Here is a 57,131-nt window from a genome sequence, read left to right on the forward strand (position 1 = left end):
GAAGGAAGCTGGAATGGGGGGTGTGGGGCAGTGGTGCTGATGAGGAAGGGGGCTTGGGGCTTGGACAGTCAGGCAACAGCAGGGGGAGGACAGAAATGGCACTGCAAGAGGGGGAGAGGGGTGCAGGGTGAGGAGGGGAGGACGCAAGGTTACCTTTGTTTCCCACGCACCGCACCGGCCAGGGGGGTAGGAAGGTATGTGGGGAATTGGTCACAGGTCTTGGAAAGCCAGGGTCCCGGCTGCCTGGTCCCCTCTCCTTCTCTGACTCTCTCAGGAGGCCTGGGCAGGGGGGGGAGTATAACCAGGCCTATTCTCTCCCTGGCCATAAAGAGAATGAGAAGGAGCAGCCATGGCAGCTAAGGGAAAAATAAAATAAAGGGCCCATGTGGCCAGCGCCTCTGATAGCTATGGCTTCCACCTGTGTTCCTCCTTTCCACCAAAAAGAAACGAACCAATGGAGGAACAACAAGATAATCTCAGCCCACTTCGGGGCTTCCCAATAAAACTGCACATCTTTTAAGGCTTTGTCAACCATAACATCCAGGGGGGTCATTGCTGGAATAGGCTGTGGCCCAATCTCTCCGGATGAATGAAAACAATAACTTTCAGGACAAGTGGGTACAGTTTGTCACAATAGTTTCAGAATAGAATAAACGTTTAGTTCCTTGTTTCTAGAAACTTGGAAACAATCCTTCCAGATGTTAGTTATTTATTGTTGTTTTTTAAGTAGGCTTCGTACCCAACATGGGACTTGAACTCACAACCCTGGGATCAAGGGTCAGACGCTCTACTGACTGGGCCAGCCAGGCACCAGGTGTTTGGTATTTAATAATAACTCTCAACAAACATTTTCTCTCCTCAGATGTAGCTGCTGGTGTCTGAATTCTAGCTTGTTCCAGTGTGTCATGAGCCTCTGTCTTATAGTTAATGTTTAATATTTATACTAGACATATAGAACCAAACATTCCATCTTCACTTGGATGGTTTTCCTTTTAAAATATTGTTTTATGGTTGCGGGGCACCTGGGTGGCTCAGTCGGTTAAGCATCTGACTTCAGCTCAGGTCATGATCTCAAAGTTCATGGGTTCGAGCCCCATGTCAGGCTCTGTGCTGACAGCTCAAAGCCTGGAGCCTGCCTTGGATTCTGTGTCTCCTTCTCCCTGCCCCTCCTCCACTCATTCATTCTCTCTCTCTCTCTCAAAAATAAATAAACATTTAAAAAAATTTTAAATACTGTTTTATGGTTGGAATAATAATACTGTTTGTGTATTATTTTTAATATTTTTCATTTTTAAAATTCTTGTTCTGAACCGGGGATTTTAAAAACCATGCAATAGTATGTGAGGCAGTAGAGCACAATTTTCATAATCATATAGAGCTGGGCTTTAATCCATGCCTTAGTAGACTAGCTGTGTGATGTTGGAGAAGTTACTTAGCCTCTCTGTGTTCAGTCTCCTTATCTAAAAAATGGGATAATAATCGTTCCCACCACATGGAGTTGTTGTAAGAATTGCATGGTTAATGAATATGAAGCAGTTGGCACATAGTAGGTCATTAGTAACGGCGACTTCCTTTTTCTACCAATGTAAAGGTTTCCACAGATACCAGGTTTCTGTTGCAATAATGTGGATAGCAAACACCTCCAAAATCTCAGTGGCTTAAAACAACTACGGCTCATAGCTCTGTATGTTATTGGGGTGACTCTACCTCAGGCCGCAGGTAGAGGTTGCGCCTCTCTTTCTGGGAATAGGTTGAAGGGGCAGTGGCTAGCTGGAGTGCCTCTCACGGCACCCAGGATCACAAGAGGACAAGCCAAACCATGCAAGCTTATTTAAAACCTCTGCTCTTGTCCAAATCTGCTCTTCGTCCACTGGACAAAGTCACAGAGCCAAGCCCAAGCCAGTGGGCAGAAAGGTATACCCCACACCCCACGAGATGGAGGGGGAGAGAAATGGCTGAATAGCAGTCTAATCTGCCACACCTGAGAGTTCAATTTTCGTAAATTTCTGAATTATATATCAACAAGTAAAGAGAACTAGAGAACCCAGATCAAGATTTCATTACAATTCCTTTCCTAATATTTTAGGAGGAAAAAAACAACAACCGAGAATGTACATTAAAATATAATACAATTTGTTTACAAGCATTAATAAATACGGAAAGGGTTTTGAAACTATAAAGCACAGTACGAATGTGAAAGGATTATTTTTCCATCTGATTTATTTCGTGACACAGTGATTCACTTTTATGGATGCTCTCTATAAATTGCCAAATATTATACGTTGAATTCAGCTTTCCTTTTAACCATCATATATCCACAGTTTTTTAAAAAGGCATAGTCATATCATGTTATTTATAGTGTTCTTATTGTGCTATTTTATGTTTTACTAACATATGAATAGATTTTAAATGTTTTATTTTAAGTCATAGGCTATATACACCCTTGTCTAAGTATTCATTGAAAACATAGTACAGTACTGTACTAGGAGCTCTAGGGACTAAAAAAGTCTGCAAAATGATGTCATGGAAGAAATCAAAAGGCTTGGACTCTTGCCCTAGTCCTCCAACAGGCCACTGATATTCACACTTTCCATCTCTAGGGGCACTAAGAGGGGAAAAAGAAGTAGTCAACCAAGTGGTCGCTCTGGCTCCAAATGTTCTGTTTCTAGATAGAGGCTATGGTCCTGCTTTGTGAAGAAATGGGAATGCCCAGGGCGTAGAGGAGGGAACTTGTATGTCATTTTACCTGTACCAAAACTCACAGGCGGTTCTGCACAGAAATGCTAGATCCAGGCTGTCTGGCTTTGAGTCCTGGCTCTGCCACTTACCTTGGGCATCTTAGGTAACCCCTCTGAACATCTGTAAAATGTTGATTAAAAAAACAGTACCTACCTCATAAGCATTTGTGAGGATTAAAATGAGTTAATCATCAAAAGTAGTTAGAACACTGCCTGATACCCAGGAAATGCACAATGTTAGTTATTCATTGCCTCCGTTAAACAGTTTAAAAGTTTGTGTGTGGTTATTTTGTTCCTTACAGAATCACTAAATAATTTTAATCTACAATAGTTCCTTTTTCACTCATCAGAGAAACAGTGCCTATTATCCAGTTAGAAAGGAAATCTAAGTTATTATCTTAGAAGTAATTCAATCATTAGCATCTCCAGTAGCTTTACATTGTGGATAAGAACCAGAGTCTATTTAAGAAAGACTGGTCTGCCGGGTTGGCTCAGTCAATTAGGCGTCCAACTTCCACTCAGGTCATGATTTCTTGGTTCGCCAGTTTGAGCCCCACGTCGGGCTCTGTGCTGATAGCTCAGATCCTGGAGCCTGCTCTCTCTCTCTCTCTCTCTCTCTCTCTCTCTCTATATATATATATATATATATATATACACACACACACACACACATATATATATATGTGTGTGTGTGTGTGTATATATTTATATTTATATTTATATTTATATTTATATAAATATATATATTTATATTTATGTATATATTTAAATTTATATATATACAAAGGGAGTATATAAAGGGAGATTGAGGTAATATTACTCCCTTTATATATATATATATGTGTGTATGTATATGTGTATGTATATATGTGTATATATTTATATATATATAAATTTATATATATAAAGTAATATTACCTCCCTTTATATATGTGTGTGTGTGTGTGTGTGTGTGTGTGTGTGTGTGTGTATGTATATATAAAGGGAATATATATGTATATATATATAAAGGGAGTAATATTACCTCAATCTCTTTCAGTCCATTACAACTCCATCTAGGCTTGTATGCTTTTTTTTTTCACTCTCTACTAATGTTAGTAAGAAAAATCAATCAGAAAGGATATAGATAATGCTTATTTGATTTGTTTCTTCCCTTTCTTGACCTTTGATGATGTCTTCACTCACCTCTACTTTCACTGATTATAGCATTCAAAACATAATCGTATCATTGGTTTCATTTTGTATTATTAAAAGCTTAGAAACTGGTCACTTAATATTTAATTGATGATTATTTGCCATTATTAAAAATTCTATTAAATTCACAGACCCATTTTCATAATTACCATTTTACTTTTTAGCATGTTTATTTTTTTTTAAGTTCATTTATTTTTAGAGAGAGAGAGCATGCACACACATGCAAAGCGGTGGAGAGGCAGAGAGAGAGAATCCCAAGCAGGTTCCACACTGTCAGAGCAGAACCCCACTCCGGGCTCGACCTCATGAACCATGAGATCATGACCTGAGCCGAAATCAAGAGTAGGAGGCTCAAATGACAAAGCCACCCAGGCGCCCCTAGCACGTTCATTTTAAATGCAATAGTGTAATGAAATAGTGTTTCTCCATCACAGCATAAAAGTTTACAGTAAGTGGCTACTATCTTGCTCTTTCAACCAATTAAAACACTGTCTTCATATTTATTTTTGGGGATCCTGCTCCGTCTCATGACATAGAAACATTATGAGCACAAAGCTAAGTCTTGATGCTCATGAAACCATGATAAACTTGTTCTCCTTTGTTATTGTCAAATAACGTCTGCCCTTCCCATGCACACCCCTACCCACCACCAGCTGCAGGGAAACACCAGTGTTCCATGCTGTGTTCAGCACTGTCAGGATGCACCATGAATACTAAAACGTAAGCCTGTACAGCACTGTAACCAAGGAGCTCAGAGAAGCCATGAGGAATGGCATTGCTACCGAAGATGCCAAACCATGTGAAGAGTTAACTGTTCAACCCAACATTCACTTCACTAGTTGCAGGAAACGCTCTAAAACTCACAGCGACCTTCTTGCACAACTCAAGGGTGGGGGCACCATTCATGTAGTTATGCTGCCCAGCAGCCCTATGAATTTGCTTTTATTTGTCCATCCTGGTTGGCTTTTTTAGAGACTAAAAAAATAATTCAATCAACTAAAACTCCCCAATTACCAGCATTTTCTCAAGATTAGAAGAGCAGATAATAAAGCTCACCCAAATCTCAGAGACATGGTCTTTGCTTTCAAAGCTGTTGGTCTGATGTTTTCAGATCTTTAAAGAAGCTTGACTTTCTGTAAAAGACCTCAGTGTACGTTAATCATTAGCACTAAGGATCATAAGGTCTAGAATATCATAAAATGTCACCATCATTGTCTATCAACAAAGAGCTGTGCAGCAATGACATGGCCTGGATTTCTGGCAATTTAATAAATGTATAATTAACATGATGGATTTCAAACCTGTGCAAGACTGACCATATGAATGCATTTATACATTAGGGAAAAAAATCTTCTGTAAGATTGTGTCCATATTTTGGTATTAGAAAAAGTAGTTATAAACATGCATCTGATTTTGTGTTTGCGTTTTTTTAAAAACATAAACTGATTGAGTTTGTTAGTCTCACAAAGGCTACTGAGGCCTTTAATTTTTTCATAAGACTGGAAAAAGCAGTATTTTTGCAAAACAGAATGAGGATTAATAATTTAGTTATTTGAGAATACTATGTATACAAGAGTGAAACCACACTCAAAAATTAATCAAGAAGAGCTATGGAGGTTTTGGGCACCTGGGTAGCTCAGTTGGTTAAGCTTCTGACACTTTATTTCAGCTCAGGTCATGATCTCACAGTTTGTGAGATCGAGCCCTGAGTCGGGCTCTGTGTTGACAGGCATAGAGCCTTCTTAGGATATTCTGTCTCTCTCTCCTTCTCTAGGTCTCTCTGCCTCTCCCCCACTGACCTCTCTCTCTCTCTCTCTTAAAATAAATAAACTTAAAAAAAAATCAAAGACATATAGTCCCAGCTCTCTCCTCCTCATGGGCTATCACATTTGCTTTCCTAATATTCTTCCAAAGATACTTCCTGTGTGTGTGTGTGTGTGTACATTTTATGTAAAATGGCATTTTTGATTAGGAGTTTTCTGTCTTATATTTTCGCATGCATAGAAACCATAAACTGTTCTGTGTGAAATGTCTTAAAAATCATAACAACTGTTTAAAAATATCCTGATTTCCTTTCTCTAAACCACCACATTTAATGAAATGCACTCAGTTGCCTGACTCGTATGTCAGAGCAACTCTGTCAGTTCTAAAATGCTGCCCTAGTCTCAGAATTCACTTTACTATTATTATCTGATTCCAAGCACTTAAGGTTCTCCAGAATTCCAATGAAAATATTACCAGGATTCAAAATAGGAAAAAAAAAATGCTAGCAACAGTCCGTCTTTAATTAAAATTGTCCCTTCACTAGCAGATTCTTTGCTTTCCTTTAGTTGTGCTGGGTGTTTGAGAGCTTACCAGTGACATAACAGTTCAGATTGCCAGCGGTTAATTATCAGTACTGTGAATGTGTTCATGGAAGTTCTGATGAACGTTTAATCTTTCAGCAATGGCGTTCGGTACTGTTCTAGTAGGCAGAGAAAGCCACAGCAGATGGTTCCGGCTTGTGAACAGCAGGTAGAAAGCTGTAGAGTGGACTCAGATGAAGGAGGGGTTCGGACACCAGCCAGAAGAACTCAGATTTAATGTTGCTGTCAACAGGAAACTGCTGAAGGTTTCTGAGATTATACTCTAAAAGTATGTTCCCGCTCTGGATTGGAGGAACATTGAGTGGCAGGGGATCAGGAATTAGAATGGCCAATTCTAATTGGCTCTAGTAAAATTCAGATTTGGGGTGACGGAGCCTTAGGCTTCTGTGGCAGCATAAAAATGTGGACATTTGGATAGAAAAACAGACAGGACTTGGTGACTAAGCAGAAATGGAGAAGAGGGAGAGAGATGAGTCAATGATGACACCACGATTCTGAACATGGCTTGGAAAGTGGTAGCACACAGGCAGTAGGAAGTCACAAGGAGGGAATTTGGCTTTTTTGTAAGGAACCTGATAAATTTGGCTCCAGACAGGGTGAATTGGAGCCAAAAGTTTGGTGGAAAGTTGAAGATGTGTAACTAAGGCACAAGTCAAAGGATAGGATTGAAGATTTTATATATATGTAAAATATGTATATGTGTGTATATATATGTGTGTGTGTGTGTATGTATTTTTTAATAGAATATTTCAAATACATCAGACATAGACCAAACAGTAAAAAACCCCATCATCACCTGGCTTCAATAATGATCAGGTCTTAGCCAACCTTGTTTTATCCAGACTCTCCACCCCGTATTATTCTGAAGCATATTCCAGACATGGAGAGACAGATTTAAAAGTATGAAGTACAGGGGCACCTGGCTGGCTCAGTCGGTAGAACATGTGATTCTTGATCTCGGGATGTGGGTTCAAGCCCCAGGTCAGGTGTACAGATTATGTAATAAAAAAGAAAAGTATGAAGCACAGAAAACATAGGTTTGGAAAGACCGCAGAGAAGTTTAAAGGACACCCTCTCATCTTACAAATGAGCAACACTAAAGATTAGAGATGGTAATGAATTTCCACTAGTTTAAAAAAAAAAAATACAACTGTGGAGCTATAACTGGAACCCAGTTCTCTGCAAACAGTTTTGTCAACTTTTCATCTTTGAGATGAAATGAGAAAAATAAGGATGACATGTGAATTCTTCAGAAAGCTAAAATTCAAAACATTACTGTTGGCAAACATTTTACAAATTACTCTTTGTAAACATATTTATAAAGTTAACGTTTGTCTTGTATTCACTTCATTTGTAATTCTGTCAAATAACACCACGGGTGCCATACATCCTAAACAGAATGAGAACATAGGCCCTCACACTAACAGTGCAACAAGAAAACTGCTTACTTAATTATCGTTTGTTGGTGTTCATACCGTGGCCCTCCAGCCTCCGGGGGGGTCACTGTAAGCATGCCTTGGAGACAACAAAAGGGTCCTATCTGTCTGGAGTCGGTTTACTTTTGGCTGTCAGGAAAGTCACCTTGAATGACACATCACTTCTCAGACCATGCCTCCCTACATTTGTAGAGCAAACTTTGTGTTGATTGTGGTGAGCAGAAAATATAACAAGGCAGTAAGAGGTGTATATAAATTCCATAGAAGGATGCAAGCTGAGTAACATTCAGCCTGCACCAAAAAAAAAAAAAAAAGTTTTTATCAGAAAATACGACAGTTCATGGGTCCAACTTAGATTTAACTTTTTACTTAATCAGTGTGAGTCATAGTTTAAATATCTGGCAATGTTCTTTGCGAAGATGTGATGAAGCCAAAAAAAAACCCAAAAAAACAAAAAACAAAAACAAAACTTTGGCTTTTTTTTTTTTTTTAATCTGATTAAATCCTCATGATGAGCCTGCGAGTTAGGTACTCTTTCCCCCACCACTGTCTCACTCACCTGCTGCCTTGAAGGAAGTGAGAATTTCAAAGAGGGTGGTCTATTGCCCAATGCGATAAAACAGTTCAAAATGAGAGCAGGCAGAACATAAGAAGGCAACTGAAGGACGCATGAATAGAAGTGGGAACAGAAGCCAGTCAACTTCCAACTCATTGGAAGCCAATGAGGCTGACCAGTGGGGTTACATTATAGCCCAACACTATTTATTTTTGTTTAAATATAGTCTTCTAGGGGTGCTTGGCTGGCTCAAGTGGTACAGCATGTGACTCTTGATCTTGGGGTTGTGAGTTCAATCCCGTCGAATGTAGAGATTACTTAAAAAAAAGATGTTAGTGCCCACTGGTGATGGTTTAAAAAGTTGAAGATTTAAATACATATAATCTTCTAAAAATACTGATTTGCAAAGCTCTCATCTCTCTATACTGCTTTTATTTATACATTTATACACAAGTTTGAGACTACTGAAAAAGTGCCCTTTCTCTATTGTTATCAACACTTTTAAGGCCCCTTTTATATGTTGAGCATGGTGGTGCTGCTTGGATTTCAGCCTCCCAATGCACCGGCTACAGCACCGTGGGACCTTAATGGTTGCCTCATCCTTGAAATCAGACATACTTACCACTCAACAGTTAGCAAACATAGAATCAGGATAGAGAAAGCCAGAGTCTTGAGGGTCACATTCTTTGGGGAACCTCTGACCTCGTACTTTCCTTTGGGTGGGGATATTAAGAAACTACCTACTGAGGGACTCTAGTTAGTTCCATAAATCTCTGCCACGCCCCTTTGGGGAGGATGTTTAGGATATAAAGCTTAAGTGTCAATATTTATGTAACATACTACCTAAATCCTGCAAGTAAACTGAAACTAACAGTTTTTAAAGAAATGAAAGAACTGATGTATCAAAGCAAAACACCTATCCTTCGTTCCATTATTTAATATTATCAATTGAATTAGCAAACTGACATTAACATAAAACTGTAATTGCAATGCAGCATTAACATAACTTGATATTATTTTGATAAGCAGCCCATAATAAGTATAACATTGTGGAATGTTACATGTTAAGCCAAATGGTGGAAAGAGCCTAAATGTCCATCAACTGATGAATGGATAAAGATGTGGTTTATATATATAATGGAATACTACCTGGCAATGAGAAAGAATGAAATCCGGCCATTTGCAGCAACGTGAATGGAACTGGAGGGTATTATGCTAAGTGAAATAAGTCAGTCAGAGAAAGACAGATATCATGTTTTCACTCATATGTAGATCTTGAAGACAATGGGGGAAGGGAAGGGGAAAAAATAGTTACAAACAGAGAGGGAGGGAGGCAAACCATAAGAGACTCTTAAATACAGAGAACAAACTGAGGGTGGATGGGGTACAGGGGAAAGGGGAAAGTGGGTGATGGGCATTGAGGAGGGCACTTGTTGGGATGAGCACTGGGTGTTATATGTAAGCCAATTTGACAGTAAGTTATATTAAAAAAAAATGTTTACCAAGCTGAAGGGAAAACCACTGAGAATAAAACATATTTCACACTGATCTTTTAAAGAAGCACCAATCAGGGGCGCCTGGGTGGCTCAGTCGGTTAAGCGGCCGACTTCGGCTCAGGTCATGATCTCGCGGTCTGTGAGTTCAAGCCCCGCATTGGGCTCTGTGCTGACAGCTCAGAGCCTGGAGCCTGTTTCGGATTCTGTGTCTCCCTCTCTCTGACCCTCCCCCGTTCATGCTCTGTCTCTCTCTGTCTCAAAAATAAATAAATGTTAAAAAAAAAAAAATTAAAAAAAAAAAAAAAAAAGAAGCACCAATCATTTCTTCCAGTTTCCATCATTTACTTTCTTCCTAACGTTCATTTATTCAACAATAACCCAAGTGCCAATGTGCCCGCAGCGCACTGGGGACACTAAACGAAACTATCACCATTCTGAGTCTGACTGCTCGCTGTGCAGGTGTCCGGCTCTGACAGCAGCTCCAAGAGTATTGGGGGGAAAAAAAAGGCTTTGTCTAGACAGAAAAAATTTTATTTTATTTAGCAATTCATTTTCCGATTTTTTTTTTAATTTATGAGAGCTAAAGGGAAATAAATATAATACGGTGGTATAAATCTGATACTCAATTTAAAAAAATTTAAATTATGTTAAATTTTTTTTGCTTCATGTACATGTCCCATTGATTCAAACCATACAGTAATAAGATACAGAAATTTCATGGACAACATACACAATAAAAAATTGTTCAGTGGTATAACAAGTCATTTTTGAGAATTACTTTTATCATGTTTTCTAATAATGTCCATAAGATTAGCACCTGTAACCAGATCATTCTGTGTCTGTTTATCTTTCTGTTGTTCCTTTCTTTTCTGGTCATGAAGGTAAGGGGAGTTTAGTAACTGTGGGGGAAGAATGGATCCTGTGGGTTTTACTCTTTTTGCAATATCCCAGAAGAGTCTTTTTGAATTGTTATTGATGAAAGTAATCGCTGTTCCATTTTGACCTAATCTCCCCACTCTTCCAACCTGAAATGAAATGCAAAGGACATTTTCAAAATGTTCATATAAAACCTTAATGTCTCTTGCAAGAAAATTAAGATTAGTATTTAAAGAGGCTTTACTAAGATTAACGTTCATCATTCCCATAGCACTTTTTGTATTGTACATCTCAATGTATTTTGTGAAATCAATTTAGGTAGACTGCCACCAGCATCTTTTTAATGAAATAGCTCAAACAGAAAATACGAAAGTGATCACATATAATACCAGTAAGGATTGTTTGTGAACCCTGTGTTTCAGTTCCGGTATCTTGTGAGGGGGTGGCCAATGACATGAAGATGTTTCTTACTGTGGATAGGGGTAAGGTAAAAACTTTCTGAAAGCTACTGCTTTTAGAGCAAGAGGACTCTTTAGAGTACTTCAGTGCCTTGAAATGTGAGATTTAAGTGAACTCATTTTTGCATAAAGTTCTCATTTTGATAAAATTAAATGAACACAAAATTGTGATGGAAATACATGATAAGGAACAAAATTTACTTGTCTCCAAATATACTGAGAAACTCTTCAGAAGAAGGGGGTAAATACACAGTCATGGTCAATTTCTGCTCCTTAACTGAAATGTAGAACAAAGTCTATATTCAGAGTATTTAAATGATTAGATTGTTGCTGCCAATATATAGGACATTTTTAACGTTGTAAAAACAAAACAAAACATGGCCATCTATGGAATGAGACTGGGCACAAGAGAAGAAATGTTGCTTTATTTATGTTACTGAATTTTTCCAATAAAACTAAAAACTAATATAAAATATAGCTGCACTCACGTACTGGAAGAGAAGATTTGTGAATCATGTATCTGATAAGGATCTTCTAGAATATATAAATACCTTTTACAACTCAATAATAAAAGGACAACCCAATTAAAAAATAGGCAAAGAATTTAAAGCTATTTCTCCAAAGAAGATACACAAAGGGCCAGCAAGTACATGAAATGATATTCATTAGTCATTAGGGAAATGCAAATCAAAAGCACAAGGAGATATCACTTTATACCCATTAGCATGGTTATACTTAAAAACATAAATAACATAGGTGTTGATAAAGATGTGGAGAAACTGGAACCCTCATATATTGCTGGTGAGAATGTAAAATCATGAGGCCACATTGGAAAAGAGTCTAGCAGTTCCTCAACATGTTACACACAAATTTACTATATGACCCAGCAATTCCATTCCTAGGTGTGTCCCCAACAGAAATGAAAATGAACATATGTTGGCAAGGATGTACAGAAAGAGTAATACCAGTACACTGTTGGTTGGAATGCAAATTGGTGTAGCCTCTGTGGGAAGCAGCATGGAGTTTCCTCAAAACATTGAAAATAGAATTACCATATGATCTAGTAATTCCACTACTGGGTATTTACCCAAAGAGCAGGAAAATACTAATTCAAAAAGATAATATGCACTCCAATGCTTATTGCAGCACTATTTAAATTTTTTTTAACATCTATTTATTTTTGAAAGACAGAGACAGAGACAGAGCATGAGTGGGGGAGGGGCAGAGAGAGAGAGGGAGACACAGAATCTGACGCAGGCTCCAGGTTCTGAGCTGTCAGCACAGAGCCCAATGCGGGGCTCAAACCCACAAACCTTGAGATCATGACCTGAGCTGAAGCCAGACACTTAACTGACTGAGCCCCCCAGGCACCCCTGCAGCATTATTTACAATAGCCAAATTATGGAAGTAGTCCAAATGTTCATCCATACATGATACATGAATGGATAAAGAAGATGGGGGGGGGGGGGGGGGGGTGTGTGTGTGTGTGTGTGTGTGTGTGTGTGTGTGTGTGTGTATATATATAATGGAATATTATTCAGTCATAAAAAAGACTGAAATCTTGTCATTTGCAACAACATGGACCTAGAGAGTATAATGCTAAATGAAATAAGTCAGAGAAAGACAAATACCATGTGAGTTCACTCATATGTGTAATTTAAGAAACAAAACAAATGAACAAAGAAAAAAGGAGATAAACCAAAAAACAAACTTTTAACCATAGAGAACAAACTGATGGTTACCAGAGCGGGGAAGGGAAAGGGTAAAATAAATGAAGGGAATTAAGAGTACACTTATCATGATGAGCACTGACTAAAGTACAGAATTGTTGAATTACTATATTGTATACCTGAAACTAATATAACACTGTATGTTAACTAGACTGGTATTAAAATAAAAGAAATGAAAACCTACATCCACATAAAAACTTGTACATGGGGCGCCTGGGTGGTTTAGTTGGTTAAGTGTCCGAGTTCAGCTCAGGTCATGATCTCATGGCTTGTGAGTTCAAGCCCCACGTCAGGCTCTGTGCTGACAGCTCAGAGCCTGGAGCCTGCTTCAGATTCTGTCTCCATCTCTCCCTCTCTGCCCCTCCCCTGCTCGTGCACTGTCTCTCTCTCAAATATAAATAAACATTAAAAAATTAAAAAAAAAACTTGTACATGGATACACACAGCATTATTCATAGCAAACAGAAAGTAGAAACATGCTAAATGTCTAGCAACTAATGAACAAAGAAAGGCAGTATATCTTTGGAATATAATGTAGCAATAAAAAATGTACAGATACATGCTACAACTTGAGTGAAACTTGAAAACACTGTGATAAGTGAAAAAAGGCAGAGAAGAGTACATACCTATGATTCCATTTATAGGAAATGTCTAGAAGAGATACATCTATAAAGACAGGCATAGAGTAGTGGTTGCTTAAGGTGTGTGTGTGTGTGTGTGTGTGTGTGTGTGTGTGTGTGTTTGTGTGTGTGTGTGTGTGTGTGAGAGAGAGAGAGAGAGAGAGAGAGAGAAGGAATGGGGAATGACTGCTGAAGGGACAGGTATGGGGTTTCTTTTCAGGATAAAAATATTCTAAAATTGACTGTAGTAATGGCTGCACAACAATATGAATATGCTAAAAACCAGTAAATTGACTTTCAAGTGGTGAGTTGTATAGCATGGGAGTTCTATCAATTGAGACATAATTTATTCTGAGATATTTTATACTGTAACATAAGCTGTTCAAGAACATAACTGCAATACTCTCTAGACTCTAAAAGCTGACTCAACAAATTCCAAATTATGTGCCCAGAAGTCCCTGCCCCCTAAGTTAAAAGCAAACACTTGGGAATACCTACTATAATTTAAAATACACATATCCTTAAAAAACAATAATAAAAATAGAATAAAATAAAATAAAATACACATTCCTTTGACCTAGCAAGTCTCCTCCAAGTCTATTTTATAAATATACTGCATGAGAGAAACAACTGTATAGATGGATGTTCACTGCAGCATTATTTAACAACAGAATATTGGAAATATTTGATTATCCATCAAACTGTAAAGGATTTATTGAATTATGGTAATCCATACAATACACTACCATGTAGCAATGAAAATAGATCAAGCCCAATTGAAAGCAAGTAAAAACATTGGAAGAGTTTAGAACAGTGCCTGGCCATATAGTAAGCACTCCATACATATCAATATTTTTTTTTTTTTTTTTTTAATTTTTTTTTTCAACGTTTTTTATTTATTTTTGGGACAGAGAGAGAGACAGAGCATGAATGGGGGAGGGGCAGAGAGAGAGAGGGAGACACAGAATCGGAAACAGGCTCCAGGCTCCGAGCCATCAGCCCAGAGCCTGACACGGGGCTCGAACTCACAGACCGCGAGATCGTGACCTGGCTGAAGTCGGACGCTTAACCGACTGCGCCACCCAGGCGCCCCCATATCAATATTTTTTAAATGGTACCTATTATGTGTGCTAATAAGGAAAGATGCCTAAGATATATTTAATAAAGAAAGCAAGGCATAGAACAGTTGGAGGAATGTGGTCCCATTTACGTAATAAGCGTAACATGGTACGCATATACGTGTGTACTTGTGCATAAACATGCATTTTATAATTTCTGCACCATTAACTGTTGTAACCACTCAAAAATAGGAGGGTTACCTTACAGAGACTTATTTTTCACTTTATATCTTATTTGTATTATTTCTTATTGTGTATATGTACCGTTCAATTACTGAAGCAAACAAACAAAACATACCCAGATATAAGAACTAGAAAAGCAGAAGGATATGGGGCCATTCTGAGTAGAGGTTAGAAACTCTACATACTCAACACCCCCTGAGGCCATTGCTCAGGGTACACTGTGAATGTGAACGATAACTCATGAATAACTGAGAGCAATAGGGTTGACTTTGGGATAGCAAGAAAAAGTTGTATAATTGTAATCAGCATGCTCTATTTAAGAAGCAGAGAAGCTTCTTAAGTATTTTAGTATTTTTAGAAAATTATTAAAAATTCAAAAGAAAATAAACTTCATTTATTTGAACAATCAACTCCTGTGTAATACTCAATTCCCTGATGCACAGGTAAATGAGGTGGGACCAAAGGGAGAGAAAGAGAGAGAGAGGCACTGCTATATTACTAAGTCTGAGTAAAAATAAAAGCAACAATGCATTAAAGGCACTAAAAGCGTTTCAGTGGGTGATCCAAGTAAATGTGGCATTCAGAGGTAATTCTAAGAACATTACAGAAAGGCTTTACTTGAAAAGTCTGTAAGTGATGCCGGAGAAGGAAGACAGGTAGCAGTCAGTGAGATAACACGACGCTAAGAGAAAGCTCTATTTCTGCTAGAAAGAAGAGCCTGCTGTTATCTTTGGCAGCAAAATAAACAAAACTTTAATAGGCGAAAGACTAGAACAAATAAGGATATGAAGAAGAGATGAAGACAAGATTCCTAAAAAAACAAATACTTTAACGGATCAATTTTATTTCGGCCAGATAGACCAATTTAAAACAAAGCCTTTTCTTCCCCCTGATTATAAACGCTATTTAATATGCTCGCTAAGTAAGAAATAGAAAGGAAATTAAAAACAAAAACAAGGGGCGCCTGGGTGGCGCAGTCGGTTAAGCGTCCGACTTCAGCCAGGTCACGATCTCACGGTCCGTGAGTTCGAGCCCCGCGTCAGGCTCTGGGCTGATGGCTCAGAGCCTGGAGCCTGTTTCCGATTCTGTGTCTCCCTCTCTCTCTGCCCCTCCCCGGTTCATGCTCTGTCTCTCTCTGTCCCAAAAATAAATTAAAAAAAAAAAAAAAAAAAAAAAAAAGTTGAAAAAACAAAAACAAAAACCACTACTTAAAATTTTATTAAACTGATATTTTAGGTTATTTCCAATTGTTTAGAAAAAAAATTTTTTAATGTTTATTTTTGAGAGAGAGACAGAGTGTGAGCGGCATAGGGCCAGAGAGAGAGGGAGACACAGAAGCTGAAGCAGACTCCAGGCTCAGACCTGCCAGCACAGGGCCCAAGGCAGGGCTCAAACTCAAGAATCATGAGATCATGACCTGAGCCGAAGTCGGACGCTTAACTGACTGAGCCACCCAGGCGCCCCTCCAATTATTTTTTTAATCCATTTTAGGCACACATAGAGTTTTTAAAAACGAAATTTAGCTTATATACATGTATGTTTTAAAAACAAAACTATACGAAGTTTATAAAATCTTTTTAGGTCTATGATAAAACTCATTTTTTCTTTTTTAGAATACTGTCTCACTTTTTTTCATTTATTTTATTTTGAGAGAGAGAGCAAGCAAGCAGGGGAATGGGGCAGAAGGGGGGACAGAGAGAGAGAGAGAAAGAGAGAGAGAGAGAAAGAGAGAGAGAGAATCTTAAGTCCTGACTCAGGGCTTGATCCCACAACCCTGGGATCGTGACCTGAGCCAAAATCAAGAGTCAGATGCTCAACCAAGCCACTCAGGCACCCCAAAACTTTTTATTTTTTAGTTACCACTCTATTGATAATGCCTTGCCCAAGAGAACTCAGGGAGGAAACATAAAATCTCTTTACCTGATGCACGTACTCATCCATACTTGAAGGCATATCGAAATTGACAACCAGCCTGACACTGATCAAGTCCAGGCCTCGTCCCAGGACTCCGGTGCTCACCACAACTTCATAGTCTCCTTCAAGTAATCCCTTCCCCGAAAAGCAACAAACTTCATTATTCAGAATTTATCTTATGTGGTTTTATCTAATTCAGATACCTTTTCTTCTTTTAATACTTTCTTCAACATTGTTGTTGCAGTATCTTTTCAGTAAGTAAAGGTCTTAGAATACCTGAGAAATCTGTGTGGTTTAAATTCTTCCCAACCACCCCCTGCCCAACCCCATCAAATGTTTTCTCTTCATGTACTCAAGCAAACCCTTTCCAAGGGTGAACTACTGCTCTGCCCCCGTCTAAACTGACCTGATTTCAGAAATGGTAGATTCTGAATTAGTAATCTATTTAGCAGATAACCCTATAGGGAACAGGCTTATTGCTCCCAAGACACAGAAGCCTGAGCAAGAGGAACAATTAGCTGACAGTCACTGCTTGCCTGAAGTTCTTGAAGTCATTAAAAAAAGGTCGCTTTAAAAACCAGCTGGTAATAGGGGGTCCCTTGAAAACAGAATGCTGAGTGCCAAACCTTCAAAATGTTTTTCCTTTCTGTTTGTGACTTCTCCGAATGTATAGACACACTTTTTAGACCAGTGATTTTCTGCACTGCCTCACTCAGCAGATCTGCTCCCAGCTTGCAGTCCACAAATACTAACACTGGAGGCTTGAAGAGTTTCCTATCCTGAAAAACGAAAAACATATGTCTAAAATTACTCATACAACATAATTTACAATGGGAAGTTTTTCTGAAAGCATTAGTATAAGCTAGTTATCGACAGGCTTATAGAGGAAAAATGAGTGTTAAAATGAATGTTTTTTAAATATGCACAAACAGAAGCACAACAGTCTACTGCTGTTCATATTTCTCCAATACTTCATTAATATTGCAAAAATAATTTTAAAATTTTGAGTGCAATTTAAAATTTTAAATACTGTTCATAAGTAAATACAAACATATTTAACTTAATACCTTATTTATAAGTAACTGTGCAACACATATCACCCACTTAACAAATTTCTGCTTAAACAAGTTACCGCTAAAAGATTCTATTTCCCAAGGACAGAATGATCAAGAAAGAACTTGTCTTTAACCCGATATATAAAACTACTAAAAATTTTTCAAACAAAAAATATTACTAAAGAATAGTCTTGATATTTAAACATCTTTCTATAATAGGGGGGAAAAAAGGGCAATTCTGCATCCATACAGTAAGCTTATATAAATAAATATTTATCTGATCCCACAGAATTGAGGTAAAGCAATTTAGTTATTAAGTATCTATACTAAATTCCCCAAAGGCTGCATCTAAAAATCACAATCTTAAGGACTGTGAAAAATGCAAACACAATCTACAAAACAGGGTTGCGCAACTACTCACATTTAAGATTTCAAACAATTTTTTCTTTTTGGCTGGTTCTTCTACCCACAAAATAATCTGGCGCACACTGGAACAAGGCAGGTTCTTTTCCCCAGTGATAATTCTCACAGGATTATGCAGAAGCTGGCTTCCTAGTTGTTCTATGCTAGCTGGAATTGTAGCTGAAACCAAAATGGTCTGACAATCATTAGGAACGTTTTCCAAAATGTCAAGCACTTGCTGTTGAAAGCCCATCTTTAACATGGTATCAGCCTAAAATAAAATCATTTTAAAGTTAGTCCTACTGGACATTAAAACCCTGGGCCACCCAAGGGAAAAACTGAAATGATTATGAACATGAAAAATTAAAAACTTTTACACAGAAGAATATACCACAATGTCAAAAGGTAAAGGATAAATTGGGAAAATACATATTTATATAAAATTATACATTGGGTAATTACAGGTTTTCAATGATATACAAGGTTTTTATGGCATTAACAGTGGCAAAAAAATGTATATATCCTAAACATCCACCAATAGGGGATTTAGTAAATAAATTATGGTAGATCCACATAATACAACCCTCTGCTATCATTAATTATGACTGGAAAGCCTTTTATTAAGTGATAATGAATCACTGCTAGCAGGAAAAAAGCAAAGTACAGAACACTATGTATAACATGATACCAGTTGTGTATACACTCAAGAAACTCAATTGTTGACTCTGGGGAGAAGGCTTGCAGGCTGTAGAAGGGGGTGCAATTTAATTCTTCATTTTATAGCTTCTTGCAAAGTTGTTTTTTTTTTTAACCATGGATGCATATTTATAATAAAATATTAAATAAGTAAAAACATTTACTGTTGGGGGCTTCCACTTCAGTATATACTCCTGTGTTGCCGGTCTTTAAAAACAATTTATGTATTACTAAGCAAACAGAAGGAAAAATATTAAGTTAAAGCTGCTTCAAAATAATAAAGATTAAGGCTATCTTGACTTTTAAATACAATCTAGCTATCTATAATTTTGAAAAATAAGTTATTTAACTATTTTAGAGTATTTAGACTAAGGCATTGTATTTTTAAGCGTCCACTAACATACTATTAAAGTATGAACACACATTTTAATATTCACTCTGTGACATTTAAAAATCTAAAATAATCATGATGGTCTGGGTTTGAACCTGACTCTACCTATGACCTTAAATTAACCAAGGTAACGAATGGCTGTAAGCCTCAGTTTTTCCTTTTACAAATGGGAATGATAATGGCAGCTACCCTATAAGGCTGCTATGAGCATTAATGAGGATATATTATGAGCATAAAATATATAAAACACTTGGGACCACGTTCACAGCATGGTAAGTCTCAATGTTTCAATTTACTATGAGACACAGAGCACGCGCACACCCATGCTATGTCTTGCAAATATCCCCTGCTTTTCTTCAATAATCCCACTAAGCCCCCCTCATCTCAGGAGATGGCCTTGCTTCCCCTGGTTCAGAAAATAGAGAGGCCATCAGAAATAAATTCGCTCAGTTTCTCTTCTCATCCAAGCTGCCCTGCATCTAATCTGTTTACACTAACACACCCCCAAATCCAGCTACTTCTTTCCAGCTCACATTTGTGAGACTCCTCCTCATCCTGTCACCCCCACACCAGAAGCCATCTACCTCAAGCATCCAGAATCTTCTAGAACATCAATCAGATCTGTTACTCCTCTGCTTAAACCCTCCAGTAATTTCCCATCACATGTAGAATAAAATCCAATTGTTAAGCACAGTCTTCCAGTTTTCATCCTCATCCACTTCTCTGACTTCATCGCCTACCATTCCCCCATCTCACGTCCCACGACCCTGCCGCACCAGCCTTCTATCCCCAACTACCCCATGATCACTCCCACATCAGCTCCTGAACACTAGCTGGAGACTGATGGAAGCAGTCTTTCCTCCAGATGGATTTTTGTGTGGCTGGCTCCTTTTTGTTCACATTTCAGCATCAAAGTCACTCAGAGAGCCCTCCTCCCATACCAAATTGAGAAAACCCCTGTTGTCTCTGTCACACTACCTGTGCACATACATCTGTCAGAGCTTATCTCACTTTCCATTGTATCCTCAAAACCAAGGACAGTGTCTAGCATGTAAAAAGCCCCAAAAATGCATCTGATAAACAAACAAGCATTCATCAAGTCTAAGCACTGAAAAAGCACTGTCAGGCAGTTCACTAGTCAGTGTGTCCCAAATCTCCCTAAAGAATCACCCAGAATGAGTTTTTAAATATTCCTGGACTCCAACTCAGACCTACTGAGTCAGCATATCCAAATAAGAGGTCTGGTCATTTATTACATTTGCTGAGTACACTGGGTAATTCTTACCATTAGGGAAACTTGGGCAAACACTGTGCTTGATTACTGGGATAAACCAAGGAACATAAAAGAAATTATAAAGTCTACATATATAAAGTCTGCTCAACAGAGCAGAGAGGAAAGAAGGCCTGAAGTCTATCTAGGGGACTGACAGAAGGTTCCAGAGCCACGGACACATAAAGGAAGAGCAGGTGGATGGGGTGGGAGAGAATTCTAGGCCAAAGAATAGGTAGGAAGACAGAGCAGATTTTCTAATTCCAAAAGAATTATCTTAGTTTTCATGCCTTTTCCTTTATCTTCATCATCCTCTTAGAACAGAGACCTCTCTTTTCAGGGATATTACTTGTTCTCACTTCCTTCCTGGTCTCTCAAACTACACCATGTTTACAGACTCATCTTCAAACTCCATAAGCAGACACTTGGCCCCAGTCCTTGTCCCTCTCCAACCTTCCTCCCTTAGAGAAACCAGTGTGTCTCATGGACGCTAATGCACATTTCTCATATCCACACAGCATTTCATCCATCATTCACAAGAAATTCAACATTTCTAAAACCAAACTCAAATATTATTGCCAAGCTCCAACTCTTACCCACTTGCCCTTTACTTAAAATTAGAGGCACAACCAGCATTTATAGAGTCACGTCAACCACCTTCTTCTCCATCCTCTCTCATATTCAGTCATCAGAAGATTCATGAATGATTTACAGTGGTTCTCAGATGTCCTCATGACTCCCACTGCCTCCGCCCTGTCCCTGACCCTACTCACCTCTTGTCTGGGTTGCTAGCCACTCTGTCCCACAGATTCTTTCTTCTTTAATTTCTCTTGCACGGAGCAGCAGAATAACCTTGCTCAACCACCACTTTCCACTTGTGACACCCCAACTCAATAATTTTGAAAGCCTCATTGTTTCCCACATCAAATCCAAGATCTTCCTCCTCCCTTTCAAGGCCCTCTATAATTTGACCCCACCCTAACTACCCAACTTTACTTCCTATTATTTCTCAGGAAGAATGCTTCAAGCTGGTTGGTCTCTCAGTGCATGCACTTGGCCTTTCTGCCTCTGCCTATGTTAGCTTCTTCACCTGGAATACTGGATACATTCTCAAGTTTTCTAAATCCTTTTCCATCTGTGGACGACCAGGTCAAATCCCATTACCTCGGAGAGGCCATTTTTTACAGTGCCAATTCACACAATCTCTTATTTCTTTCTCTTGACCTTAATTGCACTGAAAAATTAGCATATCATACATAGTCCTGTTTTTTTTTTACTAACAGCTTATATCAGGTGTCAGCAAACTAAGGCTCTTGGGACAAACTCAGACCTCTGTGTGTTTCTGTAAACAGTTTTATGCGAACACAGTCATACCCATTTATTTACCTGTCTATGGTTGTACTGAACAGTTTCAACAGAGACCAAGTGGCCCCTGAAGCCTTAAATATTTACTATCTGGTCCTTTACGGCACGAGTTTGCCATTCCCTGGCCTACATTACACACTTTAGTACTTTGTATTTCAGTATATATGATAATGCTCTTGCTTAATTTCAAGTGTATATGTCTTTTTCTCCAATAAGGTTTCAGTACTTTGTAGGCCTGAATAGTATTTAAAACTTCTTTGTGATTCCATCCAAACTCATCTAGAGCTGGTCAATCTACATATAGGTCAGAGAGGAAAGAAGACCTAAAGTCTATCTGGGGGACTGATGGAAGGTTTCAGAGCCAAGGACTCTGAATAGCACTTCTATGCTGACTTCAGTTTCAGTACATGACCAATTATGTTGTTTACCAGCTCATTTCCTTAAATGCTGAGGAGCTGGGACAGAGGCTGCACATAACAAGCACTCAGTATAGGTTTGCTGAATGAATACTCCTTTTGTATTCTGAGCATAGCACTGAGGTGTCCTGTGAAACCCTATTAATTGGCAAAGATGGAAATGTCGTGAAGGGAAGCAAACAGGAATGGAAATTAACTTTAAAATCAATGTGATGATCCGTTTCTCAGGCTCATAAGATGGCAAGAACTTAACAACATGGGCTTATCAACAATGGGAAGCCCATTCATACTTGCAGGGTGGCAGTAAGTCTGATGATAATCCAATGCAATAAATCAGTTGAACCAAAAGGCACACCAGGAAAATGCTGACCTAGCAGCACCTTTTAAAGGACTGAGTAACAGTTCACAATAGCCAAGGTATGGAAACAACTTAAGTGTCCATCGGCAGATGAATGGATAAAGAAAATCTGGTGTATGTATACACAATGGACTATTATTCAGACTTAAACTTCTTACATTTTTAGTAACATGGATGGACCCGGAGGGCATTAAAGTAAGCTAGACAGAAAAAGACAAATACTGTATGATAGTACTTATATGTGCAATTTAAAAAAGTTCAACATGGGGCGCCTGGGTGGCTCAGTCGGTTAAGCGGCCGACTTCGGCCCAGGTCATGATCTTGCGGTCCGTGAGTTTGAGCCCCCCATCGGGCTCTGTGCTGACAGCTCAGAGCCTGGAGCCTGTTTCAGATTGTCTCCCTCTCTCTGACCCTCCCCCGGTCATGCTTTGTCTCTCTCTGTCTCAAAAATAAATAAACATTAAAAAAAAAATAATAAATAAATAAAAAAGTTCAACATAAGAAAATAAAAGTCAAATTCATAGAAAGTAGTAGAAAAATGATTGCCAGGGGCTAGAGAGTGGGTGAAACAGGAAGAGGTTTAGGATAAAAGGGTAAAAACTTTTGGTTATAAAACAGGTAAGGTCTGACATGCACAATGTGGTTACCACAGTTGATTAACACTATACTGTATAACTGAAATTTGCTAAGGGAGTAGAACTTAAGTATTCTCACTGGAAAAAAAAAGGTAAATATATAAGGGAAAAAAACAGAAAAAAAAAATAATAAAGGACTGAATAACATTATTTTACATTTTTACAGGACTTTTCAGTCTATGAGACATTTTCACAATGTCTGGAAGATTAAATGACTTGCCCAGCATCCCATAGTAGGTAGAGTAAAGGCTCAAATCCCAGTCTTGCGGTCTCATCCAGGTGTTCTTTCCACACCCCCTGGCACCCTACTGCTACTTACTGGGCCCCACAGAAGGCAGGCCAGGTTGCCATCACTGGTCAGCACTTGGACCCCACATCTGTGACCCCTGCTGGGCCTCTGCTCTGTTACTGCTGTTGGGACGTGTGTGAAGGCAGAAGTGCAATGCCCTGCAGGCAGAACCGGCACATGTCCAGCCTGGGCTGACACATGGTTTTGTGTCCTCATGCTTGTTCACATGGTGGAATATCAGCAGATACTAACATATTTATTTTATCTTGTAAGCAAACCAAAAATATAAAAATGCTTATCTGCTCTATGTACCACTGAAAATCACAACCACAAATGCCTATGACCACGTAGAAAAAAATACAAAAGGTCATCCAATTAAGCATTCTCAGCTACTTCCAAAATCCCTGTTAATAGTTATTTGCCACTGATCCATTTGTTTTTGTAGACAAATGATAGCCAGTGTCAAGTGTTTAAAAAACTTATCACTGAGAATACAGTAGCTGTTGGATTTGTGTTTTCTGTCAATTAGGAAAAGACAGCTAATTTTATTTATTAATGTGGTTTAATTTCAGTGCACTATACCTTAGGGTAGTTGCAATGCTACACAGGAACTAGCTTAAGAATGACCACTGCAATTAGGGGCTCCTGGGTGGCTCAGTCGGTTAAGCGTCTGACTTCGGCTCAGGTCACGATCTCGCGGTTTGTTGAGCTAGAGCCCCATGTGGAGCTCTGTGCTGACAGCTGAGAGCCTGGAGCCTGCTTTGGATTCTGTGTCTCCCTCTCTCTCTGCCCTTCCCTCACTTGAGTGTGCATACGCTCTCTCTCTCTCTCTCAAGAAAAATTTTTTAATTAAAAAAAAAAAGAATGACCACTGCAATTTTTAAAAATCCCTAATTTTTTTTTCCTTTGGGGAGAAAATGCCTGAACACACAGTGAGATTATATAACTATAATGTATTTTTCATAAACTATATAAAATTATGTAACTAATGTTCTAAGTAACACTACTTACTTCATCTACTACTACAATTTTTATACCACGGAGTTCTACAGAGCTCTGTTTTATTATATCCAGAAGTCGCCCAGGAGTTGCAATGATAACCTGAATAAATGAGAAAAAGATAATAAATTAGATAATATTCCTTCCTTCCTTTATTCATTCTTTCTATGTATACTTACTGGGTGGCTAATATGTGCCAGTCACTGAGGTTAGGTACTCAGAATCAATGATGATTAAGTCAGACGTAGTCTCTGCTCTCATGAAACTTGTAACAAACACAAAGGAAGGATCAGATAAATACTCATGAGGTCAGTATGGTATGCAATAAACGGAGGCATCTGTCCAGTCCTCGCTAACATATAAGCTAAACCCTAACACAGAAGTAGTGAGAGCTAGCAAGGAGGACCAGGTGGAAGGAAAACATCCAAGAAACTTCCAAGGCCACAGAGGCTTCCGCGAGGTAAAAAAGGGGAAGAAAGACTTGGATGAAGCTTGAAAGTAGGCAGAGACCAGACCAGGAAGGGCTCTGCAGGCAGGCTGACCGCTATTTGCCTCCGTAAACAAGTGCAAATCCCTAAACCCCTTTGGGCCTGCTATTTCGTTTTAAATTAAAAGGTTGGGCACAATGATTTCTAAAGTTGCTCAAGGCTCTTAACAGTTTTATAATAGTTGAAGGAGTAGTTAAAAGTAGGCGCTGTTTAGTCAAACTTCAGTAGGAGTCTTAGCTATAGCACTTAATAAATGGCGTGAGCCTCTGTTCTCACATTCATAAAATGGAAATGATAATTATTATAAAGATTAAATGAGACGGTGCCTGGCGAAAAGTCGAGTTACAAATGATCTAATAAATTCAATTGTATTCCACTTTTCAAGGACACAGCAACACAACGGCAAGCTCACAGAGAATGATAAAATTTCAAGGTTGTAAGGATCTGTATCCAGAGAGCTATAGAGCTCTGCTTGGTTTCTTCAGAAATACTGTAAGCATTTAAATCCATTTCAATTATTTTGAACTGAGTTCATCCCTTCTATTCCTCTCCCACTTTCCCGCATTCTGCCAGTTTGGAAGTTAGAAACTTTTTTTTTTCCCATTCTTCTAGCGCTTCCCTTGAATTTTAACAAATATTTGTAATTTAATAAAATCTAAAATTAATTGACATATGTACCTTTTTCTTGAACAATCAAGGGCAATTGATTTACACCAATCACAACCTTTCTGCACTTATATGCTACATTTGGCCAGTATTTTCCTTCTTTTTCTTTTTTTTAAACTCACAAATTGTTCACGACTACTTTTTATTTGGTCAATATTTGTTTACACTTATCCATATGCTTAGTATTGTCTTTGCTCGCCATTCTTTCTTTGATCCTAAACCTTCCTTTCCAGAATCAGATTCTTTGTATGTGGAATATCTTAGTTTAATGATCCTTTAGATACTCTATTGGTAATAAACTCTCTCAGCTTTGTTCATCTGAAAAGGTGGCTATTTTGCCCTGGCTTTTGAAAGATCACTTTGTTGGACAGATTTTTTTCTTGAAATGTTTATTTATTTTTAGGAGAAACAGAGAGAAGGAGAGAGAACAAGCAGGGGAGGGGCAGAGAGAGAGGGAGACCAAGGATCGGAAGCAGGCTCTGCGCTGACAGCAGAGAGCCTGATGCAGGGCTGAAACCCCTGAACAGTGAGATCATGACCTGAACCAAAGTCAGATGCTTAACCAACTGAGCCACCCAGGTGCCCCTTGACAGACACATTTTCTCAGAGAGCATCTGTGAAAGACACAGCCCAGCATAGGGAGTGGGAGAGATAGGAGGGTGAGAAGGGGCCTCCATAGAAAGGTGGCCCTGCACAGGGTGTTGGTGGTCTCAGGGGGTGAAGAGGGCGCAGGGTGGAGCCTAGTAAGAAGGCATCACTCTGTGGCAGTGGACAGAGATGAGGACAGGCAAGGGGTTACATAGAGGAGGATTGGTCAAGTAAACAAATATATAGAAGATAATGGGTAGCAAGTTTCTCACTGCCAGGGTTACAAACACGGAGACAGAAAACCCCAAAACAAATCTTGTTGTGTTTAATTAGAGTTGGAAGTATCGACATGAACTCATGGTCTCCGATAAATACAGATGCAGAATACCCAATTATGGAGTGATTCCCTCTCTCTATTCACTAAGAGGTCCTAGAAGCAATGATAACTCAATAGCAAAAGCCAACAGCAATGAGCCCAACCTAGAGCCCAGGTCTTGGTTTCTAAATACTATCCTGTAGCAAAAGGAATCATGGCAACTTGGAGAAAAGCATGATTCCAGGGCTGAGGCAAGGAAAGAACAATGGAAGCATGAACATCTTCTTCAGACAGAAAGAAACAAAGTGCTCAAAGAATGATGGGGATATAATAAAAGGACACAGAAGCCAACTTGACGGTGATTCCACTGCTCAAATTGGGGACTACTGGAGAATCAAAATAAATAATGGTAATAACAGATTATAATCCTTTCTTTTTTAATTCATTTTTTTTATTTTAGAGAGAGAGAGAAAGAGAGCAGAGGAGAGGGGTAGAGGGAGAGAAAGAAGCTTTTTTTTTTTAATGTTCATCTATTTTTGAGAAAGAGAGAGAGAGAGCAAGCACACATGCCAGTGGGGGAGGGGCAGAGAGAGAGGAGGACAGAGGATCCGAAGTGAGGTGGGCTCTGTGCTGACAGCAGTGAGCCTGATGTGGGGCTCAAACTCAAAAACTGTGAGATCATGACCTGAGCCGAAATCAAGAGTTGGATGTTCAACCGACTAAGCCACCCAGGTGCCCCCAGATTATAATCCTTTAAATGAAATAGGAAATCATGAGTCTATACTGATATAAGTATATACATATAATATATACATATTATATATATATTACATTATATACATTATATGTATGTATGTATATATATACATATATACATTATATATATATATTACATATATATATATGTATATATTATATGTATATACTTATATATTATGTAAGTATATATATGTATATATTATATGTATATATATATATAAAGAATAAGCTTGAAATGTGGTAAAGCACAAGAAATTTACAGTATGAAAATACTCCTCAAAATACAAAGGGAAAAATAAAACTTCACAGTTACTTTACAGGTAATATCACCAGTAAAAGGACAAACTGACATTATGTATCATCTACAAGGATGTAATGAAAAAAACAAAGCATCTCTTCTATGATATTCCTTTCAAACATGCGTAACTTGAATCTAAGCAATTGAGGGGCCTTCTTCAAACTAAGCAGTTCATAATCCTTTAAGTGTCAAGATCATGAAAAAAAAAAAAAAAAGCAAAGACTGAAGAACTCTTCCAAACTGAAGGAGATGAAAGAGACATGACAACTAGATGCAAAATATGATTCTGAACTGGATTCTTGTGCTATTAGGAAAAAAAAAAAAAAGGTGATGGGACAATTAGTAAAACACGAATGGGGTCTGAAGAGTAGATGGCAGCAACATTAATTCCTGATGCATTCCAGTGTATCCATGTTAATTTCCTGATTCTATAACTGTATTGTGGTTACATGGGATAACCTCCTTCTCTGTAGGAATCACACTCTAGGGGCACCTGGCTGGCTCAATCAGTAAAGCATCCTACTCTTGATCTCAGGGTTGTGAAAGCCCCATGTTGGGCACAGAGCCTACTTAAAAAACAAAAAAGGAAATCACACTTTATAGTAGCTATGGATCCTTAGATAAATCCCATCTTTCTGAGATTCAACTTCTCAAACATAGAAGATGGGATATGCCAACCCACCTTCAAGAGCAAATGTGAAAACTGAATAGGATAATGCAGGTGAAAACATCCAACAGGATTTGGCATATGACAGACACTCAATAAATTGTGTCCCTTTCTGATAGAAACAAACTTAAGGGGCACCTGGGCAGCTCAGTCGGTTTAATGTCTTGATTTTAGCTCAGGTCAAGATCTCCTGGTTCACGGGTTCAAGCCCCGCATCCGACTCTAAACTCATAGTGTGGAGCCTGCTTGGGATTCTCTCCCCCACCCCCCGCCGCCCCTCCCCTGCTCCCTCTCTCTCTTTCAAAAATAAATAAATAAACATTAAAAACAGTAAAAGATTTATTAAAAAAAAAAAACTTAAAAAAATTAAGGCTTGCTTGGAATTTAAAGGCTAACCTAAGGGCACCTGGGTGGCTCAGACAGTTAAGTGTCCGACTCTTGGTTTCAGCTCAAGTCATGATCTCACAGTTCATGAGGTCCAGCCCTGCACTGGGCTCTTCACTGGCAGCACAGAGCCTGCTTGGGATCCTCTCTCTCCCTCTCTCTCTTGCCAGCCACCCCCTCAAAATAAATAAAGTTAAAAAAAAGGTTTAACCTAAAATCACATTCCTTAAGGGCAAAAAAATAAATAAATAAATAAACAGAACAACAACTAGCTCCCATATTGCTTACAATGCTTTTCAAAGGCATTTTACCAAATCGGTGCTCACCTTAACATGTTGTCGCAAACGATAAAGCTGTGGAGGTAAGGGTAAGCCCCCTACCAGAAGCACAGTTTTCATGCATGGCAGACCACTCATCAATTCTTTAGCTTGGCTCTCTATCTGAATGGCTAATTCTCTTGTTGGCGTAAGAATGAGTGCAGATGGAGTTTTGCTCTGCAGAGATGGGAAAAACAAGTCTAAAAGCACTGGCAATTAATTCCTGCAGATGTGGACTAAATCTTCAACGTGATTCTAGGAACGGTCCAACCCAACTGGATATGAACCCTCCTGCCTTCTGTTCACTGCAGATGTTCTCTCCAAAAACCGTTGCAAATTGAACCCATTTCTATCGCTTCTCGGCCTTTTGGCTAAGATCAAGTGTAAATTGAACCCATTTCTTATAAAACACAGACATACAATGAAAAATCAAAACTGGGGCCAGGGAGGAGCACCCACAATAACCAAGGTGGGAAAACCGAAAGTTTGCTCCCAGTCAAATGGACTCTGCAATCTCCAGCCATGCTCCTCTGAAGAGAAAACCATGAAGATCTGGTTAAAGTTTGGCATCCCACCCTTGGCTCTCCTATGGATTCACTTACTGTTACAAATGTCCTATTTCCTGCACTATAGCTCTGTTTTGGACATCCAGTGAGTTTTACCTATATTTTAAACATGAGGTGCTTTCTTTTATTTTTTCCTTACATTATCTTCTACAATTCTTAGTTTTCCAAATTTTCCTCCTTTACCTCTCCTCTCTTTGCCTACATTTTGCACTGGTTTCCCTTCCTGCCCTACTCCAGACCCCACAAATTCAATAGTACTTGGTAAACATTGTGGTTAAAGTAATTATGTGTGTGGGGGAGGGTGCTTTATACACTATAAACTCACAAGTAAAGTAAGGCAGCATTATTTTAAGATGAACCACGAATCACATTTAAGGGTAGCTTTTGAACTCTACGATAGCGTTCTAACTTTGGTATAAATCAGTTTTTTCAAAACACAAAATCCAAGGAGGCTAAATGGACACAAAAATTGCAGGTCACCCAGTCAGCAGCATTTCTTTCCCCAGAGCAAAAGTTTACTTCTTGAATAGAAAATCTGTTGAAGATATTTTGTAAGGAAGGCAATTTTTAAGACCTTCAAGGAAAAGATCTTTGGTCCAATCTAATAAAAGGAAAATTCCCTAAAATTATGTTCTTCATACAAACTACCATCAGAAGCAAAATCACTAAGAGCACTAACGACTAAGATTATAGTTCAGTTTGCAGCTTTAATGTAATTAAGGCTGAAACTTGGTATATACCTGACTTGCTTCTGAGAGTAACACATGTGAACTCTTACCTCACATAAAGCTCGAGTGATAACAGGAAGAAGAAAAGCGGCTGTTTTTCCTGAGCCAGTATCCGCACTGGCCAGAATGTCTCTTCCCAGGAGTCCTACAGGAATCATCTGCATTTGGATGGGGGTTGGAACTTCATAGCCCGATTTCTTCAAGTTGAGATTTAAGGCCTCAGGGAAACCACAATGCTCGAAGTCAATAATAGGTCTGGTGACATCTTGCCCTTGAACTACAATTCCTAGCTGCCGTTTAAGATTTTCAATCTGGTCTTCCTGAAGGTTCAAAATAAAGGGGTGCTCTTTATAGACATAAAAAGCATTAAGTGGAGCCTCGGGCTCAGAATCAGCTTTCTGAGGACTGCTGAGTTTTAATCTCTCTTCCTTTTCCTTTACTTGTAGAAGATGTTTGGCTTTACACTCCAAACTACACACATCTTCGTCTGTCTTATCGCAGATATACTCTCCGTAACGACCACAAACAACACAGACAGGTTCTCCAGGTTCTGCCCAGCGCTGTGTTTTGGAAAATGACTTTACAGGCTCTTCAGAAAGATCGCTATCCTTTGCGTCCTGCTCAGGTCCAACCAAACAAACCTCAGCCAACTGGCCAGCTGTGCTGGGGAAAGGGCATGGTTCTGTGCTGGGCCTGTCTGACGTCGTGGCTTCTTTTGTAACTAAAGCATCAGTTGAATCATCTCTGCCTTCATCCAGCTGAAGGTCTTCTGCATCTGATTTAATTTTCTTAGCTGCACAACTTTTGCTGTCATCATTAGCATTCCTCTTGATTTTTAGAGATCTTGGAACAAACATCCTCTGATATTCTGTTGAGGAAATTATATAATGAGATTTATTTAACCCTCAATGAAGAATAAAATTCACATATAAAGTATGGTTATCTTGCAGTCAGCCTAGTGTCCCTGGGCTTTGCCTGAAAGGAATAGAAGAAGGCATCATGACACTTCTTAGAGCAAGCTTTTCTGCCATTCATCAATTTCCTCTGGTGAAAACAAACAGACAGCCCTTTTCCTTACACATGGGAGTGGTGAAACTTTGCACACTGCTCAGCACAGCCTTGTGCATACTGCCTGCTTCTGTTTACTGGCTACTTGCACATTGAAATTCCAAATATTACAGAAATTCTGGAGTAAATCCTTTTATTACGTTTTCACAAAACAGGAGAAACACTTCACAGCTGGAATCTCGAAAATCAAAACCACAAGGCACAGAGAAAAAATGCTATTTTGATGTAATAAGTAACCCGTATGTATTGCTATGTTCCACAGTGCTTAGCGCTTCAAGACCTGTTAACCTGATCTTCACAAGCTTGGAAAGTAGGTTAGCACCACCGCCCCCCCCCCCGGACATATATAGATATTTATTATGCTGTATTATGTATTCTATTATAATTTTTCACATGAGGAAACTTGGCCAGCTAGAGATTAAGTGGCTTGTCCAAGCTCACACCATTCTCAAGTGTTAGAACCCAGGCATTCTGGCTCCAGAGTGCAAGCTCTCAACCACTGCTATGCCGATCTCCACCAAAAATGTTTTTGCAAAATGACTGTGGGCTGTGAAACAAGGCTTTTAACCTAATTTTGAGCCTATTAAATATACTAAAACACCTTTCTCAAAAAAAATTCTTAGGATAAGTTACCAGATTCAATTTTTCCAGAAAAATTCCAACAAAAATGCAACTGAAGGTCTAGAATTACTATCCCAAGTCTCCGCGAATGTCAAGGAGGTGGGGAGAGGGACGGCTCTGGGTCGGCAGGGAAGAGCTTGGAACTCAAGGTCCTCAAATGGCGAAACGGAACCGGCTCCGGCAGGGCGCGGGGAGCGGCGCGGCTTCCCAGTCGCCGGATCCCTCCCGGGGCGCGCTCCCAGACCCTCCCCTCGGGCGTTGCCCCTCACCCCCGCCCCGCAGCCCCGCACCCAAAGGCGCACGCACGTCACGGCGCTGCTAGGAGACGGGGAGGGCGGGGCGCAGGATTCCGGCCGGAGGCCCGGGACCCCGCGACTGCAAGGGTGGGAGGGGGACTGTGTACGGGGTGGGGGGTATCCTACCGCCGCGGCCTAGCGCCCCGCGTCCCAGAGGCAAGGGAGCACGACGGGAAGGAGGGCCGAGCGGCCGGGGCCCGCGGCACGCTCACTCGCGCAGGCCTGGGGCGCGTCCGCTCCCGCTCGGGGCCGCCTTCCCCCTCCAGGCGCTGGGCCCAGTTTCCTGCTGACAAGCCTGGACCCGCTCGGCCACACTACGGTTAGGAAAGGCCGTGCGGAGCGCAGAATCCACTTCTCCGGGTTTTGGAAGGAGGCCGCGGCGCGCCTTAGCGCGGCGGGGAAGGCGGGGCTACCGCGGGAGGCGGAGCTTGGCTTGTAGCTGAGGGGGGCGGGAGGAACGAGGGAGGGGCGGGGACTGGGAAGTTCCGCGCCTTTCCTTGCCCTTCCCGGTTCCCGGCTGCTGGTAAACTTCGGAGCGTGGCTGGAGCTGGCCAAGTTCTGCAGGGCGGGGCGGGTTTGGGGATCCTCTTGGAAGAATTTACGTAATCGAGTGGGTCAGGACTGGTGAAAAACAGACCGCCCGGAAAGACTGAAGCGGGTGGCGCGGGGGCCTGGTACACTTAGAAAGTGGGAAGTCTGAGTGTAAAAGGGAGGGGCAGAGGCCCCAGAGGCCTGAAAACCCGTTCTGCTTTTAGCTGGCAAAATAACTCTAAAACTAAATGGAGTAAGTTTAACATGATGTATTTGATACGCTGGATAATGTTTCCATACTACCACACCCCACCCATCACCAAACAGAAAATAACACAAGTCACGGTTTTGGTCCCCATGGATTGCCATTTCTCTGCTTTGCTAGACTCTGGAGCCACATGCCCCCCGCAGCTGGTAGTTAGTTAAAAGATCGTGATGCGGAGAAAGCAGGGGGGAAGGAAGGAGGAAAGCCAAGTTTGCCGACTTCAACATTTTTCTTACCTATTCAGAAATACTTTCAACCTAATGTTTGGTGCATACAAAATAGCATTTTGAGCAATTAACGTTAAGTTTTAAAGCGTGCTGATAATACGAAAGTCTGTGACTCCGCCACGTTATTAGTATAAGCATATATCCCTTCATCTCAGATTGAACACCTTGCTGCTTCCCTCAGCGACCACTATGCTGGATTTCTTTTCTCTCTCCTTTCCATTTTAGTAGTTTTATCAGAGTTGGATGCATTCCTAATTGATACATTGTTTCCTTTTCCTTCTTTTTGAGCTTTATAAAAACAATATATATCTAGCCGCGTGGGATTCACTTTTTATCATTCAGCATTTGTTTCTTTGATTCCTCCAAGTTGTTAAGCGTAAGCAAGCAGTAAAGCATTCATTTTTACTGCTATAATATTTTGTATCTGTAAAGTTGTTTACGTGTATTTTCCTATGTACTTTTGAATTGTCTTCAGTATTTTGTATTTATTAGAGGCAAATTTACCGTGAAGCTAATGAAATTTGAGCTTCAGGGCCCCCACTCCCATGGGTCCCTTCCAAAGCCCTAAAAAGAGGAGCCTTGTCCATGTGTTCACACGGTCATATGTTTTTGTAAAATCTTCTAAAGAAGTATTTAAACCAGGATGGATTAGGACCACTTTTTCTTTATACTCCGGCTTCCCCTCCGTCAACACTTCTCAAGTTGGGTGGTGATAGCAGCAGGCATTTGGGGATCCAGCCAAGGTGGGTTGAGTTGCAGATACATTTACTTGAGTTCAGTGGAATGTATTTATGGGTTTGCAGTCTGTTAATGTTAGGCTTTTGCTTCCCATCCCAGAGTAGGAAGGGGCAGGGACAAATGTCTTACCAGGATATGAATGTGTCCTATAGCATCCAGCATCAGAAGTATATGCATATTGAGGGAAAAATATATAGTTTGAAATGGAGGGAGCTAGAAGCTGGTCTGTAAAAATTTATTAGATCTGTAAAAATGTAAGCAGAGAATGGTGTTCTGACCAATGCTTAAGTCAAATGGAAATTCTCTCCCATCAGGAATGTATTCATGATTATATCATTATAAATGCACTTTACATTTTTCCTTTATTGATGGGAATCATTCAAAGTAAAATTTATCAGAATCCCTGAGTTTGTAGGTCACAGACGGTGATTCTGTCCAGACTTTTTTTTTTACATCTTAAAGATTAATAATTAAAAAAAACTCAATTAACCATGGTAAAAGAAAGACTTAGTCTTTTTTATTCTCTCTACATAAACAACATTACAGAAATCATGGTCACGAAGAGGGATCAAAGAGTATGCAGTTTTAAAAAAAAAAGGAAAAGGGAAAGGTATAGAGGTGTGTAAAACACTTAAAAAAATAGTATGGTACTTTACCCAGTTTTGTCACATTTGTAATTTGTTGTGATTCTTCTGCAATTATGTAATCTCATGCCCTCACAAAACTCAAATCTTCCCTCGTAATTACTAACAAGGCTGGTGGGAGCATTCTGTGCACATCTCCTGTGGATGTGCCTGAGTTTCATTTGAACCCGGGAGCACCACTTCTAGGTCAGAGGGTATGGGGTATTCAACTTTAAAAGGTAATGCTGAAATGTTTTCAAAGTGGTGGTACCAATCTATGCTGCCAGCAGCACTGATCGGCCCTTTCTTAGTACTCCACATTCTCTCCAAACCTTATTATTATCAGACTTCTTAATTTTTGCTAGTCTATTGAGAATAAATCTGTACCATAATGTTGAGCATTTTTTCATATGTTGATTGTCCATTTCTATTTCTCTTCTGAGAGTTTTTCCTTTCCTTTCCTTTCCTTTCCTTTCCTTTCCTTTCCTTTCCTTTCCTAGAAAGAGAGAGACAGATCACGAACAGGGGAGGGGCAGAGAGAGGGAGACACAGAATCCAATTTTAGTATATGTGCTGCCGAAGCAAGTCCGAGAGACACAGAATCCAAAGCTGGCTCCAGGGTCTGAGCTGTCAGCACAGAGCCCAATGTAGGGCTCAAACCCACGAACCATGAGATCATGACCTGACCAAAGTCAGATGCATAACCGACTGAGCCATCCAGGTGCCATGAAGGGTTTTACTTTTTAAAAACTATATTCTTGAGGGGCACCTGGTTGGCTCAGTCAGTTGAGCGTCCAACTTTAGCTCAGTTCACGATCTCACGGTTTGTGAGTTCAAACCCTGTATTGGGCAGGCTCGCTGCTGTCAGCACAAAACCCACTTCCAGCTCCTCTGTCCCCCTCTCTCTCTGCTCCTCCGCTGCTCACACTCTCAAAAATAAATAAAACATTTAAAAAATAATAAATAAAAATATATTCTTGATACCAATCTTTTTGTCAGTTGCATGTGTTGGAAATGTTTTCTCCCTGTTTATAGCATGGGTTTTCACACATTAAAAAACATTTTTTACTCTATTTTGGAAAAAATATCAAACTTACAGAAGAGCTTCATGACAAATACAGTGAACTCCTGTGTACATACCATTCACATCAATTCACAGTTTGCTATATTTGTGTATAAAATAGACAATATACACATCACTTTTGCTCATCTATTTGGGACTAAGTTGTAGCATGTATCCTTGAAAACAAAAATATTCTTTTACGTACCCATTTCCAAATTTAGATAGTTAACATTGAACCGTTTTCAAATTCAGGTAGTTTAACACTGATAGAACACTAACATCCAATTCACAGTTTATATTGAAACTCAGCCCAGATGTTCCGATAATGTTCTTTAGAGCAATTTTCCCCCCAATCCAGCCTCCAGTCCAAGATTTTTTCACTTTCTTTATGGAATCTTTGGATGAGTAAAAGTTCTTAAGTTTAATATAGCTGAAAGTGTCCATCTTTTCTTCTGTAGTTTGCAACTTGGGCATCTAAAAAGTCCTTGCCCTGCCCCGGGCTGGGGGGTGGGAGGGATGAATACGTTTTTCTGACAGTGAAGGCACTATGTTTGATACCATGATGGTGGATCCTGTCGTTGTACATTTGTCCAAACCCATAGAATGTATAACACCAGGGGTGAACCCTAAAGTAACGGTGGACTTTAGATGAAAATGATGAATCAGCATAGATTCATCAATAGTAACCAACATACCACGGAACATGTTGGGACATGTTGATAAAGGGAGAGACTATGCATGAGTGGGCAGGTAGGTTTATGGAAAACCTTCAGAGGGACACGTTGGGTGGCTCGGCTCAGCATCAGATTTTGGCTCAGGTCATGATCTCTGAGTTCTTGAGTTCGAGCCCCACTTCAGGCTCTCGGCTGTCAGCACAGAGCCTGCCTGGATCCTCTGTCCCCTCCCTCTCTCTGCCCCTCCCCCACTCTCTCTCCCTCTCTCCAAAATAAAAATAAACATAAAAAAAATTTTTTTAAAGAAAGAAAAAGAAACAATTCTTGCCTACCCTAAAGTCAAGTAATTCTTAGAATTTGGGAGGAAACTTTAAAAGTTTTGCCTTTCACATTCAAATCATTAGTCCACACAGAATTGGGTTTTGTTTGGTACAAAATAGGAATCCATTTCTTTGTTTTCCAAATGGCCAGCCAATGTTTCCAGTACCGTCTATTGACTAGAATTTCTCCAGTGATCTACAGTGACATCTCTGGTCATATAACAAGGTTTCATGATGTGCAAGTCTGTTTCCAGACTTACATTCTCTTCCAAGTTCTCTATCCCTGTGCTAATACCATTCTGTCTTAATTACTTTGCCTTTATAAGTTTTGCTATCCAGTTGAGCAAGTTTTTTTCAGGAGCGTGTTGGCCCTTTGTTATTACTATTCTTGGCCCTTTGTTATTACATACACATTTTAGAACCAACATATCAGTTTCCACGAAGTCCTGATGTGATTATGATTGGAAATACATTTTCTGTACATCAACTCATGAAGAAAATTGACATTTTTACAATATTACCTTCCTATACATCTCTAGTTTTTTAGGCTTTTCTTAATGATCTCCATAGAAATTTCTCATTTTCTCCAAAGATGCTTGTCTATCTTTCATCAGATTTATTCCTGGACTCATTATACTTTATATTATGATTGTGAATGAGCCCCTTTTAAAAACATGTTTTTCAATTGTTTGCTGGTTTATAAAATAAAATTTATATACTTTTTATAAATTTATATAATTTAATTTTTACAAATTTTATCACTTTGCTAAATGCTTTTCATATTCTAATGATTTTTAGTTTCAGTTTTCTAAAAATAAGTAAATTTAAGTAATGTTAGTTTTGCTTGTCTTTTCCTTTTCTTTCTCTTAGCTGACTATACTGGCCAGAATTCCAGTGCGGTATTGAATAAATGTGACGTTAATAAACATTCATGTCTAGTTCCTGATTTTAAACAAATTAAATAAATAATAAATAAAAGCCTTTAAGTCACATGATTCCTCATTAAGAATGATGTGTTTTGAATGTTTCTCAAATACACTTTAAGAGCTTTTTTTCCTTCCTTGAGCTATCGGGATGAAAAATTATATGTTTTTCAAATTTTAACATCTTTGTATGCCTGAGATAAACCTCATTTGGCCATAATACGTTACCTTTCATATACCTGATATTTTATGTTAACATTTTTTAATCTGTGCATATAAGTGAGATGGATCTATAATTTTCCTTTTTCACACTCTTCATGGTTATACAGGCATCAAACACTCAGTTGGGGAATATTTCCTTGCCCCCATTCTCTGGAATAACATATATAAGATTAAAATAATCAGGGGGGTACCTAGCTGGCTCAGTTGGTAAAGCATCAGACTCTTGATCTCCGGGTCATGAGTTCAAGCCCCACATTTGATATGGAGATTACTTAAAAACAATTTTTTTTATTTTTTTTTTAATTTTTTTTTTAACGTTTTATTTATTTTTGAGACAGAGAGAGACAGAGCATGAACGGGGGAGGGGCAGAGAGAGAGGGAGACACAGAATCGGAAGCAGGCTCCAGGCTCTGAGCCATCAGCCCAGAGCCCGATGCGGGACTCGAACTCAGGGACCGCCAGATCGTGACCTGAGCTGAAGTCGGCCGCTTAACCGACTGAGCCACCCAGGCGCCCCTAAAACAATTTTTTTTTAAACTTGGAAATAATCTCTCTAAATTTCCTCTAAATAATCTGGGCATGGAGGGTTTTTTTGTGTGTATGGAAAAATTGTTACATTGAGATTTATTGTCTTTAATAGTAATAGGACTAGACAGGCTTTCTCAGTAATTCAAGGTAAATATTATTATATGTATATTTTTCAAATATATATTTATTGCATTGTGGCCAGAAAAGAAATAGGACATTAGTTCTTCAAAATATCTTGAGATTTGCTTTATGGACTAGTCCCTGATCAGATTTGCAAATATTCTAAGTCAGACAAGAATGCTTTTTTTTACTTTTTTTTTTTTTAATGTTTATTTATTTTTGAGAGAGAGAGTGAGACAGAGTGTGAGTGGGGGAGGGCCAGAGAGAGGGAGACACAGAATTGGAAGCAGGCTCCAGGCTTTGAGCTGTCAGCACAGAGCCCGACGTGGGGCTCGAACTCATGGACAGTGAGATCATGACCTGAGCTGAAGTCGGACGCCCAACCGACTGAGCCACCCAGGTGCCCCAAGAATGCTTTTTTTTAAAGTTTATTTCGTGAGAGAGAGTGAGCACACATATGTGTGAGAATGGAGGGACAGAGAGAGAGGGAGAGAGAGAATCCCAAGCTGACTCCAGGCTGTCAGCATGGAGCCCATTGGGAGGCTCAAACCCACGAACGTATGAACCATGAGATCATGACCTGAGCTGAAATCAAGAGTTGGATGCTTAACCAACTGTGCCACCCAGGTGCCCTAAGAGTGTTTATTTCTAATAAATATATAGTTGCATATATTAAATAAATCAAGCTTAGGAGTTCAAGTTCAAATGTTCATGTTCACATTTGTCCATCAGTAGTCCTCTTACCCATTAATAAATAAAAGAGTTCAGTCAGTCTTCCATTATACCGGTGGATTTGTCTATTTCCCCCTGTAGTTCCTGCAATTTTAGTTGTGTGTATTTTGGGGCCGTTTTATTTCAGAATCAATATTTATAAAGTTAGTTAAGCACTAGCATGTCATAGGATCTTAGATCTGAATGCATTCACTGGAGTGCAGTCACAACCCCTGACACTCTTCATGCCCATACAGGAGGAACGATTTCACAGCACGCTGCCACACAGCCAATGGACTTATTGAATAATTTTAGAGGCAGCCAGCTTCCTACGTTATAGGGCAGCCCAGTTCTTCCTTGGAGATCTTTGCTTGATTATAGTCCCCACTTAATTAGACTCTAAGACCAGGCAGTATGTAAAGCATTTTACAAACATCATGTTTCATTCTCGCACAAACTTATCAAGTAGGTAGTTTGTTCCCATTGTACTATGAGGAAATAGAGTAATGAAGCAACTTGCTCCAGGTTGCACAGGTAGTAGTGGAACAGCAGAAATTTAAGCCCAGGTTTGTCTCCTAAATCCACTAGACTACAGGTTTTGTTTATTTGTTTGTTTTTTAAGTCATCTCTCCGCTCAATGTGGGGCTTGAACTCACAACCCAGAGATCAAGAGTCACATGCTCTGCAGACTGAGCCAGCCAGGCTCCCCAACACTCCTAAGTTTTTAATTAGGTCTCAAATCATGTCGCTCTAACCACTATTGTTAATGTTCCCAGCACTTCCCAAATCCTTGGAAGCCTCAGAAGCAACTGCAGCTAATATGCGTTCCATAACCCTGCCCAGCTTTCCTCAGTTTTCTCTTAGAAGCTTTGGCCCTTTGCCATATGCCTTCTTTTTTTTTTTTTTTTTTTGTATTTTTGTGGGGTTTTTTTGTATTTTTTATGTATTCTTTTTTTTTTTTTTAAGACTTTCAGGTAATCTCTATGCCTAACATGGGGCACGAACTCATGACCCCCGAGATCAAGAGTCACACGCCCCACCGACAGAGCCAGCCAGGTGCCCCACCTTCACGTATTTTTACTACTACTTTCAGAAAACTAGTCAGTCTTTCCATGTGGGATGCTTCATTCTTAATGCACAGCTTAGTGAGTTCCAACTCATTTCCGCTCCTGAGTTAGGCCTGAGGAACAAAGCCTAATATTTAACATCAAGTCCTTTATCTTCCAGGGTTTATAAGTCAAACCTCAGAACCATGCAGGTCTCAGATGTATGTTCTTTAATAAAGAGCTCAGCACCTGGGTGACTCAGTCAGTTAAGCGTCTGATTCTTCATTTCGGCTCAGGACATGATCCCACGGTTCATGGGTTTGAACTCCACATCGGGTTCCTGTGCTGGCAATGCAGAGCCTGCTTATGAGGCCGCTCTCTCCCTCTCTTTCTGCTCATTCTCTCTCTCTCTCTCTGAAGATAAATAAATAAACTTAAGAAAAAATAAAGGGCTCAGATTCAAATTTCCTCTTAGGTCTCCCAGAACACTATCTAATTAATCTAAACTGCTATTTCTGTTTTCTTCACAAAAAGTCTTCACTGACATGATTTTATGAGGGTCTTTTAATTGTGGGACCGCAGAAAACCTTCCCTATAGTAGTTCACATGGAAATCACAGACGGCATTACTAATACATTCCTATTATGCATTATGCTTTATGGCAGGGAGGGACAGGAACATATCCAGGGTGACTCAGTTAGACAAGAGTTGTGGAATGCATACATCCTCCGTAACCATTCTGAGAGTTTGCCTTAAGCTGTGCCTTAGAACAAGAAATGCTGCAAAGATGTGAGCTGACCTGTATGTTATTCTCAGGTGCTGTTGAGACATGTATGGGAATAATAATGCCTACCATTCTTTTACCCCAGGAATCTTCTGTCTCACACCTATTAGTTTATAACTACTCCTTACTCTTTTAATAGGGAGGCTTGGAAAACCTGTATAAATTTACATCTAGGTAAGGACAGTCAAGCACAGATTGATAATGACTGGCCTGTCATTGATATTTTTTTCACATGTACCATCACAATGAATCAGACCACAGCTCAAACTCTACAGCAGTTTCCTGATAAGTCATATGACAACACCTTCAAGTTCTAAAAATTGAATTATTTAGTCATTCAATAGATTTGTGGCATCTACCATGTGGCAGACCTGGGAATACAGTGATGAACAAGAAAGATGTAGTCTCTGTTCTCACCCAAGCTTACAGTAGAGGAGGGGAGACAATTACAGAGTAGTGAGGGCTAGGTATGAGAAAGGAAGCACAGGATGTCCTAGGAATGTATCATATGGGCACATAATCCAGACTTGGGGGATCAGGGAAAACTTCCCAGGGGAAATGTCATCTAAAGTGAGATCTGGGGACGCCTGGGTGGCTCAGTCAGTCAAGTGTCTGACTTCAGCTCAGGTCATGATCTCGCGGTTTGTGGGTTCAAGCCCCATGTTGGGCTCTGTGCTGACAGCTCAGAGCCAGGAGCCTGCTTCAGATTGTGTCTCCCTCTCTCTCTGCCCCTCCCCCATATGTGCTCTGTCTCTCTCTGTCTCTCAAAGATGAATAAACGTTAAAAAAAATTTTTTTTAAGTGAGATTTGAAGGCTGAATAGGAATTGGAACAATTAAAACAGGAAAGAAAAGAGGAGGGAAAGGCACATCCAAGGAACTGAAAGGAGTCAGGTGTGTCAGTCTACTTAGGTCAGGTTATGCTGCAGTAACAAAAGACCCCAACATCTCAGTGCCAGTGGCACAACTAAGGTTTTTTTCTCATGCTGCAAATGTGGAAGAAAGATTGTAGGGGGGTAAAACTGAGGTAGGAAGGCTAAGGCAGTGATTCAAGCCAGAAAAGATGGTAGGCTGAACTAAGGTAGTGGCAGTGGAGACAGAGAAGTGGATAGAATCAAGAGATTTGTAGAAATTAGATTAATAGCTCTTCCTGATGGATTGGATATGGAGCATGAAACAGAAGTCATAGTTGACACCCAAGTTCAATCTATACTATGTAGCTTTATTTTTATTTATTTATTATTATTTTTTTTAATGTTTATTCATTCTTGAGAGACAGAGAGAGACAGAGCATGAGCGGGGAAGGGGTGGAGAGAGGGAGACACAAATCTGAAACAGGTTCCACGCTCTGAGCTGTCAGCACAGAGCCCAACGCGGGGCTCGAACTCATGGACTATGAGATCATGACCTGAGCTGAAGTCAGACGTTCAACCGACTGAGCCACCCAGGTGCCCCTATATACTATGTAGCTTTAACCACAAAGCATAACATGAAGATAAAAGCATTTATAGATGAACTAAATACAATAGCATGATAGCTATTTTATTATTGATAACTTTAGAAATACCTTCCTACTAATCTCAAATACAGCATGGAGTTTATGACCTCAGTGATTAATATTGTTCTTTCTGCCAAAGTTCCTAGTACAGATGCATTCACAGAAGTACAGAATTCTTGACAGTGATGCTTGTGGGATGCAAAATTAGGAGATGCCTTGTTAAGAGTATGTCTATTTTATAATTTTATAATTTATAATTAGAGTATGTCTATTTTATAATTATAATTTTATAATTATTTTATAATTTTATAATTTTATAATTTGACTTATAATTTATAAGTTTCATCCTAAAACTTGAACTCACAAAGATGTCATTGGGGAGTTAAGGAAAAATAGATGGGTGCTGAGCTATAAAGTCTTCTTTTGTAAACCTTAGCAAAGGGAAATACATACAGGTTTGACTAGTTCAACATTGTAAGGCCATCACACTCTGAAGACACCATATGACAGCTATGACCATCAGAACACTTAGAAACCTGCTGCCAGTATGGATTCATTTTACAGAGGTAAAAATGCTGTCCTGGATTCTCCTTTTCAAGGTTAGGGATGTTGCTGGGTCATTAAATCCTTGAAAGAGAAAGAGAAGAGCATCCTAAGTTTTTCCAAGGAACTCTAAATTTCTCAGCAGTGGGACAAATTGAGAGCACCGATTCAGATATGTATTTTTTCTTTTTTTTAAATCTGGCAATAACCTCCTTTCCTTCTAACTTTACTTGTCTAGCTTCTCCCACCGTGATCATTTTTCATCCACACAGGGACTGATAGTCTATTAATGTTTCTATTTTCTCCCAACATTTCTGCCATCTCTGTCTTCCTTTTCCATCGTATGCAATTTAGATTCTGTACTGTGAGGGTTAATTCCAACATGCCTACGATAAGCCTGAGCTGTTTCACTGAGATCAGAAATGTACCAGAATTACACAGACTCCTGTCAAGGCATGAAATGTGCTGATTAATGGTGTTGCTTTATGACCAAGAATCTGAGAAATTGGTTCCCTAGCGTCCTCCAAATACGACTTTATGAAGGTGTTGGGGTTTTTTCTTTAATCTTTATGAACTCAAAGATTTTAACATATTTGATGCATTTCAGCTCATGTCACTAATGTTTTCTTTCTGAAGCTGAAATTGTGCCATCTTTGACGTGGGAATCTCTTTAAGGTGGCTTCTGGGTCCTTCAGACACAATTAGTCCCAACAGTCTTTGTTTCCTTGTTTTCTGGTATGACAGAGCCTAGTCCAGAATCATCTTACATATTTTTGCCCCAGCTTGGGAAGATATTTCTGCCAGGAGCCTGGTTCCCTGAGTTCCCTTTAATAGAAAATGGTATTTAAAAGCCACAGTCTAAGCATTAGGAATGCTAATTGCTACTAACTTGATTGTTGTCTTTTAGACCTTTTTAGACCTTTAGACCAAGATGATCATCTCCTCCTCCTCCTCCTCCTTCTCCTCCTTCTTCTTCTTCTTTTTCTTTTTCTACTTCTTCTCCTCCTCTTCCTTCTCCCCCTCCTCCTCCTCCTCTTCCTCCTCCTCCTCCTCCTCCTTCTTCTTCTTCTTCTTCTTCTTCTTCTTCTTCTTCTTCTTCATGAGTTCATTCAATTCAAATTTAGAATTATAAGATTACAAGTTTATTTAACTCCTTTGACTTTATACTGGTATCATTTTTATACCAAAAATCTTGGTTTCTAAGAATATTAATGTAATTATTTATTTGCAAAAAATAATATTTGAATAACTTCAGAGTGACAACCAAAATTGTTACTAATCATATGATTACTGAAAACAGTTTTAAATGTCTTTCAAGTTTTAAAAAAAATTTCACATCTATTCCACTAGGTATGTATAATCAAATTATTGTGTTTTGAATCCATGTAAAATAATTCTTTTCTGTGTGGTTAAGACATGAAATCAATGTACCGGTGGGCTCATTTGTTTCATTTTGCTTTTGAGTTTTAGGAATTGTTTTTCTTTTCCATTTTGATTTAGTGCTGTTTTGTAATTATGTAAGACATTTACATGATTTGAAATTAAATCTAAAAAGTGGTGTATATTCTTTTTTTTTAATACTTAAGCAGTTTCCTTGTTGTTGCTGTTGTTAATATTTATTTATTTATTTAAGTTTATTTCTTTATTTTGAGGGAGGAAGGGACAGACAGAGAGAACCCCAAGTGGGCTCCACACTGGCAGTGCAGATCCCCACACAGGGCTCGAACCTACAAACTGTGAGATCATGACCTGAGCTGAAATCAAGAGCCAGACATTTAACCAACTAAACCACCCAGGCACCCTTCAAAAATAGTGTATGTTCTGAAAAGGTTAGATTTTATCTTTGGTTCTTCTGCCCTATTCCTGCCTTCCTTACAGGTTTTTTGTTTTGTTTTGTTTTGTTTTGTTTTAAGGTCTATTTACTTTTGAGAGAGACAGAGAGAGAGAGAGAGAGAGGGTGTGCACGTGAGCGGGGAAGGGGCAGAGAGAGAGGAAGACAGAGGATCTGAAACGGGCTCTGGGCTGACAGCAGCAAGCCTGATGTGGGGCTCGAGCTCACGAGCTGCAAGATCATGACCTGAGCTGAAGTTGGACACTTAACCGACTGAGCCACCAGAGAGCTCCCAGGTCATTGTTAAAACTTAAAAAATTTTTTGTCTGTGCTTCCAGTTTTGAAAATATAAGCAAATATTTTATATATGTGCACAAATATGTACATGCTTTTTAGAGAAACAGTAATTGCAACAGACACTTTTCTGTACTTTTTTTTCATTTAACAACATATCCTGGAGATCACTTTATAATAGTGTATAGAAATACTCTTTACTCTTTTCCCTTTCTCCATTGGATGTTTGCACTATACCTCTGGTTTCCTGTTGATAACTATTTGAGTTGCTTCCAATTCTCTGCTATTAAGAGCAGCTCTGCAATGTATAGTTTACTAGACACTTTATTAAGCATTTACAAGTCTGATCATATTTCACTGAATCTGGAACTCTGTCGACTATAAGAGGCACCATTACTTTATGTAACACAAAGAAAAGAAAAACATCCTGTCAAATTAGTCCTAAGATACATCTCAGTTTCAGAGATTTAAAATGTTGTTGGGGGCGGGCGGGGGGGGGGGGAGGGAATAGTGTACATCTTAAAATTGATGAAATTAGAATCTCATGTAACCCTTACAGAAATCCCAAAGGGAGGTACAATTATCATGAGCTCCATGATGGAAGATAATTTTTCTTGCCTTTTACTCTATCCCTAACCCAAGAACTATGCTTGGCATGTAGTGGACAATACATATTTGTTGAATGAATGAATGAATGAATGAACAAATGAGTGAATAAATTTCCATTTTATGAAGAAGGAAACTTTGAGTTACAAAGTTGATCTAACTTGCCTGAGATCAAACAACTATTTACTGGCAGAACCTAGATTTCATGCAAGAAAGTCACAACTCATATATATCTGCTGCATGGCACCCTATAAATTTATGATCACCAGCTACAATCAGGCCCTCAACAATTCTACTGCTTTTCTCTGGTCAACTTGCACTTCCACTCATAGCAACAATTATTTTATTTATTATTTTTTTAAGATTTTTATTTTTAAGTAATCTCTACACCCAACGTGGGGCTCGAACCTACAACCCTGAGATCAAGAGTCATTCCACCAAATGAGCCACCCAGGAACCCCAGTAACCATTATTTTAAACCATCACTACCTCCAAGCCTCAAGGGTCCCTTCCCCCAATTTCCACTATCTCATTCCCTCACTCTGAGTAGAGAAACTTTCCTCCTATTTCATAGGCAACATGAAGCCACACATAAGAACTGCTTCAGATTCTTATCAAACACATAACCTTCCCATATCTACACTGATTCTTAACTCCTTTACTCTGTGCCAATAGAGGATGTGCCCCTCCTTCTACCAAAGGTTGATTCTTCCCCTGGGAGTTTGGATCCCAACCCTCCTGCCTTTTCCCAGACCCTAACGCTGGTAGTTACCCCTATTCTACCCTACAAATTCAACCCATCCCTCTGCGTCAGCCAAGATGTAAAGAAGACCCTCATTAATTGTGAGTTAAACAGGAGAGAAATTAATTTCTCTGCCACGTATTTATTTAAAGTTTTATTTGTTTGAATACGTAATAGTCATTGTACAAAAGTTCAAAGGTAAAAATTGGTGTACCAATTGTACAATATTCCTCTAGTTCTTCTAGTTCTTTCTAGTTGTTCCTCTTGCAAGATTATAAATGGAATTTCAAGCCACAGGAAATGGTCCCTAAGGAGCATGTGTATTTAGAGAGAAGGGCCCTAGGACAGAGAGCTTATCTCAAAGCTGAGCAGAAAATAACCTGCAAAGGGTTTGAGAATAAACTTCATTAAAATAAAAAGAAAACCCAGAGATTGTTTTGATCTAGAAGTCAAATGAAGAAAACATTTCAAGAAAAAGAGAGTGTGTCCCTAATGCTCAGAGATTCAAGATAAGAATAGAGAAGTGACCATTATGTCTGGCAAGAAGAAAGCTGTTAATAACCTGGACAAGAGGACTCTTGCCGGGGGGATGGACTATGGAGAAAATGTGAGGAAACAAGTTAAGTCAGTGATTATGGTTAGTTAACTCATGAAATTTTGTTAAGAAGAGGATCAGAGAAACTAAACTAGAAATGAAGGACAAATGAGGTCAAGATAATTTTTTTCTCTTATAGAAGGTATTGTGATATATTGTTTGTGGAAATAAGCCATTAGAAAGGGGAAAATGTATGATTTATGTGAGAGAGGAAATGATTGCCGAAGCATAGTCCTTGACGATGAAAAACTACATAGAATCCAGAACACAAGTAGAAGGACTGACCTTAGAAATGAACTAGGACACTTGATCCAGAGAATTAGGAGGAAAATCACATGGGTGTATATGAAGGTAAGTTGTAGTCTGAGTGGTTGTAGTTGTAGTTTGGATGGTCTGCTTTATTTTTTAAATTTTTTTAATGTTTATTTATTTTTGAGAGAGAGAGAGAGAGAGAGAGAGAGAGAGAGAGAGAGAAGGAGTGGGGGAGGGGCAGAGAGAGAGAGGGAGACACAGAATCCAAAGCAGACTCCAGGCTCTGAGCGGTCAGCACAGAGCCTGATGTGGGGCTCGAACTCACGAACCACAAGATCATGACCTGAGCCAAACGAAGTCAGAGGCTTAACCGACTGAATCGCCTAGGCTTCTCCTTTATTCTTTACTTTTTTATGACCATAATTTAGGAGGTTTCAAAAGATAGAAGGTGTGAAATAGTTGTTTTGAAGAGTGGGAAAGAGAACATTACAAGACATATAATAGGATTGTCAAGCAATACTAAGCACCCAGTTGAGATGTGGGGCTATGAATTTAAAGAAGTCTAGCGGACATGGTAAATAAGACCAGCTGAGTTATATTCAGCTGCTCTAGTATAGACCCAAAGTAGGCAGATTGTTTGGTATAACCAGAGTTGGGGACTTTCCTAATGAATACAACAGGTAGAACTCAGGGAAAGAGTGGCAAGGATTTTAAGGATATCTTCAGGAAGTAATTATAAATGTTAACTATAGACTTTTGGCAGGGTGAAGAGGAGGATGTGATGATATGGGTAGATGATTACAGTTGAGAAAATGATAGAATTTATGGATGGGAGTTCTTGATGAGGTCGAATAATTGCTGGAGCAGGAGTTCTAGAGAAGGGGAGCCCGAAGGATGGGTAATGGTGGCCAGAGAGTGGGATTCTTGAAGTCAGAATTTCAGAGGTAGTGCAGTGATTGTCATGACAAAGCAAGGAATGTGACCATGGATGAGTGAGGTCTGGTAGAGGATTGGATTTTTAGAGGCCAAGAAGGCTGAGGAACTGAGTGACACCTGGGTAGCTTAGTCAGTTAAGCGACTGACTGCAGCTCAGGTCATGATCTCACAGTCTGAAGAAAAAAGAAAAAATTAATTGGCCTCCACCAAAATTTAAAATTCCCTGAAAGAAGACACCATTAAGAAAATGAAAAGGTAGGGGCACCTGGGTGGCTCAGTTGGTTGAGCATCCAACTTCAGCTCAGGTCATGATCTCACCGTCTGTGAGTTTGAGCCCCACGTCGGGCTCTGTGCTGACAGCTGGGAGCCTGGAGCCTGCTTCAGATTCTGTGTCTCCCACTCTCTCTGCTCCTCCCCCGCTCACACTCTGTCTCTCTGTCTATATGTCAAAAATAAATTAAAAAAAAAAAAAAGGCTAAAGAACTGAGACACCAAAGTGTCAAATGGACCATCCATATGAAAATGGAAATTTCTAACAGAGAGAGAGAGAGAGAGAGAGAGAGAGAGAGAGAGAGAAAAGAAAAGGAGAGCAGCGAGGCAGGTGGGATGAGGACTAATTATGCCTTACGTAAGGCCTGGTCTTTCCACTCTTTGGCTTCCTGAGGGGAAGATATTTATAAAAAAGAGAAGGGACCAAACACAATATGAAAGGAAAAAGCTAAAAAAGTTTGTCCCAACCCAATCTTCTGGCATGGTAACCTGATTGTGAACTTCAAATACATTTTACTCTCACCCAAATCTGAGCATCATTTCCTTGGAAAGGCAAAAAGAGAAAGGGACCATAGTGAGAAAAGAGCATAGATTTTGGCCCATAAAATTGTCCATATCTACATACATTCTTTTTCCTCCCATCCAACCCCTCTGCCTGTTAAAACTGTGTATGCATTTCATTCAGTTCTCCAGTGAGCATGACCCCAAAACATCGAGCCACACCAAAGATCAGAATGTGTTACCAATAAAGACAAGAGCGAAACAATAGTCATGGCGCTATAACGATAATGATGAAATAATAATAAATATCAATAATAACAGTGGCTGACGTTTATCGAGTACTTTCTATGTGCCAGGCCTCACGCAAGGGAAAACATGCGCTGAGCAAACGTCATGAGCAATCTGGTCTGTGTCAGTGAGATGACTCACAAGAAGTTCATAGGTGGGCATTCTATTTTCAACATCCAGCTTTTGTGAGTCGGTTATTGTGAATCGTTTCACCAGAGACCAAACAACCCTAAATATACTGACCAAATTTACTCTCTGGATGTGTATGACTAGCCTCAATTTTGATGACCGCGTCAATATAAACTAATCAAGTGAGACCCTGCTAGAACTGGTCACCATTTCTACGAGTCTACATCACTTGATTACTTCATTTGAAATGTTTTCTTCCAATGGCAGTTTACTCCATGAAGGAAATCAATCGGTGCTTCACACAGGAAAGAAAATAACATTTAACTTTTAAGATTTTTACGACATAGAGAAAAGCTCGTTATTTGACTTTTAGTCAATCTAGCAAAAACTATTGGTTTTGAGATTTTCTCTTCTTGTGAATCCATAGTAATACGTGAATGCAAAATTGGTCAAGATTTCAAAATAATATCCACCTTTAGTAAGTGTGTGGAACACTGATACTCTTGTACATTGCCAATCAATTAGTACAATAACAGTATGTATCAAATGCTTAAGAATATTCATACTTACCAGTTCCCTTTGTAGGTTTTTTGTTATAAAGTAATTACTGATACAAATAAAAGTGTATTTGGGGTGTATTGATTACATTATTTGAAAATAATATTATTCTGGCCTCAGCCTAAATATTCAACCACAAGGAATTCATTCAACTTATCATTGTACACATATACAATGGAAATTAGTGCAACCATTGAAACTCATGTTGAATATTTAATGACATGGGAGGATATTAATGATCTCTTAAGAAAAAAAAAAGGCTAAAAACTGTATACGTGGTATGATGTGTTTGTCTTGAAAAAACAATATATGAATAAATACACAGAGAGGAAAAAAGATGAGGAAGGATCCATGATATTGATAGTATCCAAAAATTGATAGTAGTTGCATAAAGGTAGATACATAGATCAGTGGAATAGAATTGAGGGTCCAGAAATAAATCTTTACATTTATGGTCACTTGATTTTCAAGAAGGGTGCCAAGACAGTTCAATAGGGGAAAGAGTAGCCTTTTCCACAAATGGAACAGAGACAACTAGATATCTGCATGCAAAAGAATGAAATTGGATCCCTACCTCATACCATATACAAAAATTAACTCAGAATGGATACCCACAAATGTAAGAACTAAAAATATTAAACTCTTAGAAGAAAACATACAAGTAATCTTTGTGACCTTGAGTTAGGCAAAACCTCCTTAGGTATGCCACCAAAAGCACAAGAGACAAAAGAAAAAAAAGATAAATTTAACACTTTGTGCTAGAAACGGTGTCATTAAGAAAGTGAAAAGACAACCCCAGAATGAGAGAAATTATTTGTAATGCTTATATCCAATAAGACAACTATATCCAGAATATGTAAAGAAGCATACAACTGAACAATAAAAAGAAAAATAACCTAATTTTTAAAAGGGCAAAGGATTTGAATAGACATTTTTCCTAGAAGATATACAAATAGCCAATAAACACATGAAAAGATGCTCCACATCATTAGCTATTAGGGAAATGTAAATCAAAACCTCAATGAGATACCACTTCACACTAATTAAGAAAAAAAAAAGAGGCAATAAGTGTTAACAAGGATGTGAGAAATCGGAGCCTTTGTATGTTGCTGACAGGAGTGTAAGGTGGTACACGGTCATTTTGGAAAATAGACTGACAGTTCCTCAAAATGTCAAACACAGAGTTAACATATGATCCAGAAATTCCACTCCCAGATTCCAAGAGACTTGAAACAGGTGTTAAAACAAAAATTTGAACATGATATTCATAGCAGCATTTTTCATGACAGTCAGAAAGTGAAAACAGCCCAATATTCCTTATAAATGGATAAACATAATATGGTATATCCATATAATGGAATATTATTCAGCAATAAGAAATTAAGTGTTGATACATGCTACAACTTGGATCTAGAAAACATTAAGCTAAGTCTAAGAGGTCAGTCACAAAACGCAATTCCATTTATTTGAAATGTTCAGAATAGACAAGTCTAGAAAGACAGAGAGCAGATTAATGGCTGCCTAGGGCTGAGGAGGGGTAATGTGTGGTAGAGAAAATGAAAAATGACTGCTAATGGGTTTCTCTATAGGGTCATGAAATGTTCTAGAATTATATTGTGATGATGGTTGTACAACCCAGTAAATATACTAAAAGACATTGAATTGTGCACTTGAAATGGGTGAATTGTACAGTATGTGAACCCCAATAAAGCTTTTAAAAGCGTTAACAGTATCTATTTCTGGATGATGGGCTTATGTTGATTTGATCTTTTTGTTCATCTGTATCTTCTACAATGAACAAGTGTTTCTGGTTGTAGGAAAAGAGAAACAAAGTTATTGGCTACAGGGTTTATCTCAACAAGATGACTTCTTAGAATTAAGTGTAGAGGTTCATGGGTTTAAGGCGATTCTTTTTTTTTTTTTTTTTTTTTTTTAACGTTTATTTATTACGGAGAGATAGAGAGAGACAGAGCATGAGCATGGGAGGGGCAGAGAGAGAGGGAGACATAGAATCCAAAGCAGGCTCCAGGCTCTGAGCTGTCTGCACAGAGCCCAACACGGGGCTAGAACTCAGGAACCGCGAGATCATAAGCCGAAGTCGGACGCTTAACCTACTGAGCCACCCACGCGCCCCAAGGCCATTCATTCTTAAGTTAAATAATTGTCCTTGGAAGAAGGACATTCTCCCCATCCATTTCCCTCATCTCTTTACTGTTCTCTACTGTAAAATAGAGGAAGTTTTTTTTTTCCCCCTTCAAATAATGGAATCTGTGGGTGTTCCTATTTTTCTCACTTTGTGTGGTGATTCATTTCAGGCTGGATGCCTTTCCATTTTTGACTTTTCATTGTTTGCTGCATTGCAAGAAACTTCTGTACTTTAAAATCTTAATTTGGATGGTAATACATTCAATGTGATTTTGCAAATGGAGTTTAATACTTTAAGCCACTTTAGCAGATTGCATTCTTGTTCCTTCCCCTACCCCATGACCAGTTATCATTTGGTTTTAATCCCTTAACAGTGATAAATACAAATAACAATGAATATTGCACATTTAAAACAAATTTCAATTTGATAGTATAATGATATACTGTGGGAATTAACAGATGTGTTTAAACAGATTATAAATAGTCTGAGGGATTATATAAAAGTATTTTAAACAATTGGGGATTTTCTCTTTATTACATATAGCATATGTTAATAGGTTGATTAATCACTTTGCTGCAAGTGGGTGGATCAAGCAGTACCTGATGATAACTGGGCTTAAGGAAAATAACTGTCAATTCATACTTGCTAAGAAGAGATCTACTCAGTTGAAGGGCCATGCTCCTTTAAGCAGAAAAATCCATGAATATGTTATAATTTCAAATTCTTCTCCGACATAGACCATGAAATTAGAAATGACTACATTAAAATTGGAGGGGACACAGACCACAGAATCTGAGATAATTCATAGAAAAGCCCTTCCAAAAGTGAAAAGCATTATAAAATATAAGATATTATTATTAGTACTATTATTATTACACGAAGCAAGAAGATATATGCTCTTGAAAAGCATGAAAAGAAGCCCTCGCAACAATTTTCAAGTTTTAAGTCTTTGTTTATATTTTGGTTGTGTTGAATTCAATATTCTAAAAATTATCAGGAGTTCTACAGAGGCACCTGGAAATTGGGAATGGGGGGTAACAGACTTCATTTTTATACCAAGTGTTGATTTCATTTAAACACAGGGTCTGGGGGTGCCTGGGTGGCTCAGTAAGTTAAGCATCTGACTTTGGCTCAGGTCGTGATCTCCTGGTTCGTGAGTTGGAGCCCAGCATTGGGCTCTGTGCTGACAGCTCAGAACCTGGAGCCTGGATTCTGTGTCTTCCTCTCTCTCTGCCCCTCCCCCATTCACGTTCTCTGTCTCTGTCTCTCTCTCTCTCTCTCAAAAATAAATAAATTTTAAACACATGGTCTGGAGCTAAAGAAAGAAAAATAAAAAGATATTTTCGGGATGCTAATGCTGGTTTCAGTGACCACTTACATAAATAATCTTTTCATAATTAATTGATCACTTGTGACTTCCCCTGAATTCCAAGGAGGATACATGAAAGGCCTTTCTATGGCAGGCAGACCCAGAACTGTGTTAGAAACTGCTGTCAGAGCATTAGCTCTAGAAAGGCTTAAGTTGTGTCAAGAGCCAAGGATGTCATTGTGTTTGCATCTCTTGGAGACTATGCTTAAGCAAAAGATTAGTGGGGTGAGTGTCAGGGAAATGCTAATATAGTCGAATACAAGATACACCTTTCACTCAGGGTTATTATGTAATAATTATTTTGGAGGGGGAAAAATCACACTCAGGCTCTATCAGAGCTCTTTACAGAGATTGCTTGCCTGTTTCCTATCTGCCTCACCACTTCCCTGTAATTCCTTGAGGGCAGAGACCCTGGATTTCTACTTTGGATTTCACCTTTGCAGTACTTGCCATATCAAAAATATGTATTTGAATGACTTACAAGGATTTAGGAGCATCTGGGTGGCTCAGTTGGTTAAGCATCTGACTTCTCAGGTCATGATCTCACAGTTCGTGCGGTTGAGCCCCATGTTTGGCTCTGTACTGACAGCTCAGAGCCCAGAGGCTGCTTCCGATTCTGTGTCTCCTCTCTCTCTGCCCCTCCCCCACTCTCTCTCTCTCTCTCTCTCTCTCTCTCTCAAAAATAAATAAACATTAAAAAAATTTGAATGACTTACAAGCATTTAATAATCTAGCAAGTTATCAGTTTAAATGATTGAAAGTTATTTTCCAGCTCAACGTAACTGTAGCTCTCAGAGGAGTGAAAGCTGTTAGCAAGTGCCATTTGCAGATTTTTGGGGGGGTAAAGAGAGTTTTTGGCCCCTGAAATGTTCCATCTTAATTAGTTTTGTCCCCACACCTAAAGTACTTTTTATAAGGTTGAGTCATACAAAACCTTGCACTGCCAGGCTGGAGAGCCTGTTTCTCTGGAAGGTAAAGGATTTAGGTAAGGAGTCCATTTGAATTACTCCAAATAATAACACCTCAAAAAAGCATTACGAATATTTCTGGTTTAGGATTCACATTTGAGAAATGTGAAGAGGCTACATTTCCTGAGTCAAATAAAATTTTACTGTGAATACGGCTGCTTCATCATGACCTCACTTGGCTTTCTATAAGTAGGCAAGTATCAATTTGTATGTCTCTAATTTCTCTTTCAATTTTTCTTAATGTCTGTTTATTTTTTGAGAAGGGGGAGGGGCAGAGAGAGGGAGACACAGAATCCGAAACAGACTCAGAGCCTGCTCAGAGCCTGACACGAGGCTTGAACCCACGAACCTTGAGACCATGACCTGAGCCGAAGTCGGACGCTTAACCGACTGAGCCACCCAGGCACCCCTGTCTATAATTTCTTAATTTAAATTTTTCACCTTGTTACTAAAAAAACCAGAACAGAACAAAACAAAACAAAAACAGTATTTAGTTTACTTTTCAATTACTTAACAAAACAAACAAACCTGTATGCTATGACCTGAATGTCTGTATTCTTCTAAAATTCATGTGTTGAAAACCTAACGCTCAGTGTGATAATATTAGGAGGTGAGGCCTATGCGAGATCCTTGGGACGTGAGGGTGGAGTCCTCATGAGTGGGATTAACATTCTTATAAAAGAGGCCCTAGAGAAAGCTCCCTGCCCCTTTCAGCATGTGAGGACACATAGGGCATGACCTATGAACCAGGAAGTAGATCCTCACCAGATACTGAATCAGTTTGCATGATGGTCATCTTGGACTTCTAGTCTCCAAAACTGTGAGAATAAATTTCTGTTGTCGATAGTCTACTCAGGCTGTGGTATTTTGTTTTAGGAGCTGGTGTGGACTAAAACACCATAGGGGCTTAAATGTGTAATACAGTTGGATATGGAATTGATTTCCTTTCATGATGTAAAAATTGAAAAAAGAGTGTATTAGTAATAATTTTACCAGCCTTACTTATGTTCTACTTATAGGTAGATAGTGATGTGGAGAACAAAGGCAGAAGAAAAAAAATTAACTTCCTTACAACTTATAGTCCAGCGTGACCTTCCTCAAGGAGCTTAGCTGCCTTAAAGTTAGTAGTTTGCTAGAGGCAAAAGGCAACCTTAGCTTGACATTAGCCCGATTTCCAGGATCCTGTAAAAATCTCTTTGGAAACATCCTTTATCTCTAGTCCCCCCGCCCCCCACCAAGATATGTGTTAGCAATCATCCTCCCAAAAAATGGCCCACTGATATACATCTTAAGGTCCTCATGACTAAGGTTTTACTAGACAGTAGTAAATGACCTTATCCTAACAGCAGCTAGCTCCTCAAGGTCCTGAAAACCTTGCTTCCAAATTCCTTAGAGATTTTCACTATCCCGAACCCCCTCCCAACTTGAAGGGATATGATCAGTCAGCCCTCGCAACCCCAGTGCAGCTCTTTCTGCCCACAGGTCCTGTCCCTGGGCTTTAATAAAGTCACCTTTTTTGCACCAAAGACATCTCAAGAATTCTTTCTTGACCATTCACTCCTGAACCCCAACATTTCATATCAGATAGAAAAAACATTTCATGATGATAGAAAAAAAAAAAAAGAAAAGACAAGAAAAATAGAAACCCCAATGAGTCATCTTTGGAAGATGCCAGAGAACTGTGACATAATAAGACATATGTACTGGGTCTGTGCACTGGGTTCCTGGCACAGAGCTCGAAATCCCTGGAAATTTCCTGAGTGATAGGAGAAAGAGAAGCATCTTTTGTTCTTTAAAACAAGCCCTTTTCAATGACACCTAAATTGATGTTAATGATGTGGCTTTGAAAAACCCTTACCTATGGGATTTCGGAGGACTGGTTGTCTGGGGAACCAACCACCTGATTAGAGGGTCATCCCCCTGGCCTAGGGGGATGAGAGAGAGGCTGGAGATGGGCTTAATTAGCAATGGTCATTTAATCAATTACACCCGCAGAATGAAACCATGATTAAAAATCTAAACAACAGGATTCAGAGAGCTTCTGGGTTGGTGAACACACCAAAATGCTGGGAAAGTGGTGTGCCCAGAGACGACATGGAAGGTCTACACTCCTTCTCCACACCCGTTCCATTTAGCTGATACTCAGTTGTATCCTTTATAATAAAACAGTAATAGTCAGTGCTTCCCCGAGGTCAGTGAGCCACTATAGCAAACTATCAGACCTGAGGGGAGGGTTGTGAAAATCCTTGATTTGTAGCCATTTGGTCAGAAGCACAGGAACTGTAGCCAAATAGCATGAGTTTCCTCCCTGGTGAGTCACAGATAGAAACTACACTAGGTGAGTTATCCCACAAAGGAAACTATTTGCAGCAAATAAGGAGATCACCAGAAATAACTTCCAAAGCTGCTGTGTCTCCCCAAACAGGGGTAAAGGGGTTCTTTGTATTTAGGGTTACGATGAATATCTATCTATCTATCTATCTATCTATTTATTTATGCATGCTTGAG

General features: G+C 39.2%; 1 protein-coding gene across 3 annotated transcripts; it reads right to left on the reverse strand.

Annotated features, from left to right (window-relative positions):
* Positions 1 to 10,091: 10,091 nt before the first annotated feature.
* Positions 10,092 to 32,726, reverse strand: DDX59 (DEAD-box helicase 59). 3 transcript variants are annotated; one of them, XM_060644051.3, is made up of 8 exons: positions 32,450 to 32,726; positions 30,389 to 31,206; positions 29,054 to 29,221; positions 24,574 to 24,663; positions 18,162 to 18,338; positions 17,312 to 17,464; positions 16,692 to 16,820; positions 10,092 to 10,811 (listed from the first exon to the last, which is right to left on the reverse strand). In XM_060644051.3, exons 2-8 carry the CDS (start codon positions 31,193 to 31,195, stop codon positions 10,548 to 10,550), a joined length of 1,788 nt encoding a protein of 595 aa, XP_060500034.2. In that variant the 5' UTR covers positions 31,196 to 31,206; positions 32,450 to 32,726; the 3' UTR covers positions 10,092 to 10,547. The 3 variants fall into 3 exon arrangements, with proteins under 3 accessions (XP_060500034.2, XP_060500032.2, XP_060500033.2); XM_060644049.3 differs by having other exon boundaries at positions 18,162 to 18,413; XM_060644050.3 differs by lacking the exon at positions 32,450 to 32,726 and adding an exon at positions 32,040 to 32,395 and having other exon boundaries at positions 18,162 to 18,413.
* Between the last annotated feature and the right edge of the window lie 24,405 nt (positions 32,727 to 57,131).

The sequence above is a fragment of the Panthera onca genome, chromosome F1 (assembly GCF_046562875.1).
Source record: "Panthera onca isolate mPanOnc1 chromosome F1, mPanOnc1 haplotype 2, whole genome shotgun sequence".
Classification (NCBI taxonomy): Eukaryota; Metazoa; Chordata; class Mammalia; order Carnivora; family Felidae; genus Panthera; species Panthera onca.

What these genes read in the sequence shown, in the direction of transcription:
- DDX59 (XM_060644049.3), bottom strand. Translation starts at nt 31,195, where the DNA reads ATGTTTGTTCCAAGATCTCTAAAAATCAAGAGGAATGCTAATGATGAC. An exon ending in TCACTCGAGCTTTATGTGAG is followed by an intron (nt 29,222 to 30,388) that starts GTAAGAGTTCAC and finishes CCATCTCTGCAG; the next exon opens with AGCAAAACTCCATCTGCACT. An exon ending in GTTTGCGACAACATGTTAAG is followed by an intron (nt 24,664 to 29,053) that starts GTGAGCACCGAT and finishes TCATTTATTCAG; the next exon opens with GTTATCATTGCAACTCCTGG.